Genomic DNA, 69472 nt, shown 5'->3' on the forward strand with positions numbered 1-69472 from the left:
TTGCATTAACACTACTCTGCTTTAGTATTATGGCATATGATTACCCATACTGTAACACAGAATCTTATTCTGAATTAATCAAATAACCATACTTTTTGGGGGCTCCCATGGTAATGCCATGTGGTTTTATTGTGTAACTATTGGCAACTGACTAGGTTTCTATGGGTTTCAAGCTTTCCCCTACCTGTGGCAGGCAGAAATGGAAGTTGGGATTTTTTAAAAAAGTGGATGTGAAAGAGAATCAGAAATGATGAAATATGTGCCAGGGAGGTCTTCTCACTTGACTCAGGTTTCACCTCTCACAATTCACACTGCAGCCCCCAATTCTGTTAACAATCTGAAATATTATTACGTTACAGGATTGTGATAACTGGTCCTAAGATAGCTATTGTGTTCTTAATGGCTAATTATTTTAATAAACACACAGGAGTCAAATTTATTTATGTTTGCTAATTATATTAATAAACACACAGATAAGTCATTTCATTTCAGTGTAGAAATCTCTTGAGAGAAACAAAACAAAGATTAATAAACGCTGAGAGTCGAAATAACTATGACTGCAGATAGATGTTTCACTCCATGAAAATTAGTGGGACAGCATTGACAGTAAGATATTTAACACTCTTAACAGCATAGAAGACATTATCTATAGAGACAAATAAGTCAGTTGTAAATTGAAAATTTAACAGAAAATATATTTCCCTCTTTTATGGAGCAAATTGGTATTTATTTTAAAATGCCTTATGTTTTGTATCTCAGGGTTGGCTTTATAACTTTTTTGCAGGAAGATAATTGAAGAGAATAATTGCATAAGACAGGGTTTTTTGATATAATGGAATAAGTTAAGTTGTTTTAAGGATGAGAACAAATGGTTTTAATATAATTTTTCAGAAATTGAACTTCAAACAGTATAGAATTAAAGACATTATGAAACAGAAGACAATTTGGAGAGATCTGTATGTAGCTAGTAAACAATGAATTAATTACATATGTTGGCACCTTTCCACATGATAATTATAAAGAATAAAACACAGTTATAATTTGCAGAAATATCAAATCAGCAGTTAGGTGGTAAGTAAAGTTCTAGGCCTGGAGGAACATTGTCCATAGGGTCGCGATGGGTCGGACACGACTTCGCAGCTAACAACAACAACAAAAAAGTTCTATCATTTTTGATTTAACAATATGCCATTAAATACATGTTCAAGAATGTTGTATATTAGTTTAAAGGCTTTGTATTCCATTTTTTAGCCTAAAATCTGCTAGGGAAATTGAGAAAAAGATGTCTGTATCATTTACATAAAGACTTACAAATGCAGACAAATGCAAACTCAAAGAGCCATTATACAAAGAGGAAATTTCTGCTCTCAGGATTTCCAAGTAAAAGATTTGGCAAATTAATTCATTATTCATTTGCTAGATTTACATTGCCTTTCTTCTAATTTGTCCAATTTTTCAATGGTATCACAATTCTGTAGCAAAAGTGAGACATTATGATTATGGTCCAATTATTTTGAGTAATCTGTCACTGATGAAAATAGACCTGAAGAAGGTTTTTCTACTCCTAGGCAATTGATCAGTACATGAAGTAACAGAACTGAAAAAAAGGAAAGAAGAAAAGATGTGAAGGTGGTTGGTTCTTTAGTACAGTTGGATTAAAAGTGGCAATTCCCACTGCATGTTTGTGGTTCATGCTCAGATTCCTCTGATCATTATGTCCATTTTTACATTTCTTGATGTTTTTTACATATGAAAATGACAGGTCCCAAATGTTATCTAACTACTTCTCCCTCATTTTGTTTCCTTACAGTTATACTAGTTTTTTATAAATGAAATATGGAGAACCAAACCTGAAAATTAGATCAATTATAGAAAAATTAGCCTTACCAAAGAAATTTCAAATCTCCCTGGATATGAATAAAAGAAATGATAATATTTCTAAATGTTGTTTTATTATTAAACATTAAAGTATTATTATTGAAAATGTGGATCCACATTGCTGAAAGAAATACTGAGATGTCAGAGGTCATAGTTGTAATAGGCTGCATCTCATTTTGTGGCCAAACTCTCTTGGAGTGAATAGAGGTTTCCACTTCAGGGGAAACTGTTTTGTTTTTCCCCCAAAAAAAGTTGGACTATCATTTTCCTTTCCATTGTTGGAGAAGAGGATTTATTTATTCATTTGGTCTATATGTGATTTCTTTTAAAAAATATTTTCCAGTGTATTGTATTTATTACCTATAATACTACCTAATGAATGTCAAATAAGAGGCTGTAAGTAAAGTTTTCTTTTTCTTAATGAATTAACTACATATTTAACATTGGCACCTTTTGCACATGATAATTATGAAGAACAAAAAAGTAGTTATAATATGCAGAAATTTGGACCAAGCCTTCATATATGAACTGACCATTTACAGGTGAATTAGCATTGGCAAATTTATCTCATAATCTATCTCTATAGGAAAAAGAAATGCATGGTAAGATTCCTAAATCTTTTTAATTCTCTGTTTTTAAATAAGTTAAGTATTATTGTTGAAAATGTGCTTGCATGGCATTCGACATTCTTTTAAAAAATGCTGAGATGTCAGACTTCAAAGGTACAGTAGTTTGTGTCTCACTTTCTTCCCAAACTCTACAACAGACATTTTTGGTTTTTATTGGATAGGAGACTCCCTTTTCAAACTGAATGTTCATTTCCTTCTGATTGCTGCATAAAGGGATTTATTAATTTATTTTGCTAACATATGAGGTCCTTTGATTAAATGTATTTAACAGTGGTATATATGTGTGTTTATCACCAAGGGAATATCAAAATAGCAGATGTTGTAACTTAAGTTCTCAAGATGTGTGCTCTCAAGATTTCCATGTAAGATATACAGCAAATTATTGTTATATTTATTGGCTAAATTTACGTTGCCTGTTTCTAGAAGCACAACTCACCATATATTGGAATTCTCCAATTTTCCAACACTCCCAGAATCCTGTAGTAGTGCAGATTCATTATGATGGGTCCAATTATTCCAAAAATCTTTCATTGATGGAAATAGACCTGAACCAACTTTGTTCAATGCTTCAATGCCAATGCTTTTGATCACTACATGAGATAACACAGCTGAAAAGAGGAAAGAAGAAAAAATGTGAAGTTGGTCATTGGTCCTTTAGTAGAGATAAAATAATGAGTAAAAATGGAAAACAGTGTGCTCTAATATCCCCACCCTACAACTTTGTTTTCCGTGCTCCGATTGTTCATTCAGTCCATGATTTACATTTCTTGATGTTTTCTCTTTTCTTCATATATCAAAATGCCACCACCAAAATTTTCTCTAACTGAGTTTTCCTCCTTTCTTTCCTTGTAGTTATGCCAGCTTTGACATAAATGAACATGGAGAATCAAACTACAGTGCCTTATTTTCTGCTTCTAGAATTTTCAAAAAATAGGCAACTGCAGCTTTTGCATTTCTTTTTTTTCTTTGTGTTATATCTTGCAACTGTAACAACAAATCTTCTCATCTTCTCTGCAGTTGCTTTTGACCATCGACTGCACAGCCCCATGTACTTCTTTCTCATGAATTTAGCTCTCCAAGACCTGGGCATTGCTTCCGTCATTGTCCCCAAATCCATGATAAATTCTCTCTTGGACACCGGACACATTTCTTACTTTGGTTGTGTTGCTCAATATTTTCTCTTTCTCTCCTTTGAAGCTTCTGATTTATCCCTCCTGACAGTCATGGCATATGATCGGTATGTAGCCATTTGCCACCCACTGCACTATGAGATGGTGATGAACTGGAAATACTGTACTGAAATCATAATTCTAGTGTGGGTTACAGGTCTCCTCTATGGAATGTTACATACCACTGGCACTTTTTCCATCCTTTTTTGTTCTAATGTTGTTAATCAATTCTTCTGTGAACTTCCACAATTACTAAAACTATCCTGCTCTGGATTAAATCTACTTGAGGTTGGAATTCTTGTAGCCAGTATTATTGCTGCACTAGGTTGTTTTACTTTTATAGTTGTATCTTATGCAGTGATCTTCAAGGCAGTGTTAAGAATCCCTTCTGAAAAAGGAAGACAAAAAGCTTTATCCACCTGTATTCCACACCTCACAATAGTGTCTATGTTATTATTAAGTGGATGCATTGCCTATCTGAGACCTGCCTCTAACACTCGGTCTTACATAGATTTTGGGTTGACTGTTCTGTATTCACTTCTTCCACCTCTATTCAATCCAATCATTTATAGCCTGAGAAATAAAAATATCAAATTTGTCCTTTCTCAACTGTGGAGATTTTGATCAATTCTTCTAATATTGTTTATACTGTCTTCACCATAGTTTTTCCCTAGTTCTGTGAATAAAGGAATATGGTAGAACAAGAAAAACCTAGCACTATATATGTTGCTTAGCAAATGTCCCTAATTACTATCAATACTTTTTAAAGTTTCTAAATATGGATATTGGGCAGCTTTGGCATTCCACAGGCTGACAACTCCTGTTGTTTAGTGAAGTGAGATACAGCGTGTACAATTTGTGGTATGAGAAGTTTTATGTCAAAATGTATTTTATTCTTTATACTATTTACATCTTCCCTTAAAACATTAACAGAATGGTTTGAGAATCAGTGTCTCCACTAGATAATTGACAGATAAGTGACAGTTGAAACTAAATAAAAATTATAACAAAAATATTTTGATTTTTTGGAGGGAGGGACAAACTTTTATTCAAACTTCTTCAAACCACTGAATAAGTTCCCCCAACCAAATCCACAAATCAAAGGACAATGTCTATAAGCACAAAGAGAATTAATTAAATTAGGTCTCCCAGCAGAATTACATGTTCATAAGAATAAACATCATAGATTATATACCTACACACACACACACAAACAATCACACACAAGCCTCAAGTGTCACCCTAGAATCAGCATATACACATTTGTACGCCTGAGAAAAACTCTCCTATAAAAGTATGTCATTGTACCCCATTTCTCTGCATCTGCCCTTACAACCAAACTCTTTGTTTTTAGAAATAAATATTTCTCCTTTCTTCAAAGATGTCTGGATTTCTTTTTTATTTATTCTTGAGCAAAACTGGCTCCAGTCTGAACTGAAATACAGAGGAGGTTTAAATAATGTGGTCTATTTTTCCCTGTGCTTTCCTATATGAAATCTCTTCTCTTTAATGCTGGTCCATAATGTTGTTAGCTAAAGCTTCAGCATTTCTAAAAGTATATAAGTCTCTATAACACTTCTTACCTGAAATGGTCATTTCCTCACATACTTTGATATTTTGCTCTTTTCAGTCAATCTCAAGTCCTGGCAACTGCCTCAAAAAGTTCCTATATATATACATATTTTTTTCCTGGCAACTTTAATTTTAAAAGAGGTTTTCCATTGCTTCCTTTCAAGGGATTGGGATTGGCCCAAAGTCTGGCAACATTCCTAAGGGGCAATAGAAGTCCCAGTCTTATGGTTTCTGGCCTGTTAACTTAACTTTTGCATCAGATTGGTTTTCCATGTCCGATTTTGCCCTGCTGGGGGCCCTAAAAGGGTCTAAAGTCATCCTGGAGAGGTGATGATGAAATAGGTGGTTCCTGGCTGATCATGGAGAGATGGCATTCAATCCATTTGATATGAATAAAGCCCTACAAACTGTCAGGGGAAAGGCTGGCTGTATTCCAGTGACCAGCTTCCAGCTGCTGACAACCAAAGAAACAAAACACTAGTTAGCTAACAGATCGTAAACAGCATTTTTGGATCTGGGTGAGAATATTGATCCTTTCTTTACTATTTTACAACTGGATTTCCTGGAAAAAAATCCCAAGAAGTTAAAAGCTCCAAACATAAGAAGTAAAGGGACTGCAGCCCCACCCTTCCAAGGAACAGAAGCAGTGTTTTATTTTTTTATGGGGACAGAAATACATGATACTGAAGTAGAAGCAATATAAAACTACCATTTGGACAAATCTGAGAACTGAGAAAACTGTTAAGATTTTCTCTTTGAAACAATATTGGGGTGAAATATAAGAAATCAACCTTCTGATTTAAGAGTTGGAAAATGGGTATGGAGTGACATCTAGTGGTGGATTAGGCTATAGCAACATAGCTGCAATGACTGATTCTGACCTGGCAAGAAGTTTATAAGTAGATACTGTTTCTTTGTTGTTGGTGAATCTTAGCTTAACAGAGAACAGCTGGCAACAGAGAAAAATATTTTGGCATACTTTCTACCATGACCTTCTTGGACAATAAACATCTATTGAGCTTTTAGTTTTAATCTTAAGAACTATTTGAAGAGAAGGAAAAACTTGACTTTTGGCTACGTCTGTCTGGGAGGGACAATTCTTTCACATAAAGAAGACACAAGAAGAAACTATGATGAGATTAAAAACAAATTAATTAACATAAATGAGCAAATCTATAATCTAAACCTACTAGAAAGTTCCCAGAAAACAACCAATTGTCTGGGAGGGACAATTCTTACTTTCAGGGAAACATGATACAAAGAAATCTTCTCAGGCTGATGGTTAGCATTTGGGTGAGACTAGATAAGGTCCGACAGCATTGGAGGGGGAATATCAGACTTTGGAATTCCACGCTAATCCCCCATTTGACTTCTTCTCCTGGCTTAGCCACTCTCCCTCTTATTTTAGCAGAGCTTATGTGTCCTGTACTTCCTAATACATGGACTTCCCTCTCACTGGGAGGTTCTGTTTTTCTTTATTTTCTAGCTATTTTTCCATTTGTCCCAGTCAAAGCTGCAGAATTATCAGATTAAAAAAAAAGTCAGCCATCATACAATCTGCCTCTAGGATGTACCTATTCCTGTATCTTATTCTATATGTTCTTTAAAACTTTCATGATCACTTTGTACTTTACTTTTTTTTTACTTGAGTAAAAAATAGTGAAATATGAAAAGGCTGAAATCTGTTTTTTGGTGCTGTAATGGATTCGTCTGGATAAATGGTAGCAATGACTGCTCTGGAAGAAATTTAGTTATATTTATTTATTTAGTTATATTTATATACCGCCCTATTCCCTGAGGACTCAGGGCGGTTTACAGGGAATTAAAAATCCAAAATACAAAAATTAAGAACCAAATTAAAAAATATTAAATTGACCCTGTAGTCGATTAAAAAGAACCCTAAATTAAAATTTCTCCTCAGTCTGGGCCTGAGAGCTCGAAGAGCCAGGTCTTCAGGCCCCGGCGGAATGATCGGAGGTCGGGAGCAGTCCTCAGCTCCACCGGCAGCTGGTTCCAGAGGGCAGGCGCCCCCACTGAGAAGGCCCTATCCCTGGGTGTCACCCGCCGGCAATCTCTTACCGGCGGGACCCTGAGCAGACCCTCCCTGTGGGAGCGCACTGGGCGAAGGGCGTTTGATGACGGCAGCAGGTGTTCCCTCAAATACCCCGGACCCAGGCCATGTAGGGCTTTATAGGTGATAACCAGCACCTTGAATTTCACCCGGAGGGCAACCGGAAGCCAATGCAGCTCGCGGAGTAGAGGTGTTACATGGGAGTATCGGGAGACCCCCATTACAACTCGCGCGGCCGCATTCTGCACCAGTTGAAGCCTCCGAGTGGTCTTCAAGGGCAGCCCCATGTAGAGAGCGTTACAGTAGTCCAAACGGGAGGCCACAAGCGCATGAGTAACTGTGCGTAGGGCGTCTCGGTCCAGATAGGGACGCAACTGGCGCACCAAGCGAACCTGTGCAAAAGCCCCCCCTGGACCTGCCGACGTATGGGGAGGCGCCCAAACCTTCCCAAACGTCGGCAGGTCTGCGCAGAGGAACGGAGACCTGGGGAGGTTTGGGGAGGCGCCCAAACCTCCCCAAACGTCGGCAAGAGGAACGGAGACCTGCCGACGTTTGGGAAGGTTTGGGGAGGCGCCCAAACCTCCCCAAACGTCGGCAGGTCTGCGCGGAGGAACGGAGACCTGGGGAGGTTTGGGGAGGTGCCCAAACCTCCCCAAACGTCGGCAGGAGGAACGGAGACCTGGGGAGGTTTGGGGAGGCGCCCAAACCTCCCCAAACGTCGGCAGGTCTGCGCGGAGGAACGGAGACCTGGGGAGGTTTGGGGAGGCGCCCAAACCTCCCCAAACGTTGGCAGGTCTGCGCGGAGGAACGGAGACCTGGGGAGGTTTGGGGAGGCGCCCAAACCTCCCCAAATGTCGGCAGGTCTGCGCAGAGGAACGGAGACCTGGGGAGGTTTGGGGAGGCGCCCAAACCTCCCCAAACGTCGGCAGGAGGAACAGAGACCTGCCGACGTTTGGGGAGGTTTGGGGAGGCGCCCAAACCTCCCCAAACGTCGGCAGGTCTGTGCGGAGGAACGGAGACCTGGGGAGGTTTGGGGAGGTGCCCAAACCTCCCCAAACGTCGGCAGGAGGAACGGAGACCTGCCGACGTTTGGGGAGGTTTGGGGAGGCGCCCAAACCTCCCCAAACGTCGGCAGGTCTGTGCGGAGGAACGGAGACCTGGGGAGGTTTGGGGAGGCGCCCAAACCTCCCCAAACGTCGGCAGGTCTGCGTGGAGGAACGGAGACCTGGGGAGGTTTGGGGAGGTGCCCAAACCTCCCCAAACGTTGGCAGGAGGAACGGAGACCTGCCGACGTTTGGGGAGGTTTGGGGAGGCACCCAAACCTCCCCAAACGCCGGCAGGAGGAACGGAGACCTGGGGAGGTTTGGGGAGGCGCCCAAACCTCCCCAAACGTCGGCAGGTCTGCGCGGAGGAACGGAGACCTGGGGAGGTTTGGGGAGGCGCCCAAACCTCCCCAAACGTCGGCAGGAGGAACGGAGACCTGCCGACGTTTGGGGAGGTTTGGGGAGGCGCCCAAACCTCCCCAAACGTCGGCAGGTCTGCGCGGAGGAACGGAGACCTGGGTAGGTTTGGGGAGGTGCCCAAACCTCCCCAAACGTCGGCAGGAGGAACGGAGACCTGCCGACGTTTGGGTAGGTTTGGGGAGGCGCCCAAACCTCCCCAAACGTCGGCAGGTCTGCGCGGAGGAACGGAGACCTGGGGAGGTTTGGGGAGGCACCCAAACCTCCCCAAACGTCGGCAGGAGGAACGGAGACCTGCCGACGTTTGGGGAGGTTTGGGGAGGCGCCCAAACCTCCCCAAACGTCGGCAGGTCTGTGCGGAGGAACGGAGACCTGCTGACGTTTGGGGAGGTTTGGGGAGGCTCCCAAACCTCCCCAAACGTCGGCAGGTCTGCGCGGAGGAACGGAGACCTGCCGACGTTTGGGGAGGTTTGGGGAGGCGCCCAAACCTCCCCAAACGTCGGCAGGTCTGCGCGGAGGAACGGAGACCTGGGTAGGTTTGGGGAGGTGCCCAAACCTCCCCAAACGTCGGCAGGAGGAACGGAGACCTGCCGACGTTTGGGTAGGTTTGGGGAGGTGCCCAAACCTCCCCAAACGTCGGCAGGTCTGCGCGGAGGAACGGAGACCTGGGGAGGTTTGGGGAGGCACCCAAACCTCCCCAAACGTCGGCAGGAGGAACGGAGACCTGCCGACGTTTGGGGAGGTTTGGGGAGGCGCCCAAACCTCCCCAAACGTCGGCAGGTCTGTGCGGAGGAACGGAGACCTGCTGACGTTTGGGGAGGTTTGGGGAGGCTCCCAAACCTCCCCAAACGTCGGCAGGTCTGCGCGGAGGAACGGAGACCTGCCGACGTTTGGGGAGGTTTGGGGAGGTGCGCGCGCACCTCCCCAAACTTCGGCAGGTCTCTGGACGGCGGCGGCTTGGGAGAGGTGCGCGCGATCCTGGAAGCACCGAAGCCTCGGCCGCGCGCAAGTCCTCGGTAAGCTCCGGGCGGTCACTTGCTTCGCGTCTCCTGAGGGAAGGGGGGGCGACTGGAGCGGGCGTGTTTCCTCGCCTGCTGGGCGCCGTGATTTGCCCGGGGAATGTGCGGGCCCCGAATGGCAGCGTGGAGCGAGGAAGCGGACAGCCAGGGCTTCCCCGAGAGCCGCGGCCACACAGGGTATTCCTGTGTATTCAGGCTTGCAAAATGGCGGATCGAGCCTCTGCTGGCGGCAGAGGCTTGCAGAGCGCGGATCCAGCCTCCGCCGGCGGCGGAGGCTTGCAGAACGGCGGATCGGCTTATACTCGAGTCAACAACTTTTCCCAGTTTTTGGGGGTGAAATTGGGGGTCTCGGCTTATACTCGAGTCGGCTTATACTCAAGTATATACGGTAATTCGTTTCAGTGTGTTCTTATATTATATACAAATTTATTCTATTTAATATCTTAATAGTTCACCAATTATTGAAAAAAATCTTTTGTTGTTTCCTTCCAAATTCTGTAATGTAAGGTAAAAGGTAAAGGTTCCCCCACACATGTGTGCTAGTCGTTTCCAACTCTAGGGGCCAGTGCTCATCTCCGTTTTAAAGCCGAAGAGCCAGCGCTTGTCCGAGGACGTCTCCGTGGTCATGTGGATGGCATGACTAGACACAAAAGGCGCACGGAACGCTGTTACCTTCCCAGCGTAGTGGTCCCTATTTTTCTACTTGCATTTTTATGTGCTTTTGAACTGCTAGGTTGGCAGAAGCTGGGACGAGTAACAGGCGCTCACTCTGTTACGCGGCACTCGGGATTCGACCCACCAAACTGCCAACCTTCTGATCGACAAGCTCAGTGTCCTAACCCACTGAGTTCTAATAGTTAAAAGTTAAATATAAATTCAATATGTATCTTTTAAAGATTCCCCTTAGTCCATTAAAAATAATTTTTAGCTCTATCATTAGAACAAATGTATTCTATTTATCATCTTAGTAGTTCATCAATTTTTAAAATAATATCTCTTACTATATCATTGCAAGTTCTATGATATAATTCAAAGTTATGTTCTGATAGCTATTCTATTTCATTATATAGTAATTATCATATGTAACATACATACATATTATATTTGTCATCCTTACAATTCATCTATAGTTAACAAAGTATGTTTTATTGTTTGTAGCTAGTTTTCATCCCCTTAGAAATCTAGATCCTAAATATAGACTCAGTTTATGTTTTTTAACAGTTCTCCTTGTGCAGTTGAGAGAGAAATTGAAGCTATATCATGGCAAGTCCCAAAACTTAGAACAGAAAAACAGATTTATTTTATTTTTTTTAAAAAATCTAATTCTAGATTTCTTCTTATGCCAGGCTGGCTTCCATATCATTGCTTTTAGGTTGTCATGTGTGTCTCCCTTTCTTCCTTTACACATTGTTTGAATCCAGGGAGACCATCCAGTTGTCAATTATTTATAAGGACTGACCCCTTTGTAGTCATTATATTTTCATTCCAGTAAATTCAGTCTCCATGTTTGGCATAGTGCAGTTGTTGTTAATTCAGTCTGGTCTTCTTCTTTCAAATCCATCTGGCTTAGATAGGAGGTCATATCTGGTGGTGTTGTAGTTGTTGTTTGGTTGATTGAAGTCTTAGTGTACAGTATTTGAAGGTCTTTGGCATCCTTCATCTTAGTATTGCTTTCTTCAGCTTCTGTTGCTTGTTGGATTGTCGGTTTTATAGTTGAAATTGAAGTTTGGGCATCAACGCTCTCAGTAGATTGTACTTGTTGTACTTTAGAGTCCCCTGTTTTGTTGTTGGATTCCTCATCCTCTATTCATTTTTGGATTGTCAGTTCATCAATTGAAATAGAAGTCTCATTTGGTGAGTTTGTGCTGTCATATTTGTCTTTAAGTCTGGCTTTTATTTCTGCGGTCATTGCCAAAATTGTATCAAGTATGAGTTTATAGTCAAGTGGTGAAATATATTGTTCCATTTCTTTAGTATTTTACAGATAGGCCTTTAGTGGAGGCTATTTTAATAAAAGTCAATAAATGTCCACCTCCACTATTCCTAGGGGTTATTTTCAGTTCCAGGTGTTCCCACTTTTTATCTTTAAAGATAATGTCAAGGACAAATCTGTTAGAGCCAGATCTCAGAATAAAAAAAAAGGTTTACTTGCTATACCAGGTTTCACCACAACATGTCCTCAATAGCATGTACAATCCTTTTGCAGACTAATATAATATAAGTCTTTTATCCAATTAATTCATTTGTAGTAGCAAACAGGGTATTAGGTCCCCATAGAAATAAGCAATAAAAACTTTTTAGTAGCCCAGAGATTTCAGAGGTACAGAAAGGGTTGCTTAGTTATTTAGCTTAGTCAGTTAATTTCTTTTGAGGCTTTAAAATTGTAAATCCCCAGGTAAGCAGTCACCAATCTTTCAAAAGAGGGGGAGGAGATTTTCAAAAAGGTCCCACAGGAAGGTAATTAGGGGAATAAGAAAGGTAAGGTCTCACCCAAATCCTCCAGATTGCTTCATTGTGCTTGATGGTGCTTTTGGCTTTCAGCAGGCAACGGCTTAATGATCGGCCATCTTAATGGCCGATCTCTTCTTCTTTGGGCCAGAGGAGCTGCTCTGGATCAAATGGAGGGCTGCTGTCCTTCCACAATGACAGGGTGGGCCTACTCACAGTGCCCCCTCTCCAGGGCAACTTGAAGGACTTGAAGGGTCCTTCAAGGAAGTAATATCGGATGGCAGGGAGAGGGCTCTTCCTGCATGTCCACAAGCGCCGTGTGTGCAAACCGGAAGCCCTTACTGCACCATCTTTGACTGGGGAAACCAGCACTAACCTCACAGATGAGAACGTGTGCACACTATGCATGGCAACAGTCACCAGCACAGCTGCTTCTTTCAGAATGACAGTCTATCAAGACCTCAGAGTCTCCATATGCCAGAACCTTAGTAATTCCAAGGTAGTCTGCAATCATACCAAAACTATCCCTTTCTCCTATAGCCATGTAAGACTCCCTCTAGGTTGCTTTCTGTTGTGTAGGTCAAAGCCTATTCCTACCTATCAGCAAACTCCTCTGGGTGACCATGCATCCTAGAGTGACTGACCATACTAATGTATGCACTACAGAGGCAGGGGAAGAGAGATCTCCAGTCCCTGACACCAGAATGTGACTTGTGAACTGTGCTGCTATCCAAAACAGAGTACGTGGCACTAGCTAACAGCCTAGCATCTACCCTGGCCAAGAGTCTAAATTCCACCTCCCAAGCATTGGATACCCTAAACAGAGAACTTGGACAGGTCAGAGTTAGCAACACTTGAAAATCGAGTAACCATTGATTATTTATTGTTAAGACATAATTTTGGCTGCAAAGTATTTTGTGATATGTGTTGTATCAACGTGACTGAAACCTAGGAACTCATAGAAAGTGACATCAGGAACCTAAAAGAATTAGCACAAGACATTGCCTATGCTAAATTTCCCTTCAACTTCTTTGGGCTTTGCTTATGGCTACTAGACCTCCATTGGCTAAAAATTCTCATCTTAGGGGCAGCCACAGAAACCATTACATGACTTTTCCTCTGCTGTCTCTCTTTATTCCTCTATGCCTCAGCTGTCAAAGAACTGGCCTCTCAACTATTCCAAAACCAAAGAAGAAGAAGAAAATGAAATTCAATGGTGAAAAAAGTAAGGTTCTACATTTAGGCAGGAAAAATCAAATGCACAGGTATAGTATAGGTGGTACCTTGCTCAATAGTAGTAACTGTGAGAGGGATCTCGGAGTCCTAGTAGACAATCACTTCAATATGAGCCAGCAGTCTGCTGCAGCTGCCAAAAAAGCCAACACAGTGCTAGGCTGCATTAACAGAGGGATAGAATCAAGATCACGTGAAGTACAAATACCACTTTACAATGCCTTGGTAAGGCCACACCTGGAATACTGCATCCAGTTTTGGTCACCACGATGTAAAAAAGATGTCGAGACTCTAGAAAGGGTACAGAGAAGAGCAACAAAGATGATTAGGGGGCTGGAGGCTAAAACATATAGGGAACGGTTGCTGGAATTGGGTATGTGTAGTTTAATGAAGAGAAGGGTGAGGGGTGACATGATAGTAGTGTTCCAATATCTCCTAGAAGCAACCTAGAACTAAGGAGAAACTTCCTGACAGTTAGAACAATTAACCAGTGGAACAACCTGCCTCCAGAGGTGGTGAATGCTTCAACACTGGAGGTTTTTAAGAAGAGACTGGACAGCCATTTGCCTGAAATGGTATAAGGTTTCCTGCCTGAGCAGGGGGTTGGACTAGATGACCTCCAAGGTCCCTTCCAACATTATAATGATGATGATGATGATGATGATGATGATGATGATGATGATGATGATGGCAAACCAAGTCTCTTTAATGATGAGCCAAATAGACAACAGATACCATATTTATTCAGACAGAATCTAAGTTGTACAAAATACATATATTTGAAAAAAATATGCATATTAGCACAAAATGAGGGAATTGTAAAAATAATTTTAACAACTTTCCCCATTTGATGACCCTTGGAAAAAAGGAAAAGAACCACCCTTAGAGGTTTAAAAAAAACCTCCTCCCCAGCCAAGTGGATTAGCCTTAGGCAACCCCAAAAGAACATTCTGCAAATGGATTGATTGTATCCATTGGTGGGAAACAAAATGGGTAAGAATTGACTCACTTGTTTAGACTGAGACAGATTAAATTGACAGGATTAAATTCTACAAACACAGGATCCCACAGAAATTGCATTCCCTACCTTTCCCCAAGGCTAGCCTTGAGACCATCTGCCACCCAGTAAACCAGATACGGACAATCAAAATATCAAAAGATACATTATTAAACTAATCAAATATGCCTTCAGGTGTCTCAACCACAAAGGTTTAGAAAAGTATAAAAATCATTCTACTCACCCTTCCAATCAGCCAGCTGACCCAGAACTCGCTGCTGTTGTCATGCAGTTTCTGGCTTCCTAAATAAAACCAGTCACTTTCCCATCTTTTTAGTTTGTTCATTGCACCAACCTCATTGTTCCAGCTGGACAGAATGAACCAAATATTATTCTTCCAACATTACTTTGTACCTTCCAATACATGCCCTTCCCTTCCACTGGTATGTTCAGTTTTTCTATATTTTCAAGCTGTTTTTTCATTCATCTCAGAATTGATGCTGATCCATTCAAACTGCAGAACTGTCAGATACAGAGAAAGAGTCAACCAGCCTACTATCTGCCTCTATGGATCTTCTGATCTTTGTATCTTGCTGTGTATGTTCCTTATGTTTTTTAGGATTACTTTGCAATCTTTGCAAAAAAAAATTACTTGAGAAAAAAATACTGAAATATGAAAAAGGATGAAATTTATTTCTTGTTGCTTTGCCATATATGTTTAATGGATTCTTCTGGAGAAAGTGTAGAGACCACAGGGGACAAAAATCTATTTTTATTACCTTATTGCAGGGAACAATTTATTGCAAACCCCACCCCCAAAATTATTAACCAATAATATGTACTCTGATTTTTAAAACATATATCTATATAAACTACCTTTCTAAATTTTATTTGCTGTGCTTCTGTGAGCCATGTTTTAGGTTTGCATTTGCACTGTACCTGCAGTTAAGGTTTCAGCTTTTCCAAGAGTTCTCTTCTTAAGTGGTCATTTGCTCAAACATTTTGACATTTAGTTTCATTGTGTCAGTCTTCACTCTTTCCAACTGCCTGGGAAAATCACCACTTTTTTTGCCAAGGTTTTCAGGAACGGTTTGCCATTGCCCTATTCCTAGGGCTATGAGAGTGAGTCACTGGCTCAAGTCACCCACCTGGCACAACTAGATGCCACTATCTCCTAATTTCTAGTGTGGTGCCTTCAGCATTATACCAAACAGGTTCTTGCTCATTTTAGCTTAAGAATATTCTTTTTTTTTCTAGTCATGCCGGCCACATGACCACAGAGACATCCTTGGACAAGCGCTGGCTCTTCAGCTTTGAAACGGAGATGAGCACCGGCCTCTAGAGTCGGAATCGACTAGCACACATGTGTGGGGGAACCTTTACCTTTACCTATTCTTTTTCCCCCCTCTCCTTTAGAAGTGCTTTGGAAAAACCAGACACTTGGCAGGGTGGGCAGGATGGGTGAACTTATACTATCTTCCATAACCTTTTTATTATCAGAACAATATGAAAAAGCAAGAAATCAATTTCATAACTGTGATAGACCATCATGTAAACTTATAGTAACCTGCAACATCTTCAATTGGAGAAGATAACATATACTCCATTTTCTAATACCTGAAAAAACAAATATAAATAGATGTACTCCAGAATATTTTATTAAAATTTGCTTGAAAAATACTTTATCCCAGCTATTGATATGATATACTAAAAGGCTTATCCAGATTTTGTGTTATCTATACCACCATATATCCAATACATTTTAACATTTATTTCAGGTAAATGTACATAGGAATATGTACCTAAAAAATAGGACAAAAAATTTGAGGCTGAATATAAGAATATTTTGGGAAGGTGTGATATGTATACTTACCCGTATATGCATAATATAAGTACCTTTTTTGAGGTTGAGGGGCTTTCAACTAAAGGAATATGACATTTTATTCTGTATTTATATTCCTGTATTGAATGTTTCTTTCTTGTTTTCTTTCCTTGATATTTCTTGTCCACATTATATTTTGTAGACATAGTTATTACTTTGCTTTGTTTTATTCAATAAAGTCTTTCAATATTTATCTAATTTATGTGGGTATTACATTCAAATTTGTGAACAGCATATTCAGATTTTTCTGTAGCATAGTCAAATGAGTCTTTCAAGAGTCTTTCTAATGGCCACTCCCTCTTGTGATATCCAGGACTCTGGGATGGAAACTAAAAAAAATATGAGACATAATATAGAGAACAGGAGTTTTTGAGTTATGCAACGATTCCCTACCCCTCTTATTCAGGAAATAAGAGGGAAAAACAAGGAGGTTAGCTCAGAATGTTAAGGCAGGTTGTGTTACCAAAATGGCAACAAGTAAGAAAATAGGTTGATCAAAACCATTAAGAACTGGTAGCCCTCTTGAGGTAATCAAGATTTCTATGAAAGATCTAACTGTCCAACAAAAGGAGACTTGCAGTGCCATGAAAAGCTACCTTATATCCTTTTCATATATCAGTGTAAGATTTTAATGCATATAACAATTGAGCGTGGAATCAAAATACTGATGTACTGGCTTTATCGAAATGATTGTCCTTGCCCCCCCCCATAATAATGGTGTAGCCTTTCTTTCTACTGACTTACAGGAGATAAGAGCATTAAGAGCATAAGCATCTTATACTTTCTATTACATGTTTTACCCACCCAAATGGATGTTTATTCTTTTTTGAATTTTCCAGCGATGGCTTTTATTCTTTGAACCCAGCCAAAGGTGCTTGATTGCTAGATACAATTGGAGAGGGGGATTGGTCATCCTATCGATCTGCCTCTAGAAATATTCTTACTGTCCCTTTTTCTTAGAAGTTTTGTGATTATAATTTATAAGTGATGCAAATATGAGAAATGCTATTCTGAGCAAGTGTACTGGGCATTGCGGTGGGAGAGATAAATTCTACTTCTGTCTGTCTGTCTATCCATCTATCCATCTATCTATCCATCCATCCATCCGTCCGTCCGTCCGTCCGTCCGTCCGTCCGTACATCCATCCATCCATCCATCCATCCATCCATCCATCCATCCATCCATCTATCTATCATCTATCTATCTATCTATCTATCTATCTATCTATCTATCTATCTATCTATCTATCTATCTATCTATCTATCTATCTATCTATACAACAGAGAATGACGTGGCTGGATGGAGTCACTGAAGCAGTAGGCATGAGCTTAAATGGACTACAGAAGATGGTAGAGGACAAGAAGAACTGGAGGAACATTGCCATGGGGTCGCGATGGGTCGGATACGGCTTTACAGCTAACAACAACAACAGTCTATCTATCTATCTATCTATCTATCTATCTATCTATCTATCTATCTATCTATCATCTATCTATCCATCCATAATCTATCTATCTATGTATCTATCTATCTATCTATGTATCTATCTATCTATGTTTGTATGTATGTATGTATGTATGTATGTATGTATGTATGTATGTATGTATCTATCTGTCTGTCTGTCTGTCTGTCTGTCTGTCTGTCTGTCTGTCTGTCTATCTATCTATCTATCTATCTATCTATCTATCTATCTATCTATCTATCTATCTATCTATCTATCTAGTTTTGGCTTTCCCTGCTTATAATTGGCAGAATTATTAACCATTATCCAGCTTTTCCCCTGCATGTGGCATGCAGAATAGACATTTTTTTAAAAGCTGGAAGTAAAAGAGAATCACAAATGAAGAAATATGTGCCAGGCATTTTGTTTCACCTATCACTATTTACACTGCATCCCACATTCTGTTAATTATCTGAAATATTATTATTATTCTATGTGATATGATACATGGTCCTGGAGGAAGGTATTGTATTCTTAATGGCAAATTATGTTAATGAACACACAGAGGTCAGTATTATTTACATTTGTTAAGTATATTAATAAGCACACAAGTCAGTTTCATTTTGGTCTACAAGTCTCTTGAGGGAAATAAAAGATTAATAAACACTGAGAGTAGAAATAACTATGACTGCAGATAGATGTTTCACTCCATGAAAATTAGCAGGACAGCATTGACAGTAAGATATTTAACACTCTTAACAGCATAAAAGACATTATCTATAGAGACAAATAAGTCAGTTATAAATTGAAAATTTAACAGAAAATATATTTCCCTCTTTTATGGAGCAAATTGGTATTTATTTTAAAATGCCTTATGTTTTGTATCTCAGGGTTGGCTTTATAACTTTTTTGCAGGAAGATAATTTAAGACAATAATTGCATGACAGGGTTTTTTGAAATAATGGAATAAGTTAAGTTGTTTTAAGGATGAGAACAAATGGTTTCAATATAATTTTTCAGAAATTGAACTTCAAACAATATAGATTTAAAGACATTATGAAACAGAAGACAATTTGGAGAGATCTCTATGTAGCTAGTAAACAATGAATTAATTACATATGTTGGTACCTTTCCACATGATAATTATAAAGAATAAAACACAGTTATAATTTGCAGAAATATCAAATCAGCAGTTAGGTGGTAAGTAAAGTTCTATCATTTTTATTTAACAATATGCCATTAAATACATGTTCAAGAATGTTGTATATTAGTTTATTAGTTTAAAGGCTTTGTATTCTATTTTTTAGCCTAAAATCTGCTAGGGAAATTGAGAAAAAGATGTCTGTATCATTTACATAAAGACTTACAAATGCAGACAAATGCAAACTCAAAGAGCCATTATACAAAGAGGAAATTTCTGCTCTCAGGATTTCCAAGTAAATGACTTGGCAAATTAATTCATTATTCATTTGCTAGATTTACATTGCCTTTCTTCTAAATTGTCCAATTTTTCAACGGTACCACAATTCTGTAGGAAAAGTGAGACATTATGATTATGGTCCAATGATTTTGAGTAATCTGTCACTGATGAAAATAGACCTGAAGAAGGTTTTTCTACTCCTAGGCAATTGATCAGTACATGAAGTAACAGAACTGAAAAAAAGGAAAGAAGAAAAGATGTGAAGGTGGTTGGTTCTTTAGTACAGTTGGATTAAAAGTGGCAATTCCCACTGCATGTTTGTGGTTCATGCTCAGATTCCTCTGATCATTCTGTCCATTTTTACATTTCTTGATGTTTTTTACTCTTAACACATATCAAAATGACAGTTCCCAAATGTTATCCAACTACTTCTCCCTCATTTGTTTCCTTAAAGTTATACTAGTTTTTTTTATAAATGAAATATGGAGAACCAAACCTGAAAATTAGATCAATTATAGAAAAATTAGCCTTACCAAAGAAATTTCAAATCTCCCTGGATATGAATAAAAGAAATGATAATATTTCTAAATGTTGTTTTATTGTTAAACATTAAAGTATTATTACTGAAAATGTGGATCCACATTGCTGAAAGAAATACTGAGATGTCAGAGGTCATAGTTCTAATAGGCTGCATCTCATTTTGTGGCCAAACTCTCTTGGAGTGAATAGAGGTTTTCACTTCAGGGGAAATTGTTTTGTTTCCCCCCCAAAAAAAGTTGGACTATCATTTTCCTTTCCATTGTTGGAGAAGAGGATTTATTTACTCATTTGGTCTATATATGATTTCTTTTAAAAATATTTTTCAGTGTATTGTATTTATTACCTATAATACTACCTAATGAATGTCAAATAAGAGGCTGTAAGTAAAGTTTTCTTTTTCTTAATGAATTAACTACATATTTAACATTGGCACCTTTTGCACATGATAATTATGAAGAACAAAAAAGTAGTTATAATATGCAGAAATTTGGACCAAGCCTTCATATATGAACTGACCACTAACAGGTGAATTAGCATTGGCAAATTCATCTCATAATCTATCTCTATAGGAAAAAAGAAATGCATGGTAAGATTCCTAAATCTTTTTATTTCTCTGTTTTTAAATAAGTTAAGTATTATTGTTGAAAATGTGCTTGCATGGCATTCAACATTCTTTAAAAAAATGCTGAGATGTCAGACTTCAAAGGTACAGTAGTTTGTGTCTCACTTTCTGCCCAAACTCTACTATAGACCTTTTTGGTTTTTATTGGATGGGAGACTCCCTTTTCAAACTGAATGTTCATTTCCTTCTGATTGCTGCATAAAGGGATTTATTAATTTATTTTGCTAATATATGAGGTCCTTTGATTAAATGTTTTTAACAGTGGTATATATGTGTGTTTATCACCAAGGGAATATCAAAATAGCAGATGTTGTAACTTAAGTTCTCAAGATGTGTGCTCTCAAGATTTCCATGTAAGAGATACAGCAAATTATTGTTATATTTATTGGCTAAATTTATGTTGCCTGCTTCTAGAAGCACAACGCACCATATATTGGAATTCTCCAATTTTCCAACACTCCCGGAATCCTGTAGGAGTGCAGATTCATTATGATGGGTCCAATTATTCCAAAAATCTTTCATTGATGGAAATAGACCTGAACCAACTTTGTTCAATGCTTCAATGCCAATGCTTTTGATCACTACATGAGATAACACAACTGAAAAGAGGAAAGAAGAAAAAAAATGTGAAGTTGGTCATTGATCCTTTAGTAGAGATAAAAAAATGGGTAAAAATGGAAAACAGTGTGCTCTGATATCCCCATCCTACAACTCTGTTTTCCGTGCTCCGATCCTCTGTTCATTCAGTCCATGATTTACATTTCTTGATGTTTTCTCTCCATATATCAAAATGCCACCACCAAAATTTTCATTAACTGAATTTTCCTCCTTTCTTTCCTTGTAGTTATGCCAGCTTTGACATAAATGAACATGGAGAATCAAACTACAGTGCCTTATTTTCTGCTTCTAGAATTTTCAAAAAATCGGCAACTGCAGCTTTTGCATTCCTTTTTTTTCTTTGTGTTATATCTTGCAACTGTAACAACAAATCTTCTCATCATCTCTGCAGTTGCTTTTGACCATCGACTGCACAGCCCCATGTACTTCTTTCTCATGAATTTAGCTCTGCAAGACCTGGGCATTGTTTCAGTCATTGTCCCCAAATCCATGATAAATTCTCTCTTGGACACCAGACACATTTCTTACTTTGGTTGTGTTGCTCAATATTTTCTCTTTCTCTCCTTTGAAGCTTCTGATTTATCCCTCCTGACAGTCATGGCATATGATCGGTATGTAGCCATTTGCCACCCACTGCACTATGAGATGGTGATGAACTGGAAATACTGTACTAAAATCATAATTCTAGTGTGGGTTACAGGTCTCCTCTATGGAATGTTACATACCACTGGCACTTTTGCCATCCTTTTTTGTTCTAATGTTGTTAATCAATTCTTCTGTGAACTTCCACAATTACTAAAACTATCCTGCTCTGGATTAAATCTAATTGAGGTTGGAATTCTTGTAACCAGTATTATTGCTGGACTAGGTTGTTTTACTTTTATAGTTGTATCTTATGCAGTGATCTTCAAGGCAGTGTTAAGAATCCCTTCTGAAAAAGGAAGACAAAAAGCTTTATCCACCTGTATTCCACACCTCACAATAGTGACTATCTTATTATTAAGTGGATGCCTTGCCTGTCTGAGACCTGCCTCTAACACTCCGTCTTACATAGATTTTGGGTTGACTGTTCTGTATTCACTTCTTCCACCTCTATTCAATCCAATCATTTATAGCCTGAGAAATAAAAATATCAAATTTGTCCTTTCTCAAGTGTGGAGATTTTGATCAATTCTTCTAATATTGTTTATACTGTCTTCACCATAGTTTTTCCTAAGTTCTGTGAATAAAAGAATATGGTAGAAAGTGTGGATGCAGCAAATCCAGGTTCTCAAAGAAGAAGAACCTAGCACTATATATGTTGCTTAGCAACTGTCCCTAATTACTATCAACACGTTTTACAGTTTCTAAATATGGATGTTGGGCAGCTTTGACATTCCACAGGCTGACAACTCTTGTTGTTTAGTGAAGTGAGATACAACGTGTACAATTGGTGGTATGAGAAGTTTTATGTCAAAATATATTTTATTCTTTATACTATTTACATCTTCCCTTAAAACATTAACAGAATGGTTTGAGAATCAGTGTCTCCACTAGATAATTGACAGATAAGTGACAGTTGAAACTAAATAAAAATGATAATAAAAATATTTTGATTTTTTGGAGGGAGGGACAAACTTTTATTCAAACTTCTTCAATCCACTGAATAAGTTCTCCCAACCAAATCCACAAATCAAAGGACAATGTCTATAAGCACAAAGAGAATTAATTAAATTAGGTCTCCCAGCAGAATTACATGTTCATAAGAATAAACATCATAGATTATATACCTATACACACACACACACACACACACACACACACACAAACAATCACACACAAGCCTCAAGTGTCACCCTAGAATCAGCATATACACATTTCTACGCCTGAGACAAACTCTCCTATAAAAGTATGTCATTGTACCCCATTTCTCTGCAGCTGCTCTTACAGCCAAACTCTTTGTTTTTAGAAATAAATATTTCTCCTTTCTTCAAAGATGTCTGGATTTCATTTTTATTTATTCTTGAGCAAAACTGGCTCAAGTTTGAACTCCAAATTATGCTTCTGACAGGGGAAAAACTGAAATACAGAGGAGGTTTAAATAATGTGGTCTATTTTTCCCTGTGCTTTCCTATATGAAATGTCTTCTCTTTAATGCTGGTCCATAATGTTGTTAGCTAAAGCTTCAGCATTTCTAAAAGTATACAAGTCTCTATAACACTTCTTACCTGAAATGGTCATTTCCTCACAAACTTTGATATTTTGCTCTTTTCAGTCAATCTCAAGTCCTGGCAAATGCCTCAAAAAGGTCCTATATATATATATATATATATATATATATATATATATATATATATATATATATATATATATATATATATATATATATATATATATATATATATATATATATATATATATATATATATATATATATATATATATATATATATATATATATATATATATATATATATATATATATATATATATATATATATATATATATATATATATATATATATATATATATATATATATATATATATATATATATATGTTTTCGTAGATTCTCGCGGGTGTCTGTATGTGTAGATCTAGAGTCTCGGGTTTCTTCCCGCGTTCCTTTCATCTTCAGAAAGTTGTGGCGACGTTTCGACGAAATCCCATCCGTCATCATCAGGCCGGAGTGTTCCTCCTGCTGCTTCCAGGAGCAATGCGTGGTCTGGCTGTTCCTTTCCTTCCAACTGCCGGTGGGGCTGTGTTCTGAGGCGTGGCTGTCTTCTGATTGGGTGGATGCGTGGTTGTCTTCTGATTGGTTGGAGGCGTGGCTGTCTTCTGATTGGGTGGATGCGTGGTTGTCTTCTGATTGGTTGGAGGCGTGGCTGTCTTCTGGTTGGGTGGGGTGTGTTCTGAATGGGTGGGGTTTTTTGTTGTGTTGTAATATCCTGAGTGTTGTGATTTGGTGTCCTGAGGAGTGGGCTGTGTAGTGGCCTCCAGAGCTTTGGTTTGGCTCCGAGTTCGAGGACCTGCTATGTATCTCTGGTATGGGTCAGTCAGGTTCGTGTGTGCGTTCTTCTGTTTGGGTGATGGCACTTTTGCTTGACTTGTTCTATCTTTTATGTGGGAGAGTTTTTGTTCTGGGTGTGGATGAGTCTTGCTGGGGCTGGTGGCATTTGGGGTTGTTTGTTGGTTTTTTAAATCCTTGTTTGCTGAAATTCGTTTCTCTATCAATGCTGGTTTCCAAATGGCATGTAGGCGGGAGGTGTCGTCTCGCTTGTTCATACTGTCTGGGTGTTTTTCTATTTCAATGGCTTCTCTGATTATTCTGCTATTGAGATGTTCTATTTTGGCGATTGTTTTTGTACCTTCAAAATTGATGTTGTGTCCCGTAGTGTTTATGTGTTGTACTAGTGAAGATGTGTGATCTTTCTTCTGTACTGAGTTCTTATGTTCTTCTACACGTACCTCTATTCTTCTGTTAGTCTGTCCGATGTATGTTGCTGGACAGGAGGCGCATGGGATTTGGTATATGCCCTGGTTTTCCAGTTCTATTTTGTCTTTGGGGTTTCTCAGGATGGTTGATATCTTTCTGTCAGTGTTAAATGCGGTTTTGATGTTATGTTTGCGTAGTACTTTACTGATTTTGTCGGTTGTTCCTTTTATGTAGGGCAAGATGGCTCGTCCGTTGTTCTGTTCTTCTTCTTGGATGTTTTTCTGTTTCGGAGTCCCCTGCTGAATCATATTGGTGATTTTGTTTTTTTGGAACTTGTTTGCTGTCAATATGTCTGTCAGGGTGTGTAGTTCTGTTTGTATATGTGTTTCATCCGCAAGGCATCTGGTTCTTGTTATTAGTGTTTTGGCTACTGAATTTATTTGTGCTGGGTGATGATGTGATTGCGCATTGAGGTAACGGTTGGTGTGTGTTTTCTTTCGGTAGACTGTGTGTCCTAGGGTGCCGTTTTGTTTTTTGTATATAAGTACATCCAGGAAAGGTAACTGGTTGTTTGTTTCAATCTCCATGGTGAATTTTATTTTGGGATGTAGGCTGTTCAGGTGTGTCAGGAAGTTTTCTAGCTCCTTTCTTCCATGGGGCCAGATCACGAAGGTGTCATCCACATATCTGAGCCACAGTTTTGGTTTGTTTGTGGTCTTTTCCAGAGCATTAGTTTCAAATTCTTCCATGAAAAGGTTGATATCACCAGTTATCGCCAACCTTTTCATGGAAGAATTTGAAACTAACGCTCTGGAAAAGACCACAAACAAACCAAAACTGTGGCTCAGATATGTGGATGACACCTTCGTGATCTGGCCCCATGGAAGAAAGGAGCTAGAAAACTTCCTGACACACCTGAACAGCCTACATCCCAAAATAAAATTCACCATGGAGATTGAAACAAACAACCAGTTACCTTTCCTGGATGTACTTATATACAAAAAACAAAACGGCACCCTAGGACACACAGTCTACCGAAAGAAAACACACACCAACCGTTACCTCAATGCGCAATCACATCATCACCCAGCACAAATAAATTCAGTAGCCAAAACACTAATAACAAGAACCAGATGCCTTGCGGATGAAACACATATACAAACAGAACTACACACCCTGACAGACATATTGACAGCAAACAAGTTCCAAAAAAACAAAATCACCAATATGATTCAGCAGGGGACTCCGAAACAGAAAAACATCCAAGAAGAAGAACAGAACAACGGACGAGCCATCTTGCCCTACATAAAAGGAACAACCGACAAAATCAGTAAAGTACTACGCAAACATAACATCAAAACCGCATTTAACACTGACAGAAAGATATCAACCATCCTGAGAAACCCCAAAGACAAAATAGAACTGGAAAACCAGGGCATATACCAAATCCCATGCGCCTCCTGTCCAGCAACATACATCGGACAGACTAACAGAAGAATAGAGGTACGTGTAGAAGAACATAAGAACTCAGTACAGAAGAAAGATCACACATCTTCACTAGTACAACACATAAACACTACGGGACACAACATCAATTTTGAAGGTACAAAAACAATCGCCAAAATAGAACATCTCAATAGCAGAATAATCAGAGAAGCCATTGAAATAGAAAAACACCCAGACAGTATGAACAAGCGAGACGACACCTCCCGCCTACATGCCATTTGGAAACCAGCATTGATAGAGAAACGAATTTCAGCAAACAAGGATTTAAAAAACCAACAAACAACCCCAAATGCCACCAGCCCCAGCAAGACTCATCCACACCCAGAACAAAAACTCTCCCACATAAAAGACAGAACAAGTCAAGCAAAAGTGCCATCACCCAAACAGAAGAACGCACACACGAACCTGACTGACCCATACCAGAGATACATAGCAGGTCCTCGAACTCGGAGCCAAACCAAAGCTCTGGAGGCCACTACACAGCCCACTCCTCAGGACACCAAATCACAACACTCAGGATATTACAACACAACAAAAAACCCCACCCATTCAGAACACACCCCACCCAACCAGAAGACAGCCACGCCTCCAACCAATCAGAAGACAACCACGCATCCACCCAATCAGAAGACAGCCACGCCTCCAACCAATCAGAAGACAACCACGCATCCACCCAATCAGAAGACAGCCACGCCTCAGAACACAGCCCCACCGGCAGTTGGAAGGAAAGGAACAGCCAGACCACGCATTGCTCCTGGAAGCAGCAGGAGGAACACTCCGGCCTGATGATGACGGATGGGATTTCGTCGAAACGTCGCCACAACTTTCTGAAGATGAAAGGAACGCGGGAAGAAACCCGAGACTCTAGATCTACATATATATATATATATATATATATATATATATATATATATATATATATATATATATATATATATATATATATATATATATATATATATATATATATATATATATATATATATTTCCTGGCAACTTTAATTTTAAAAGAGGTTTGCCATTGCTTCCTTTGAAGGGCTTTTAGAATGGGATTGGCCCAAAGTCACACAGTAGGCAACATTCCTAAGGGGGAATAGAAGTCCCAGTCTTCTGGTTTCTAGCCTGTTGCCTTAACTTCTGCATCAGATTGGTTTTCCATGTCTGATTTTGCCCTGCTGGGGGCCCTAAAAGGGTTTAAAGTCACCCTGGAGAGGTGATGATGAAATAGGTGGTTCCTGGCTGATCATGGAGAGATGGCATTCAATCCATTTGATCTGAATAAAGCCCTACAAACTGTCAGGGGAAGGCTGGCTGTATTCCATTGACCAGCTTCCAGCTGCTGACAACCAAAGAAACAAAACACTAATTAGCTAGCAGATCGTAAACAGCATTTTTGGATCTGGGTGAGAATATTGATCCTTTCTTTACTATTTTACAACTGGATTTCCTGGAAAAAAATCCCCAAAAGTTAAAACCTCCAAACATAAGAAGTAAGGGGACTGCAGCCCCACCGTTCAAAGGAACAGAAGCAGTTTTAATTTCTTTATGGGGGACAGAAATACATAATACTGAAGTAGAAGCAATATAAAACTACCATTTTGACAAATCTGAGAACTGAGAAAACTGTTAAGATTTTCTCTTTGAAAGAATATTGGGGTGAAATATAAGAAATCAACCTTCTGTTTTAAGAGTTGGAAAATGGGTATGGAGTGACATCTAGTGGTGGATTAGGCTATAGCAACATAGCTGCAATGACTGATGCTGACCTGGCAAGAAGTTTATAAGTAGATAACAACTTAGTTTCTTTGTTGTTGGTGACTCTTAGCTTAACAGAGAACAGCTGGCAACAGAGAAAAATATTTTGGCATACTTACTACCATGACCTTTTTGGACAATAAACATCTATTGAGCTTTTATTTTTAATCTTAAGAACTATTTGAAGAGAAGGAAGAACTTGACTTTTGGCTACGTCTGTCTGGGAGGGACAATTCTTTCACATAAAGAAGACACAACAAGAAACTATGATGAGATTAAAAACAATTTAATTAACATAAATGAGCAAATCTCTAATCTAAACCTACTAGAAAGTTCCCAGAAAACAACCAATTGTCTGGGAGGGACAATTCTTACTTTCAGGGAAACATGATACAAAGAAATCTTCTCAGGCTGATGGTTAGCATTTGGGTGAGACTAGATAAGGTCTGACAGCATTGGAGGGGGAATATAAGACTTTGGTATTCCATGCTAAACCCCCATTTGACTTCTTCTCCTGGCTTAGCCACTCTCCCTCCTACTTTAGCAGAGCTTATGTGTCCTGTACTTCCTAATACATGGACTTCCCTCTCACTGGGAGGTTCTGTTTTTCTTCATTTTGTAGCTATTTTTCCATTTGTCCCAGTCAAAGCTGCAGAATTATCAGATTAAAAAAAAAGTCAGTCATCCTACAATCTGCCTCAAGGATGTACCTATTCCTGTATCTTATTCTGTATGTTCTTTAAAACTTTCAGGATCACTTTGCACTTTACGTTTTGTTTTTTTACTTGAGTAAAAAATAGTGAAATATGAAAAGGCTGAAATCTGTTTTTTGGTGCTTGGCCACAGGGGCTGTAATGGATTCTTCTGGAGAAGTGGTAGCAATGACTACTCTGGAAGAAATTCTATCATTACCATTGCAGGCAATTGATTTCTATAGATTTACTGTATTAATTATTCTACTATAGGTATTTTATAGGATTCTATGGATTTATAACTCATTTTATGAGTCTTGTGTCAGGTCTGTATTTGCAGTCTACGCAGGCAGTGAAATGCACCCTATAAAGAGGTATAGTTTGATTGCAACAATAAACTATCAACTTGCTTGATTACACTCTCACCAAAAATGCCTCTGGTTTATATGATTTTATTGTGCACCTGATTCTATTGATAACCCACTAGGTTTCTATGAGTTTCTTGCCATTCTTTTCATCATATTCCCTTTTTTCCCCCAAAAGGCCTGAATATTCTGCCCCTTAATTAACTAATTAATAGCTGTTTCCCTCACTGTGGTGGGCAGAATAGTGGATGGGATTTCTTAAAAGGTGGAAGTGAAAGAGAATACCAAGTGGTGAAACATGCTTCAGGGAGGTCTTCTCACATGATTCATGTTTTAACTCTCACTTCTGCTTGATGGGGGTAAATTTGTAAAGGACTTTCTGATCACATGCCTGATGGGGGTAGCTTTGAGACAACAAGCCATACTAAACCACACTAGTCTTAGGGATTTCCCACTTCCAGCCACATACTGCACCATCATTTTTGTTTAATACAAGTTTATTGATTTTTTGGTTTTACATCCCGGTGTTTATGAAGCAATACGGTGGTTGGGTAGTTAAAAGTAAACAATAGCAAAGTCATTTGTAGACAGGTCAAATTACATCAACAAGAATTCCCTCTCAGATTCCCTTAGTTATGGTAACATAGTCAAATTTATCAAATTGATACATTTCTAATTATACCACAATCAATTAGAACAATTTTCAATATATTTTCACATATACATATCCATGTCCTGTTTTTAAGTTATACCTGATTGGAATGCAAAATTCTGAACTAGCCTATAATATATAAAAGAAAGCTTAATTTTCAGTTAGCCCCCATTTCTTTATATAGTAATTACCCTGTCTAGAATACATATATAATTCATGTCAGTGTGTTCTTACATTATATACAAATTTATTCTATTTAATATCTTAATAGTTCACCAATTATTGAAAAAAAATCTTTTGTTGTTTCCTTCCAAATTCTGTAATATAAGGTAAAAGGTAAAGGTTCCCCCGCACATGCGTGCTAGTCATTTCCAACTCTAGGGGCCGGTGCTCATCTCCGTTTTAAAGCCAAAGAGCCAGCACTTGTCCGAGGACATCTCTGTGGTCATGTGGCCGGCATAACTAGACACCAAAGGCGCACGGAACGCTGTTACCTTCCCAGCGTAGTGGTCCCTATTTTTCTACTTGCATTTTTACATGCTTTTGAACTGCTAGGTTGGCAGAAGCTGGGACGAGTAACAGGTGCTCACTCTGTTATGCGGCACTCGGGATTCGACCCGCCAAACTGCCAACCTTCTGATTGACAAGCTCAGTGTCCTAACCCACTGAGTTCTAATTGCTAAAAGTTAAATATAAATTCAATATGTATCTTTTAAAGATTCCCCTTAGTCCATTAAAATAATTTTTAGCTCTATCATTAGAACAAATGTATTCTATTTATCATCTTAGTAGTTCATCATTTTTTAAAATAATATCTCTTACTATATCATTGCAAGTTCTATGATATAATTCAAAGTTATGTTCTGATAGCTATTCTATTTCATTATATAGTAATTATCATATGTAACATATGTACATATTATATTTGTCATCCTTACAATTCATCTATAGTTAACAAAGTATGTTTTATTGTTTGTAGCTAGTTTTCATCCCCTTAGAAATCTAGATCCTAAATATAGACTCAGTTTATGTTTTTTAACAGTTCTCCTTGTGCAGTTGAGAGAGGAATTGAAGCTTTATCGTGGCAAGTCCCAACACTTACAACAGAAAAAACAGATTTATTTATTTTTAAAAAAAATCTAATTCTAGGTTTCTTCTTATGCCAGGCTGGCTTCCATATCATTGCTTTTAGGTTGTCAAGTGTGTCTCCCTTTCTTCCTACGCACATTGTTTGAATCCAGGGAGACCATCCAATTGTCAATTTTTCATAGGGAGTGACCCCTTTGTAGCCATTAAATTTTCATTCCAGTAAATCCAATCTCCATGTTTGGCATAGTGCAGTTGTCGTTTATTCAGTCTGGTCTTCTTTCAAATCCATCTGGCTTAGATAGGAGGTCATCTGGTGGTGTTGTAGTTGTTGTTTGGTTGATTGAAGTCTTAGTGTACAGTATTTGAAGGTCTTTGGCATCCTTCATCTTAGTATTGCTTTCTTCAGCTTCTGTTGCTTGTTGGATTGTAGGTTTTATAGTTGAAATTGAAGTTTGGGCATCAAGGCTCTCAGTAGACTGTACTTGTTGTACTTTAGAGTCCCCTGTTTTGTTGTTGGATTTTTCATCCTCTATTCATTTTTGGATTGTCAGTTCATCAATTGAAATAGAAGTCTCGTTTGCTGAGTTTGTGCTGTCATATTTGTCTTTAAGTCTGGCTTTTATTTCTGTGGTCATTGCCAAAATTGTATCAAGTATGAGTTTATAGTCAAGTGGTGGGATATATTCTTCCATTTCTTTAGTATTTTACAGTTAGGCCTTTTATTGGAGGCTATTTTAATAAAAGTCAATAAATGTCCACCTCCACTATTCCTAAGGGTTATTTTCAGTTCCAGGTGTTCCCAATTTTTATCTTGAAAGATAATGTCAAGGACAAATCTGTTAGAGCAAGATCTCAGAATACAAAAAAGGTTTACTTGCTATACCAGGTTTCACCACAACATGTCCTCAATAGCCTGTACAATCCTTTTGCAGACTAATATAATATAAGTCTTTTATCCAATTAATTCATTTGTAGTAGCAAACAGGGTATTAGGTCCCCATAGAAATAAGCAATAAAAACTTTTTAGTAGCCCAGAGATTTCAGAGGTACAGAAAGGGTTGCTTAGTTATTTAGCTTAGTCAGTTAATTTCTTTTGAGGCTTTAAAATTGTAAATCCCCAGGTAAGCAGTCGCCAATCTTTCAAAAGAGGGGGAGGAGATTTTCAAAAAGGTCCCACAGGAAGGTAGTTAGGGGAATAAGAAAGGTAAGGTCTCACCCAAATCCTCCAGATTGCTTCATTGTGCTTGATGGTGCTTTTGGCTTTCAGCAGGCAACGGCTTAATGATCGGCCATCTTAATGGCCGATCTCCTCCTCCTCTTCTTCTTCTTCTTCTTCTTCTTCTTCTTCTTCTTCTTCTTCTTCTTCTTCTTCTTCTTCTTCTTCTTCTTCTTCTTCTTCTTCTTCTTCTTCTTCTCCTTCTTCTTCTTCTTCTTCTGCCTACTATCTACCTCTACGGATCTTCTGATCCTTGTATCTTGCTGTGTATGTTCTGTAAGTTTTTTAGGATCACTTTGCAATCTTTGCAAATGTTTTTTTACTTGAGAAAAAATACTGAAATATGAAAAAGGATGAAATTTATTTCTTGTTGCTTTGCCATATATGTTTAATGGATTCTTCTGGAGAAAGAGTAGAGAGCACAGGGGACAAAAATCTATTTTATTACCTAATTGCAGGGAACAATTTATTGCAAACCCCACCCCCCAAAATTATTAACCAATAATATGTACTCTGATTTTTAAAACATATATCTATATAAACTACCTTTCTAAATTTTATTTGCTGTGCTTCTGTGAGCCATGTTTTAGGTTTGCATTTGCACTGTACCTGCAGTTAAGGTTTCAGCTTTTCCAAGACTTCTCTTTTTAAGTGGTCATTTGCTCAAACATTTTGACATTTAGTTTCGTTGTGTCAGTCTTCACTCCTTCCAACTGCCTGGGAAAATCACCACATTTTTTTTTGCCAAGGTTTTCAGGAACGGTTTGCCATTGCCCTATTCCTAGGGCTATGAAAGTGAGTCACTGGCCCAATTCACCCACCTGGCACAACTAGATGCCACTATCTCCTAATTTCTAGTGTGGTGCCTTAAGCATTATACCAAACAGGTTCTTGCTCATTTTAGCTTAAGAGTATTCTTTTTTTTTTCTAGTCATGCCGGCCACATGACCACGGAGACGTCCTCGGGCAAGCGCTGGCTCTTCGGCTTTCAAATGGAGATGAGCACCAGTCTCTAGAGTCGGAATCGACTAGCACGCATGTGCAGGGGAACCTTTACCTTTACCTTTTCTTTTTTTCCCTCTCCTTTAGAAGTGCTTTGGAAAAACCAGACAATTGGCAGGGTGGGCAGGGTGGGTGAACTTATACTATCTTCCATAACCTTTTTATAATCAGAACAATATGAAAAAGCAAGAAATCAATTTCATAACTGTGATAGACCATCATGTAAACATGCTGTAACCTGCAACATCTTCAATTGGAGAAGATAACATATACTCCATTTTCTAATACCTGAATAAACAAATATAAATAGATGTACTCCAGAATATTTTATTAAAATTTGCTTGAAAAATACTTTATCCCAGCTATTGATATGATATACTAAAAGGCTTAGCCAGATTTTGTATTATCTATACCACCATATATAGGACAAATACCTTGAGGCTCAATATAAGAATATTTTGGGAAGGTGTGATATGTATACTTATATGCATAATATAAGTACCTTTTTTGAGGTTGAGGGGCTTTCAACTAAAGGAATATGACATTTTATTCTGTATTTATATTCCTGTATTGAATGTTTCCTTCTTGTTTTCTTACCTTGATATTTCTTGTCCACATTATATTTTGTAGACATAGTTGTTCTGTACCAGCCTACTACCGGCCCTGCAGAAAAGGCAGGGACAACCCCTTTACAAAACAGCAAGAGGCTGGAACTAAGCCTGCCAAATTTATTGACATAAAACAGAGCAAAACAAGACACGAACCATGAAACAGGAGCTATTCAAATGGTTGCCTTCAGCAAACCAGCCCTCCCACACATTCCCCTTTTAAACAGTTCAAGGCATGGCTTCTCTCTGCCTCCTTCCGAGGTGCCCCATTGCCTTCCTCTGTTTACTCCTGATTGACTGCCTCCTGTGTCGGGCGTCCTTGAACAGGGCCAGCTGTGGGTCATCTTCATCCACGCTGTCAGGCTCACACAGCTGGGTCTGCATCATAACCCGATGGGAGGGGCCTGGCTGAGGGCTCTGCGGAGCCTCAAGGCTATCCTCAGCAAGCTCTCCAACACCCTCAGCAAGCTCTCCAACATCCCCCTTCTCCTCCTCTGAATCGTCCGACCTAACTGCCGAACCCACAGGCTGACCCTGAATCACAACACTAGTTATTATTTTGCTCTGTTTTATTCAATAAAGTCTTTCAATATTTATCTAATTTATGTGGGTATTACATTCAAATTTGTGAACAGCATATTCAGATTTTTCTGTAGCATAGTCAAATGAGTCTTTCAAGAGTCTTTCTAATGGCCACTCCCTCTTGTGATATCCAGGACTCTGGGATGGAAACTAAAAAAATATGAGACATAATATAGAGAACAGGAGTGTTAGGCATATGATGATAGCCTACATATTGGGTTGGAAATATATAAGCCATAATGATGTTGTAACTTTAAGATGTTAATTGGCCAATGGGTGTGTAAGTGTTCTCATGGCCATAAGAGGGAGCTAGGAATGTAGCTTCTCTCTCTCTGAATTCACTGCTCTCTCTACTATTACTGTTTTGCTGTACTGTTGGTTTACTCTCTCTCTATATCTATCTATCTATCTATCTATCTATCTATCTATCTATCTATCTATCTATCTATCTATCTATCTATCTATCTATCTATCTATCTATCTATCTAGACAAAAGAGAATGAGGTGGCTGGATGGAGTCACTGAAGCAGTAGGCATGAGCTTAAATGGACTCCAGAAGATGGTAGAGGACAAGAAGACCTGGAGGAACATTGTCCATGGTTTCACGATGGGTCAGACACGACTTTACAGTTAACAACAACAACAACAGTCTGTCTATCTATCTATCTATCTATCTATCTATCTATCTATCTATCTATCTATCTATCTATCAGTCTGTCTATCTATCTTATGTATACTGACTTTCTAAAACAAGTATTTGTATAACTCCTTTTTCTAACCACTAAATATCTTGATCTGTGAGATTTTGTAGTGATTTCTATAATTTATTTTATTATTTATTCTATTATACGTAGCTTTTATAAGTCTCTGTGGGCTTACGTTGCATCTCATTCTCTGAGCCTTCTTTTAGGTCTCTATCAGTAGTCTCATCAGTCAGCCACATATATATATATATATACAACAGAGAATGAGGTGGCTGGATGGAGTCACTGAAGCAGTAGGCATGAGCTTAAATGGACTCCAGAAGATGGTAGAGGACAAGAAGACCTGGAGGAACATTGTCCATGGGTTCACGATGGGTCAGACATGACTTTACAGCTAACAACAACAACAACAGTCTGTCTATCTATCTATCTATCTATCTATCTATCTATCTATCTATCTATCTATCTATCTATCTATCTATCTATCTATCTATCTATCTTATGTATACTGACTTTCTAAAACAAGTATTTGTATAACTCCTTTTTCTAACCACTAAGTATCTTGATCTGTGAGGTTTTGTAGTGATTTCTATAATTTATTTTATTATTTATTCTATTATACGTAGCTTTTATAAGTCTCTGTGGGCTTACGTTGCATCTCATTCTCTGAGCCTTCTTTTAGGTCTCTATCAGTAGTCTCATCAGTCAGCCACATATTACCTACAAAGGAGTGTGGTTTATAATACAAAAGTACCATAATCATGTTTTGTTTTTTTGTTTTTGTGGAGGGGGGGTATTCCCACACAAATGCCACCAGGTTCTATTCTTTTACTGGATAACTATTGGCATTCTACTAGGTTTTTATGGGCTTCCTGATATATATAGTTTTGGCTTTCCCCGCTTATAATTGGCAGAATTATTAACCATTATCCAGCTTTTCCCCTACATGTGGCATACAGAATAGACATTTCTTAAAAGCTGGAAGTAAAAGAGAATCACAAATGAAGAAATATGTGCCAGGCATTTTGTTTCACCTATCACTATTTACACTGCATCCCACATTCTGTTAATTATCTGAAATATTATTATTATTCTATGTGATATGATACATGGTCCTGGAGGAAGCTATTGTATTCTTAATGGCAAATTATGTTAATGAACACACAGAAGTCAGTATTATTTACATTTGTTAAGTATATTAATAAGCACACAAGTCAGTTTCATTTTGGTCTATAAGTCTCTTGAGGGAAATAAAAGATTAATAAACACTGAGAGTAGAAATAACTATGACTGCAGATAGATGTTTCACTCCATGAAAATTAGTGGGACAGCACTGACAGTAAGATATTTAACACTCTTAACAGCATAGAAGACATTATCTATAGAGACAAATAAGTCAGTTGTAAATTGAAAATTTAACAGAAAATATATTTCCCTCTTTTATGGAGCAAATTGGTATTTATTTTAAAATGCCTTATGTTTTGTATCTCAGGGTTGGCTTTATAACTTTTTTGCAGGAAGATAATTTAAGAGAATAATTGCATAAGACAGGGTTTTTTGATATAATGGAATAAGTTAAGTTGTTTTAAGGATGAGAACAAATGGTTTCAATATAATTTTTCAGAAATTGAACTTCAAACAGTATAGATTTAAAGACATTATGAAACAGAAGACAATTTGGAGAGATCTCTATGTAGCTAGTAAACAATGAATTAATTACATATGTTGGTACCTTTCCACATGCTAATTATAAAGAATAAAACACAGTTATAATTTGCAGAAATATCAAATCAGCAGTTAGGTGGTAAGTAAAGTTCTATCATTTTTTATTTAACAATATGCCATTAAATACATGTTCAAGAATGTTGTATATTAGTTTATTAGTTTAAAGGCTTTGTATTCTATTTTTTAGCCTAAAATCTGCTAGGGAAATTGAGAAAAAGATGTCTGTATCATTTACATAAAGACTTACAAATGCAGACAAATGCAAACTCAAAGAGCCATTATACAAAGAGGAAATTTCTGCTCTCAGGATTTCCAAGTAAAAGACTTGGCAAATTAATTCATTATTTATTTGCTAGATTTACATTGCCTTTCTTCTAAATTGTCCAATTTTTCAACGGTACCACAATTCTGTAGGAAAAGTGAGACATTAAGATTATGGTCCAATGATTTTGAGTAATCTGTCACTGATGAAAATAGACCTGAAGAAGGTTTTTCTACTCCTAGGCAATTGATCAGTACATGAAGTAACAGAACTGAAAAAAAGGAAAGAAGAAAAGATGTGAAGGTGGTTGGTTCTTTAGTACAGTTGGATTAAAAGTGTCAATTCCCACTGCATGTTTGTGGTTCATGCTCAGATTCCTCTGATCATTCTGTCAACTTTTACATTTCTTGATGTTTTTTACATATCAAAATGACAGTTCCCAAATGTTATCTAACTACTTCTCCCTCATTTGTTTCCTTACAGTTATACTAGTTTTTTATAAATGAAATATGGAGAACCAAACCTGAAAATTAGATCAATTATAGAAAAATTAGCCTTACCAAAGAAATTTCAAATCTCCCTGGATATGAATAAAAGAAATGATAATATTTCTAAATGTTGTTTTATTGTTAAACATTAAAGTATTATTACTGAAAATGTGGATCCACATTGCTGAAAGAAATACTGAGATGTCAGAGGTCATAGTTCTAATAGGCTGCATCTCATTTTGTGGCCAAACTCTCTTGGAGTGAATAGAGGTTTCCACTTCAGGGGAAACTGTTTTGTTTTCCCCCCAAAAAAAGTTGGACTATCATTTTCCTTTCCATTGTTGGAGAAGAGGATTTATTTATTCATTTGGTCTATATGTGATTTCTTTTAAAAAATATTTTCCAGTGTATTGTATTTATTACCTATAATACTACCTAATGAATGTCAAATAAGAGGCTGTAAGTAAAGTTTTCTTTTTCTTAATGAATTAACTACATATTTAACATTGACACCTTTTGCACATGATAATTATGAAGAACAAAAAAGTAGTTATAATATGCAGAAATTTGGACCACGCCTTCATATATGAACTGACCATTTACAGGTGAATTAGCATTGGCAAATTTATCTCATAATCTATCTCTATAGGAAAAAGAAATGCATGGTAAGATTCCTAAATCTTTTTATTTCTCTGTTTTTTTAAATAAGTTAAGTATTATTGTTGAAAATGTGCTTGCATGGCATTCGACATTCTTTTAAAAAATGCTGAGATGTCAGACTTCAAAGGTACAGTAGTTTGTGTCTCACTTTCTTCCCAAACTCTACAACATATATTTTTGGTTTTTATTGGATAGGAGACTCCCTTTTCAAACTGAATGTTCATTTCCTTCTGATTGCTGCATAAAGGGATTTATTAATTTATTTTGCTAACATATGAGGTCCTTTGATTAAATGTATTTAACAGTGGTATATATGTGTGTTTATCACCAAGGGAATATCAAAATAGCAGATGTTGTAACTTAAGTTCTCAAGATGTGTGCTCTCAAGATTTCCATGTAAGATATACAGCAAATTATTGTTATATTTATTGGCTAAATTTACGTTGCCTGTTTCTAGAAGCACAACGCACCATATATTGGAATTCTCCAATTTTCCAACACTCCCAGAATCCTGTAGTAGTGCAGATTCATTATGATGGGTCCAATTATTCCAAAAATCTTTCATTGATGGAAATAGACCTGAACCAACTTTGTTCAATGCTTCAATGCCAATGCTTTTGATAACTACATGAGATAACACAGCTGAAAAGAGGAAAGAAGAAAAAATGTGAAGTTGGTCATTGGTCCTTTAGTAGAGATAAAATAATGGGTAAAAATGGAAAACAGTGTGCTCTAATATCCCCACCCTACAACTTTGTTCATTCAGTCCATGATTTACATTTCTTGATGTTTTCTCTTCTCTCCATATATCAAAATGCCACCACCAAAATTTTCTCTAACTGAATTTTCCTCCTTTCTTTCCTTGTAGTTATGCCAGCTTTGACATAAATGAACATGGAGAATCAAACTACAGTGCCTTATTTTCTGCTTCTAGAATTTTCAAAAAATAGGCAACTGCAGCTTTTGCATTTCTTTTTTTTCTTTGTGTTATATCTTGCAACTGTAACAACAAATCTTCTCATCATCTCTGCAGTTGCTTTTGACCATCGACTGCACAGCCCCATGTACTTCTTTCTCATGAATTTAGCTCTCCAAGACCTGGGCATTGCTTCCGTCATTGTCCCCAAATCCATGATAAATTCTCTCTTGGACACCGGACACATTTCTTACTTTGGTTGTGTTGCTCAATATTTTCTCTTTCTCTCCTTTGAAGCTTCTGATTTATCCCTCCTGACAGTCATGGCATATGATCGGTATGTAGCCATTTGCCACCCACTGCACTATGAGATGGTGATGAACTGGAAATACTGTACTGAAATCATAATTCTAGTGTGGGTTACAGGTCTCCTCTATGGAATGTTACATACCACTGGCACTTTTTCCATCCTTTTTTGTTCTAATGTTGTTAATCAATTCTTCTGTGAAATTCCACAATTACTAAAACTATCCTGCTCTGGATTAAATCTACTTGAGGTTGGAATTCTTGTAGCCAGTATTATTGCTGCACTAGGTTGTTTTACTTTTATAGTTGTATCTTATGCAGTGATCTTCAAGGCAGTGTTAAGAATCCCTTCTGAAAAAGGAAGACAAAAAGCTTTATCCACCTGTATTCCACACCTCACAATAGTGTCTATGTTATTATTAAGTGGATGCATTGCCTATCTGAGACCAGCCTCTAACACTCCGTCTTACATAGATTTCGGGTTGACTGTTCTGTATTCACTTCTTCCACCTCTATTCAATCCAATCATTTATAGCCTGAGAAATAAAAATATCAAATTTGTCCTTTCTCAAGTGTGGAGATTTTGATCAATTCTTCTAATATTGTTTATACTGTCTTCACCATAGTTTTTCCCTAGTTCTGTGAATAAAATAATATGGTAGAACAAGAAAAACCTAGCACTATATATGTTGCTTAGCAAATGTCCCTAATTACTATCAATACTTTTTACAGTTTCTAAATATGGATATTGGGCAGCTTTGGCATTCCACAGGCTGACAATTGCTGTTGTTTAGTGAAGTGAGATACAGCGTGTACAATTTGTGGTATGAGAAGTTTTATGTCAAAATGTATTTTATTCTTTATACTATTTACATCTTCCCTTAAAACATTAACAGAATGGTTTGAGAATCAGTGTCTCCACTAGATAATTGACAGATAAGTGACAGTTGAAACTAAATAAAAATTATAACAAAAATATTTTGATTTTTTGGAGGGAGGGACAAACTTTTATTCAAACTTCTTCAAACCACTGAATAAGTTCCCCCAACCAAATCCACAAATCAAAGGACAATGTCTATAAGCACAAAGAGAATTAATTAAATTAGGTCTCCCAGCAGAATTACATGTTCATAAGAATAAACATCATAGATTATATACCTACACACACACACACAAACAATCACACACAAGCCTCAAGTGTCACCCTAGAATCAGCATATACACATTTGTACACCTGAGAAAAACTCTCCTATAAAAGTATGTCATTGTACCCCATTTCTCTGCATCTGCCCTTACAACCAAACTCTTTGTTTTTAGAAATAAATATTTCTCCTTTCTTCAAAGATGTCTGGATTTCTTTTTTATTTATTCTTGAGCAAAACTGGCTCCAGTCTGAACTGAAATACAGAGGAGGTTTAAATAATGTGGTCTATTTTTCCCTGTGCTTTCCTATATGAAATCTCTTCTCTTTAATGCTGGTCCATAATGTTGTTAGCTAAAGCTTCAGCATTTCTAAAAGGATATAAGTCTCTATAACACTTCTTACCTGAAATGGTCATTTCCTCACATACTTTGATATTTTGCTCTTTTCAGTCAATCTCAAGTCCTGGCAACTGCCTCAAAAAGTTCCTATGTATATACATATTTTTTTCCTGGCAACTTTAATTTTAAAAGAGGTTTTCCATTGCTTCCTTTCAAGGGATTGGGATTGGCCCAAAGTCTGGCAACATTCCTAAGGGGCAATAGAAGTCCCAGTCTTATGGTTTCTGGCCTGTTAACTTAACTTTTGCATCAGATTGGTTTTCCATGTCCGATTTTGCCCTGCTGGGGGCCCTAAAAGGGTCTAAAGTCACCCTGGAGAGGTGATGATGAAATAGGTGGTTCCTGGCTGATCATGGAGAGGTGGCATTCAATCCATTTGATATGAATAAAGCCCTACAAACTGTCAGGGGAAAGGCCGGCTGTATTCCAGTGACCAGCTTCCAGCTGCTGACAACCAAAGAAACAAAACACTAGTTAGCTAACAGATCGTAAACATCATTTTTGGATCTGGGTGAGAATATTGATCCTTTCTTTACTATTTTACAACTGGATTTCCTGGGAAAAAATCCCAAGAAGTTAAAAGCTCCAAACATAAGAAGTAAAGGGACTGCAGCCCCACCCTTCCAAGGAACAGAAGCAGTGTTTTATTTTTTTATGGGGACAGAAATACATGATACTGAAGTAGAAGCAATATAAAACTACCATTTGGACAAATCTGAGAACTGAGAAAACTGTTAAGATTTTCTCTTTGAAAGAATATTGGGGTGAAATATAAGAAATCAACCTTCTGATTTAAGAGTTGGAAAATGGGTATGGAGTGACATCTAGTGGTGGATTAGGCTATAGCAACATAGCTGCAATGACTGATTCTGACCTGGCAAGAAGTTTATAAGTAGATACTGTTTCTTTGTTGTTGGTGAATCTTAGCTTAACAGAGAACAGCTGGCAACAGAGAAAAATATTTTGGCATACTTTCTACCATGACCTTCTTGGACAATAAACATCTATTGAGCTTTTAGTTTTAATCTTAAGAACTATTTGAAGAGAAGGAAAAACTTGACTTTTGGCTACGTCTGTCTGGGAGGGACAATTCTTTCACATAAAGAAGACACAAGAAGAAACTATGATGAGATTAAAAACAATTTAATTAACATAAATGAGCAAATCTCTAATCTAAACCTACTAGAAAGTTCCCAGAAAACAACCAATTGTCTGGGAGGGACAATTCTTACTTTCAGGGAAACATGATACAAAGAAATCTTCTCAGGCTGATGGTTAGCATTTGGGTGAGACTAGATAAGGTCCGACAGCATTGGAGGGGGAATATCAGACTTTGGAATTCCACGCTAATCCCCCATTTGACTTCTTCTCCTGGCTTAGCCACTCTCCCTCTTATTTTAGCAGAGCTTATGTGTCCTGTACTTCCTAATACATGGACTTCCCTCTCACTGGGAGGTTCTGTTTTTCTTTATTTTCTAGCTATTTTTCCATTTGTCCCAGTCAAAGCTGCAGAATTATCAGATTAAAAAAAAAGTCAGCCATCATACAATCTGCCTCAAGGATGTACCTATTCCTGTATCTTATTCTATATGTTCTTTAAAACTTTCATTATCACTTTGTACTTTACTTTTTTTTTACTTGAGTAAAAAATAGTGAAATATGAAAAGGCTGAAATCTGTTTTTTGGTGCTTGGCCACAGGGGCTGTAATGGATTCGTCTGGATAAATGGTAGCAATGACTGCTCTGGAAGAAATTCTATCATTACCATTGCAGGCAATTGATTTCTATAGATTTACTGTATTAATTATTCTACTATAGGTATTTTATAGGTTTCTATGGATTTATAACTTATTTTATGAGTCTTGTGTCAGGTCTGTATTTGCAGTCTACGCAGGCAGTGAAATGCACCCTATAAAGAGGTATAGTTTGATTGCAACAATGAACTATCAACTTGCTTGATTACACTCTCACCAAAAATGCCTCTGGTTTATATGATTTTATTGTGCACCTTATTCTATTGATAACCCACTAGGTTTCTATGAGTTTCTTGCCATTCTTTTCATCATATTCCCTTTTTTCCCCCAAAAGGCCTGAATATTCTGCCCCTTAATTAGTGGATGGGATTTCTTAAAAGGTGGAAGTGAAAGAGAATACCAAGTGGTGAAACATGCTTCAGGGAGGTGTTCTCACATGATTCATGTTTTAACTCTCACTTCCGCTTGCTGGGGGTAAATTTGTAAAGGACTTTCTGATCACATGCCTGATGGGGGTAGCTTTGGGACAACAAGCCATACTAAACCACACTAGGCTTTGGGATTTCCCACTTCCAGCCACATACAGCACCATCATTTTTTTAAATACAAGTTTTATTGATTTTTTGGTTTTACATCCCGGTGTTTATGAAGCAATACGGTGGTTGGGTAGTTAAAAGTAAACAATAGCAAAGTCATTTGTAGACAGGTCAAGTTACATCAACAAGAATTCCCTCTCCGATTCCCTTAGTTATGGTAACATAGTCAAATTTATCAAATTGATACATTTCTAATTATACCACAATCAATTAGAACAATTTTCAATATATTTTCACATATACATATCCATGTCCTGTTTTTAAGTTATACCTAATTGGAATGCAAAATTCCGAACTAGCCTATAATATATAAAAGAAAGCTTAACTTTCAGATAGCCCCCATTTCCCCCATTTCTTTATATAGTAATTACCCTGTCTAGAATACATATATAATTCGTTTCAGTGTGTTCTTATATTATATACAAATTTATTCTATTTAATATCTTAATAGTTCACCAATTATTGAAAAAAATCTTTTGTTGTTTCCTTCCAAATTCTGTAATGTAAGGTAAAAGGTAAAGGTTCCCCCACACATGTGTGCTAGTCGTTTCCAACTCTAGGGGCCAGTGCTCATCTCCGTTTTAAAGCCGAAGAGCCAGCGCTTGTCCGAGGACGTCTCCGTGGTCATGTGGATGGCATGACTAGACACAAAAGGCGCACGGAACGCTGTTACCTTCCCAGCGTAGTGGTCCCTATTTTTCTACTTGCATTTTTATGTGCTTTTGAACTGCTAGGTTGGCAGAAGCTGGGACGAGTAACAGGCGCTCACTCTGTTACGCGGCACTCGGGATTCGACCCACCAAACTGCCAACCTTCTGATCGACAAGCTCAGTGTCCTAACCCACTGAGTTCTAATAGTTAAAAGTTAAATATAAATTCAATATGTATCTTTTAAAGATTCCCCTTAGTCCATTAAAAATAATTTTTAGCTCTATCATTAGAACAAATGTATTCTATTTATCATCTTAGTAGTTCATCAATTTTTAAAATAATATCTCTTACTATATCATTGCAAGTTCTATGATATAATTCAAAGTTATGTTCTGATAGCTATTCTATTTCATTATATAGTAATTATCATATGTAACATACATACATATTATATTTGTCATCCTTACAATTCATCTATAGTTAACAAAGTATGTTTTATTGTTTGTAGCTAGTTTTCATCCCCTTAGAAATCTAGATCCTAAATATAGACTCAGTTTATGTTTTTTAACAGTTCTCCTTGTGCAGTTGAGAGAGAAATTGAAGCTATATCATGGCAAGTCCCAACACTTAGAACAGAAAAACAGATTTATTTTATTTTTTTTAAAAAATCTAATTCTAGATTTCTTCTTATGCCAGGCTGGCTTCCATATCATTGCTTTTAGGTTGTCATGTGTGTCTCCCTTTCTTCCTTTACACATTGTTTGAATCCAGGGAGACCATCCAGTTGTCAATTTTTCATAGGGACTGACCCCTTTGTAGTCATTATATTTTCATTCCAGTAAATTCAGTCTCCATGTTTGGCATAGTGCAGTTGTTGTTAATTCAGTCTGGTCTTCTTCTTTCAAATCCATCTGGCTTAGATAGGAGGTCATATCTGGTGGTGTTGTAGTTGTTGTTTGGTTGATTGAAGTCTTAGTGTACAGTATTTGAAGGTCTTTGGCATCCTTCATCTTAGTATTGCTTTCTTCAGCTTCTGTTGCTTGTTGGATTGTCGGTTTTATAGTTGAAATTGAAGTTTGGGCATCAACGCTCTCAGTAGATTGTACTTGTTGTACTTTAGAGTCCCCTGTTTTGTTGTTGGATTCCTCACCCTCTATTCATTTTTGGATTGTCAGTTCATCAATTGAAATAGAAGTCTCATTTGGTGAGTTTGTGCTGTCATATTTGTCTTTAGGTCTGGCTTTTATTTCTGCGGTCATTGCCAAAATTGTATCAAGTATGAGTTTATAGTCAAGTGGTGAAATATATTGTTCCATTTCTTTAGTATTTTACAGATAGGCCTTTAGTGGAGGCTATTTTAATAAAAGTCAATAAATGTCCACCTCCACTATTCCCAGCGGTTATTTTCAGTTCCAGGTGTTCCCACTTTTTATCTTTAAAGATAATGTCAAGGACAAATCTGTTAGAGCCAGATCTCAGAATAAAAAAAAGGTTTACTTGCTATACCAGGTTTCACCACAACATGTCCTCAATAGCATGTACAATCCTTTTGCAGACTAATATAATATAAGTCTTTTATCCAATTAATTCATTTGTAGTAGCAAACAGGGTATTAGGTCCCCATAGAAATAAGCAATAAAAACTTTTTAGTAGCCCAGAGATTTCAGAGGTACAGAAAGGGTTGCTTAGTTATTTAGCTTAGTCAGTTAATTTCTTTTGAGGCTTTAAAATCGTAAATCCCCAGGTAAGCAGTCACCAATCTTTCAAAAGAGGGGGAGGAGATTTTCAAAAAGGTCCCACAGGAAGGTAGTTAGGGGAATAAGAAAGGTAAGGTCTCACCCAAATCCTCCAGATTGCTTCATTGTGCTTGATGGTGCTTTTGGCTTTCAGCAGGCAACGGCTTAATGATCGGCCATCTTAATGGCCGATCTCTTCTTCTTTGGGCCAGAGGAGCTGCTCTGGATCAAATGGAGGGCTGCTGTCCTTCCACAATGACAGGGTGGGCCTACTCACAGTGCCCCCTCTCCAGGGCAACTTGAAGGACTTGAAGGGTCCTTCAAGGAAGTAAGATCAGACGGCAGGGAGAGGGCTCTTCCTGCATGTCCACAAGCGCCGTGTGTGCAAACCGGAAGCCCTTATGGCACCATCTTTGACTGGGGAAACCAGCACTAACCTCACAGATGAGAACATGTGCACGGCAACAATCACCAGCACAGCTGCTTCTTTCAGACCTCAGAGTCTCCAAGGTAGTCTGCAATCATACCAAAACTATCCCTTTCTCCTATAGCCATGTAAGACTCCCTCTAGGTTGCTTTCTGTTGTGTAGGTCAAAGCCTATTCCTACCTATCAGCAAACTCCACTGGGTGACCATGCATCCTAGAGTGACTGACCATACTAATGTATGCACTACAGAGACAGTGGAAGAGAGATCTCCGGTCCCTGACACCAGAATGTGACTTGTGAACTGTGCTGCTATCCAAAACAGAGTACGTGGCACTAGCTAACAGCCTAGCATCTACCCTGGCCAAGAGTCTAAATTCCACCTCCCAAGCATTGGATACCCTAAACAGAGAACTTGGACAGGTCAGAGTTAGCAACACTTGAAAATCGAGTAACCATTGATTATTTATTGTTAAGACATAATTTTGGCTGCAAAGTATTTTGTGATATGTGTTGTATCAACGTGACTGAAACCTAGGAACTCATAGAAAGTGACATCAGGAACCTAAAAGAATTAGCACAAGACATTGCCTATGCTAAATTTCCCTTCAACTTCTTTGGGCTTTGCTTATGGCTACTAGACCTCCATTGGCTAAAAATTCTCATCTTAGGGGCAGCCACAGAAACCATTACATGACTTTTCCTCTCCTGTCTCTGTTTATTCCTCTATGCCTCAGCTGTCAAAGAACTGGCCTCTCAACTATTCCAAAACCAAAGAAGAAGAAGAAAATGAAATTCAATGGTGAAAAAAGTAAGGTTCTACATTTAGGCAGGAAAAATCAAATGCACAGGTATAGTATAGGTGGTACCTTGCTCAATAGTAGTAACTGTGAGAGGGATCTCGGAGTCCTAGTAGACAATCACTTCAATATGAGCCAGCAGTCTGCTGCAGCTGCCAAAAAAGCCAACACAGTGCTAGGCTGCATTAACAGAGGGATAGAATCAAGATCACGTGAAGTACAAATACCACTTTACAATGCCTTGGTAAGGCCACACCTGGAATACTGCATCCAGTTTTGGTCACCACGATGTAAAAAAGATGTCGAGACTCTAGAAAGGGTACAGAGAAGAGCAACAAAGATGATTAGGGGGCTGGAGGCTAAAACATATAGGGAACGGTTGCTGGAATTGGGTATGTGTAGTTTAACGTAGAGAAGAGTGAGGGGTGACATGATAGCAGTGTTCCAATATCTCAGGGGCTACCACAAAGAAGAGGGAGTCAAGCTATTCTACAAAGCACCTAAAAGCAGGACAAAAAGCAATGGATGGAGAGAAGCAACCTAGTCAAGGAGAGAAGCCACCTAGAACTAAGGAGAAACTTCCTGACAGTTAGAACAATTAACCAGTGGAACAACCTGCCTCCAGAGGTGGTGAATGCTCCAACACTGGAGGTTTTTAAGAAGAGACTGGACAGCCATTTGCCTGAAATGGTATAAGGTTTCCTGCCTGAGCAGGGGGTTGGACTAGATGACCTCCAAGGTCCCTTCCAACATTATAATGATGATGATGATGATGATGATGATGATGGCAAACCAAGTCTCTTTAATGATGAGCCAAATAGACAACAGATACCATATTTATTCAGACAGAATCTAAGTTGTACAAAATACATATATTTAAAAAAAAATATGCATATTAGCACAAAATGAGGGAATTGTAAAAATAATTTTAACAACTTTCCCCATTTGATGACCCTTGGAAAAAAGGAAAAGAACCACCCTTAGAGGTTTAAAAAAAACCTCCTCCCCAGCCAAGTGGATTAGCCTTAGGCAACCCCAAAAGAACATTCTGCAAATGGATTGATTGTATCCATTGGTGGGAAACAAAATGGGTAAGAATTGACTCACTTGTTTAGACTGAGACAGATTAAATTGACAGGATTAAATTCTACAAACACAGGATCCCACAGAAATTGCATTCCCTACCTTTCCCCAAGGCTAGCCTTGAGACCATCCGCCACCCAGGAAACCAGATACGGACAATCAAAATATCAAAAGATACATTATTAAACTAATCAAATATGCCTTCAGGTGTCTCAACCACAAAGGTTTAGAAAAGTATAAAAATCATTCTACTCACCCTTCCAATCAGCCAGCTGACCCAGAACTCGCTGCTGTTGTCATGCAGTTTCTGGCTTCCTAAATAAAACCAGTCACTTTCCCATCTTTTTAGTTTGTTCATTGCACCAACCTCATTGTTCCAGCTGGACAGAATGAACCAAATATTATTCTTCCAACATTACTTTGTACCTTCCAATACATGCCCTTCCCTTCCACTGGTATGTTCAGTTTTTCTATATTTTCAAGCTGTTTTTTCATTCATCTCAGAATTGATGCTGATCCATTCAAACTGCAGAACTGTCAGATACAGAGAAAGAGTCAACCAGCCTACTATCTGCCTCTATGGATCTTCTGATCTTTGTATCTTGCTGTGTATGTTCCTTATGTTTTTTAGGATTACTTTGCAATCTTTGCAAAAAAAAAATTACTTGAGAAAAAAATACTGAAATATGAAAAAGGATGAAATTTATTTCTTGTTGCTTTGCCATATATGTTTAATGGATTCTTCTGGAGAAAGTGTAGAGACCACAGGGGACAAAAATCTATTTTTATTACCTTATTGCAGGGAACAATTTATTGCAAACCCCACCCCCCAAAATTATTAACCAATAATATGTACTCTGATTTTTAAAACATATATCTATATAAACTACCTTTCTAAATTTTATTTGCTGTGCTTCTGTGAGCCATGTTTTAGGTTTGCATTTGCACTGTACCTGCAGTTAAGGTTTCAGCTTTTCCAAGAGTTCTCTTCTTAAGTGGTCATTTGCTCAAACATTTTGACATTTAGTTTCATTGTGTCAGTCTTCACTCTTTCCAACTGCCTGGGAAAATCACCACTTTTTTTGCCAAGGTTTTCAGGAACGGTTTGCCATTGCCCTATTCCTAGGGCTATGAGAGTGAGTCACTGGCTCAAGTCACCCACCTGGCACAACTAGATGCCACTATCTCCTAATTTCTAGTGTGGTGCCTTCACCATTATACCAAACAGGTTCTTGCTCATTTTAGCTTAAGAATATTCTTTTTTTTTCTAGTCATGCCGGCCACATGACCACAGAGACATCCTTGGACAAGCGCTGGCTCTTCAGCTTTGAAACGGAGATGAGCACCGGCCTCTAGAGTCGGAATCGACTAGCACGCATGTGCGGGGGAACCTTTACCTTTACCTATTCTTTTTCCCCCCTCTCCTTTAGAAGTGCTTTGGAAAAACCAGACACTTGGCAGGGTGGGCAGGATGGGTGAACTTATACTATCTTCCATAACCTTTTTATTATCAGAACAATATGAAAAAGCAAGAAATCAATTTCATAACTGTGATAGACCATCATGTAAACTTATAGTAACCTGCAACATCTTCAATTGGAGAAGATAACATATACTCCATTTTCTAATACCTGAAAAAACAAATATAAATAGATGTACTCCAGAATATTTTATTAAAATTTGCTTGAAAAATACTTTATCCCAGCTATTGATATGATATACTAAAAGGCTTATCCAGATTTTGTGTTATCTATACCACCATATATCCAATACATTTTAACATTTATTTCAGGTAAATGTACATAGGAATATGTACCTAAAAATAGGACAAATACTTTGAGGCTCAATATAAGAATATTTTGGGAAGGTGTGATATGTATACTTATATGCATAATATAAGTACCTTTTTTGAGGTTGAGGGGCTTTCAACTAAAGGAATATGACATTTTATTCTGTATTTATATTCCTGTATTGAATGTTTCTTTCTGTTTTCTTTCCTTGATATTTCTTGTCCACATTATATTTTGTAGACATAGTTATTACTTTGCTTTGTTTTATTCAATAAAGTCTTTCAATATTTATCTAATTTATGTGGGTATTACATTCAAATTTGTGAACTGCATATTCAGATTTTTCTGTAGCATAGTCAAATGAGTCTTTCAAGAGTCTTTCTAATGGCCACTCCCTCTTGTGATATCCAGGACTCTGGGATGGAAACTAAAAAAAATATGAGACATAATATAGAGAACAGGAGTTTTTGAGTTATGCAATGATTCCCCACCCCTCTTATTCAGGAAATAAGAGGGAAAAACAAGGAGGTTAGCTCAGAATGTTAAGGCAGGTTGTGTTACCAAAATGGCAACAAGTAAGAAAATAGGTTGATCAAAACCATTAAGAACTGGTAGCCCTCTTGAGGTAATCAAGATTTCTATGAAAGATCTAACTGTCCAACAAAAGGAGACTTGCAGTGCCATGAAAAGCTACCTTATATCCTTTTCATATATCAGTGTAAGATTTTAATGCATATAACAATTGAGCGTGGAATCAAAATACTGATGTACTGGCTTTATCGAAATGATTGTCCTTGCCCCCCCCCATAATAATGGTGTAGCCTTTCTTTCTACTGACTTACAGGAGATAAGAGCATTAAGAGCATAAGCATCTTATACTTTCTATTACATGTTTTACCCACCCAAATGGATGTTTATTCTTTTTTGAATTTTCCAGCGATGGCTTTTATTCTTTGAACCCAGCCAAAGGTGCTTGATTGCTAGATACAATTGGAGAGGGCGATTGGTCATCCTACCGATCTGCCTCTAGAAATATTCTTACTATCCCTTTTTCTTAGAGGTTTTGTGAATATAATTTATAAGTGATGCAAATATGAGAAATGCTATTCTGAGCAAGTGTACTGGGCATTGGGGTGGGAGAGATAAATTCTACTTCTGTCTGTCTGTCTGTCTATCTATCCATCTATCTATCCATCCATCCGTCCATCCATCCATCCATCCATCCATCCATCCATCCATCCATCCATCCATCCATCCATCCATCCATCCATCCATCTATCTATCTATCTATCTATCTATCTATCTATCTATCTATCTATCTATCTATCTATCTATCTATCTATCTATCTATCTAGACAACAGAGAATGAGGTGGCTGGATGGAGTCACTGAAGCAGTAGCCATGAGCTTAAATGGACTCCAGAAGATGGTAGAGTACAAGAAGACCTGGAGGAACATTGCCATGGGGTCGCGATGGGTCGTACACGACTTTACAGCTAACAACAACAACAGTCTATCTATCTATCTATCTATCTATCTATCTATCTATCTATCTATCTATCTATCTATCATCTATCTATCCATCCATAATCTATCTATCTGTCTATCAATCAATCTATCTATCTATCTATCTATCTATCTATCTATCTATCTATCTATCTATGTTTGTATGTATGAATGTATGTATGTATCTATCTATTATCTATCTATCTATCTATCTATCTATCTATCTATCTATCTATCTATCTATCTATCTATCTATCTATCTATCTATCTGTCTGTCTGTCTGTCTAGTTTTGGCTTTCCCTGCTTATAATTGGCAGAATTATTAACCATTATCCAGCTTTTCCCCTGCATGTGGCATACAGAATAGACATTTTTTAAAAGCTGGAAGTAAAAGAGAATCACAAATGAAGAAATATGTGCCAGGCATTTTGTTTCACCTATCACTATTTACACTGCATCACACATTCTGTTAATTATCTGAAATATTATTATTATTCTATGTGATATGATACATGGTCCTGGAGGAAGCTATTGTATTCTTAATGTCAAATTATATTAATGAACACACAGAAGTCAGTATTATTTACATTTGTTAAGTATATTAATAAGCACACAAGTCAGTTTCATTTTGGTCTACAAGTCTCTTGAGGGAAATAAAAGATTAATAAACACTGAGAGTAGAAATAACTATGACTGCAGATAGATGTTTCACTCCATGAAAATTAGTGGGACAGCATTGACAGTAAGATATTTAACACTCTTAACAGCATAGAAGACATTATCTATAGAGACAAATAAGTCAGTTGTAAATTGAAAATTTAACAGAAAATATATTTCCCTCTTTTATGGAGCAAATTGGTATTTATTTTAAAATGCCTTATGTTTTGTATCTCAGGGTTGGCTTTATAACTTTTTGCAGGAAGATAATTTAAGAGAATAATTGCATAAGACAGGGTTTTTTGATATAATGGAATAAGTTAAGTTGTTTTAAGGATGAGAACAAATGGTTTTAATATATTTTTTCAGAAATTGAACTTCAAACAGTATTGATTTAAAGACTTTATGAAACATAAGACAATTTGGAGAGATCTCTATGTAGCTAGTAAACAATGAATTAATTACATATGTTGGTACCTTTCCACATGATAATTATAAAGAATAAAACACAGTTATAATTTGCAGAAATATCAAATCAGCAGTTAGGTGGTAAGTAAAGTTCTATCATTTTCTATTTAACAATATGCCATTAAATATATGTTCAAGAATGTTGTATATTAGTTTATTATTTTAAAGGCTTTGTATTCTATTTTTTAGCCTAAAATCTGCTAGGGAAATTGAGAAAAAGATGTCTGTATCATTTACATAAAGACTTACAAATGCAGACAAATGCAAACTCAAAGAACCATTATACAAAGATGAAATTTCTGCTCTCAAGATTTCTAAGTAAAGGACTTGGCAAATTAATTCATTATTCATTTGCTAGATTTACATTGCCTTTCTTCTAAATTGTCCAATTTTTCAACGGTACCACAATTCTGTAGGAAAAGTGAGACGTTATGATTATGGTCCAATTATTTTGAGTAATCTATCACTGATGCAAATAGACCTGAAGAAGGTTTTTCTACTCCTAGGCAATTGATCAGTACATGAAGTAACAGGAAAAAAAGGAAAGAAGAAAAGATGTGAAGGTGGTTGGTTCTTTAGTACAGTTGGATTAAAAGTGGCAATTCCCACTGCATGTTTGTGGTTCATGCTCAGATTCCACTGATCATTCTGTCCATTTTTACATTTCTTGATGTTGTTTTACTCTTAACACATATGAAAATGTTTATTGTTAAACATTAAAGTATTATTAGTGAAAATGTGGATCCACATTGCTGAAAGAAATACTGAGATGTCAGAGGTCATAGTTCTAATAGGCTGCATCTCATTTTGTGGCCAAACTCTCTTGGAGTGAATAGAGGTTTCCACTTCAGGGGAAACTGTTTTGTTTCCCCCCCAAAAAAAGTTGGACTATCATTTTCCTTTCCATTGTTGGAGAAGAGGATTTATTTATTCATTTGGTCTATATGTGATTTCTTTTAAAAATATTTTCCAGTGTATTGTATTTATTACCTATAATACTACCTAATGAATGTCAAATAAGAGGCTGTAAGTAAAGTTTTCTTTTTCTTAATGAATTAACTACATATTTAACATTGGTACCTTTTGCACATGATAATTATGAAGAACAAAAAAGTAGTTATAATATGCAGAAATTTGGACCAAGCCTTCATATATGAACTGACCATTTACAGGTGAATTAGCATTGGCAAATTCATCTCATCATCTATCTCTATAGGAAAAAGAAATGCATGGATTCCTAAATCTTTTTATTTCTCTGTTTTTTAAATAAGTTAAGTATTATTGTTGAAAATGTGCTTGCATGGCATTCGACATTCTTTAAAAAAATGCTGAGATGTCAGACTTCAAAGGTACAGTAGTTTGTGTCTCACTTTCTTCCAAAACTTCCAAAACTTCCAATAGACATTTTTAGTTTTTATTGGATAGGAGACTCCCTTTTCAAACTGAATGTTCATTTCCTTCTGATTGCTGCATAAAGGGATTTATTAATTTATTTTGCTAATATATGAGGTCCTTTGATTAAATGTTTTTAACAGAGGTATATATGTGTGTTTATCACCAGGGAATATCAAAATAGCAGATGTTGTAACTTAAGTTCTCAAGATGTGTGCTCTCAAGATTTCCAAGTAAGATATACAGCAAATTATTGTTATATTTATTGGCTAAATTTATGTTGCCTGCTTCTAGAAGCACAACACACCATATATTGGAAATGTTTTAACAGAGGTATATATGTGTGTTTATCACCAGGGAATATCAAAATAGCAGATGTTGTAACTTAAGTTCTCAAGATGTGTGCTCTCAAGATTTCCAAGTGAGATATACAGCAAATTATTGTTATATTTATTGGCTAAATTTATGTTGCCTGCTTCTAGAAGCACAACACACCATATATTGGAATTCTCCAATTTTCCAACACTCCCGGAATCCTGTAGGAGTGCAGATTCATTATGATGGGTCCAATTATTCCAAAAATCTTTCATTGATGGAAATAGACCTGAACCAACTTTGTTCAATGCTTCAATGCCAATGCTTTTGATCACTATATGAGATAACACAGCTGAAAAGAGGAAAGAAGAACAAATGTGAAGTTGGTCATTGGTCCTTTAGTAGAGATAAAATAATGAGTAAAAATGGAAAACAGTGTGCTCTAATATCCCCACCCTACAACTTTGTTCATTCAGTCCATGATTTACATTTCTTGATGTTTTCTCTTCTCTCCATATATCAAAATGCCACCACCAAAATTTTCTCTAACTGAATTTTCCTCCTTTCTTTCCTTGTAGTTATGCCAGCTTTGACATAAATGAACATGGAGAATCAAACTACAGTGCCTTATTTTCTGCTTCTAGAATTTTCAAAAAATCGGCAACTGCAGCTTTTGCATTTCTTTTTTTTCTTTGTGTTATATCTTGCAACTGTAACAACAAATCTTCTCATCATCTCTGCAGTTGCTTTTGACCATCGACTGCACAGCCCCATGTACTTCTTTCTCATGAATTTAGCTCTGCAAGACCTGGGCATTGTTTCCGTCATTGTCCCCAAATCCATGATAAATTCTCTCTTGGACACCAGACACATTTCTTACTTTGGTTGTGTTGCTCAATATTTTCTCTTTCTCTCCTTTGAAGCTTCTGATTTATCCCTCCTGACAGTCATGGCATATGATCGGTATGTAGCCATTTGCCACCCACTGCACTATGAGATGGTGATGAACTGGAAATACTGTACTGAAATCATAATTCTAGTGTGGGTTACAGGTCTCCTCTATGGAATGTTACATACCACTGGCACTTTTTCCATCCTTTTTTGTTCTAATGTTGTTAATCAATTCTTCTGTGAAATTCCACAATTACTAAAACTATCCTGCTCTGGATTAAATCTACTTGAGGTTGGAATTCTTGTAGCCAGTATTATTGCTGCACTAGGTTGTTTTACTTTTATAGTTGTATCTTATGCAGTGATCTTCAAGGCAGTGTTAAGAATCCCTTCTGAAACAGGAAGACAAAAAGCTTTATCCACCTGTATTCCACACCTCACAATAGTGTCTATGTTAATATTAAGTGCATCCATTGCCTATCTGAGACCTGCCTCTAACACTCCGTCTTACATAGATTTCGGGTTGACTGTTCTGTATTCACTTCTTCCACCTCTATTCAATCCAATCATTTATAGCCTGAGAAATAAAAATATCAAATTTGTCCTTTCTCAAGTGTGGAGATTTTGATCAATTCTTCTAATATTGTTTATACTGTCTTCACCATAGTTTTTCCCTAGTTCTGTGAATAAAAGAATATGGTAGAACAAGAAAAACCTAGCACTATATATGTTGCTTATTAAATGTCCCTAATTACTATCAATACTTTTTACAGTTTCTAAATATGGATGTTGGGCAGCTTTGGCATTCCACAGGCTGACAACTCCTGTTGTTTAGTGAAGTGAGATACAGCGTGTACAATTTGTGGTATGAGAAGTTTTATGTCAAAATGTATTTTATTCTTTATACTATTTACTTCCCTTAAAACATTAACAGAATGGTTTGAGAATCAGTGTCTCCACTAGACAATTGACAGATAAGTGACAGTTGAAACTAAATAAAAATTATAACAAAAATATTTTGATTTTTTGGAGGGAGGGACAAACTTTTATTCAAACTTCTTCAAACCACTGAATAAGTTCCCCCCAACGAAATCCACAAATCAAAGGACAATGTCTATAAGCACAAAGAGAATTAATTAAATTAGGTCTCCCAGCAGAATTACATGTTCATAAGAATAAACATCATAGATTATATACCTACACACACACACACAATCACACACAACACTCAAGTGTCACCCTAGAATCAGCATATACACATATCTACACCTGAGACAAACTCCCCTATAAAAGTATGTCAATGTACCCCATTTCTCTGCAGCTGCCCTTACAGCCAAACTCTTTGTTTTTAGAAATAAATATTTCTCCTTTCTTCAAAGATGTCTGGATTTCATTTTATTTATTCTTGAGCAAAACTGGCTCAAGTTTGAACTCCAAATTATGCTTCTGACAGGGGAAAAACTGAAATACAGAGGAGGTTTAAATAATGTGGTCTATTTTCCCCCTGTGCTTTCCTATATGAAATGTCTTCTCTTTAATGCTGGTCCATAATGTTGTTAGCTAAAGCTTCAGCATTTCTAAAAGTATATAAGTCTCTATAACACTTCTTACCTGAAATGGTCATTTCCTCACAAACTTTAATATTTTGCTCTTTTCAGTCAGTCTCAACTCCTGGCAACTGCCTCAAAAAGTTCCTATATATATATTTTTTTTTCCTGGCAACTTTAATTTTAAAAGAGGTTTTCCATTGCTTTCTTTCAAGGGCTTTTAGAATGGGATTGGCCCAAAGTCACACAGCTGGCATCATTCCTAAGGGGGAATAGAAGTCCCAGTCTTCTGGTTTCTAGCCTGTTGCCTTAATTTCTGCATCAGATTGGTTTTCCATGTCTGATTTTGCCCTGCTGGGGGCCCTAAAAGGGTCTAAAGTGACAAGGTAAAAATCACCTTTGTAGAGGGCGAAGGACCGTGCTTCAGAGAATGCATGATGTGCATGCAGGAAGGCAATAAAAACACGACGCATAATCTTACTAAATACCTTTTACTTACAAAAATATAAAAACTAAATATATAAACTATATATTATAAAGAGAGCTAGCTCACTACATCCTAACGTAATAGACAGTAACAGCAAAGTGAATAAAACAATACAGATAATAACTCTGGGAATTTTTTTCTAGACATGCGCACTAAACAGACTGAAACCATAACATAGCTAGTCATATGGGATTCACTATGGTTACCAGATAAGTTATCACAACAGGTGCAGAGAGCAGGGGAAAATGTACAGTTAGAAATGAACTTTTCTGACGAACATAAAAAAACGTGCAGTGACATTCCCCTTCTTTCATCAGCAAAGTGAAGACTCAAGTAAGGCACATCTTCTCACGCAGATACTCATGCTGGGCTGTAGGAAGTGGTTTGTTCAGCATGTCAGCAATTTAATCACGTGTAGGCACATACTGTAATGTCACAAAACCTTGTTTAACCAGTTGCCTTATGTTTTGATATCGGATGTCAATGTGTCTGGACCTTGAACCTGTAAAACGTGTTTCAGAAATATAAACCACAGATTCATGATCTTCCATCACTGTGATCAGTCGAATCGGATGTGTCCAGATATCTGTGACTAAAGCATCAAACCAGGTTAAAGAATTGCATGCATCAGACACACAAGCATACTCAGCTTCTGTAGAGGAACAAGAAACAAAATTCTGTTTACGCACATGCCAGTAAACAGGACAACCATTTAAGAACATCATGTAACCTGATGTACTTTTCCGTGACTTCTTATCACTCGCCCAATCTGAATCTGCAAAACAACATAACTCTGCATAGTCAGTATGTGTGGGTTCCAACAACAACTTCATGTCTTTAGTGTGTTTTAGATACCTCAATAACTTTTTAACACATGTCCAATGAAACTGTTTTGCCTTGCCTACGTGTCGTGATAAAAGATTAACACTAAGTGCAATGTCGGGTCTAGTCCAACTACTAATATACAGCAGCGACCCAATGACTGAGCGATATAGTGTTTGATCTTCGAACTCAGGACTTGGTTCATGTGCCAAAATGTGAAAGTCAGTTTGCATGGGTATACTCACAGGTTTAGCGTCCTCCATGTTACAGTGATGTAACAGTTGTTCAATCTTCTCTTCTTGTGTGAGACTAAACCCCTTCTGAGTTTTGGCAATTTGAACACCTAAATAAGTGTTAATACACCCTAAACACTTCAACGTGAAACACTTTTGTAAAGCTTTAGCAAAAACCTCACTCATCTGCTTATTTGGACCAATATAAACAATATCATCGACATAAACAAGAATTATCTCATACCTATTACCGGATCTTTTAGTAAACACGCATTCATCTGTTTCGGACTTAATAAAGCCCATTGAATTTAGTTTGTCAGAAAGACATAAGTACCACATTAAACCAGACTGTTTCAGACCATAAAGACTTTTGTGTAGAAACCAGGTATCCCCTTCTTGCTGTCGGAAACCTGGAGGACCTTTCACGTAGATGTCCTCGTCAAGATCAGCGTGTAGATAAGCCGTTTCAACGTCGAACTGGAAAACCTCTAGACCAAGGATAGTTGCAGTGGCTAAAGCAATTTTCACACTTTCAGTCCGCACTGTGGGTGAGTATGTATTTGTATAGTCCTCAGGATAACGTTGAGCGAAACCCTGGGCTACGAGTCTGGCCTTGTACAACGACTCACCATTCGGCTTCTTTTTGATCCTGTAGACCCATCGAGTGCCAATAACTTTCTTGTTTGCTGGAGGGCTTGCAGGTGTAAACACTTGAAGTTTCTTTAGACTGTCCATTTCAGCCTGCATTGCCTCAAACCATTTATCTTGTTCTGATTCAGGAAGATGTTTGATCTGTGTGAACTTCTCAGGTGGAAGTGTAACATTACAAATCAAAGGTACAGGTGTTTTTGTTACTTGCCACGAATACCGTTTTGGAGGGATTCCCTTTGTTGTCCTCTTGGAACGTCTCGGGTCAACTGTCCATTCTTCTTCTGTGTCGTCCTCGTCTTCATTATCGTCGCCAGCAGCAACATCGGCGGCTTGCGAAGACGGAACAGTAGGTTGAGAAGAACTCGTGGAAGGAACATTATCCTGTGAATCTTGATCATCAGGTTGTGTGGCATCAGCAACATCATCTCTAGGAAAATAAACTCCAGGATCGTTAGAATGAATCCTGGACCAGTCAGCATCTTCCTCAAAAGTAGCAGATTGTGAAACCACAATAACATGATGAGAGTCAATGTATTTGCTCCATTTTGAATTATCATCAATGCCCATAAATCTCATCCTTTTTGCTGCAGGACCCCCTTTCTTTCTTTGGGCTAAAGGAATATTCACCATAGCATATGAACCAAAAATATGGAGATGTGAGAGATCAGGCTTGTGTCCATACAACATGAAATAAGGGGTCTGATTTATCACACTACTCCAAGTACGGTTGATGATATGGTTAGCATATTTGATAGCTTCACCCCAGTATGGAAGACTGAGGTTAGCATCTTCAAGGAGGCAACGCATCATGGTTTGCAGAACTCCATTTCTGCGTTCTGCCACTCCGTTTTCAGCTGGAGTATAAGGAGCAGATGTCTGATGTACTATCCCATTCTCACGCATCCAGTCCTGGAAACGCTGAGACATGAATTCAGCACCACGATCACTCTGGATTCTGGCAATGTTGACCTCGAATTGGGTATAGACAAGACTAGCAAAGTCTTTAAAGATCTGAAAGGTCTCAGATTTTTCTTTCATAGGATATACATATCCATATCTAGTATAATTATCAACGATTGTCAAGAAATATCTTTTACCACCAAGTGTTGGTGCAAAAGGACCAACTATGTCAGTGTGTACCAAATCAAAAATGCGTGTTGACAGGCGTGTAGCGCGTTTTAGAATTGCTGCTGCCTTGGATTTGGCTTTCTTGCAGACAGCACAGTCCAAGAACACCTTACACCCCTTTAGATCCAAACCTCTTGCGAACTCTGGCATCTTCTTCAGAACACGGAAACTGGCATGACCCAATCTTCTGTGCCACTTATGGATACACCTGGAATGCAAAGGTTTACCTGTTAGTGAATTCTCAACATTAGCATTTTTATTAGGAAAACCAGGCTTGCTGTGAGCAACCTGTGTCTTTTTTGTATTTTTATTATTATTAGGAACCTTTGGAGTAGCAACAGGATCTCTCTCTGGGACGTCTCTCTCTGGGCCTGTGCTTTTTAGAACGTGTATACTTGCCTGCTCTTGCTGCTTAGGCTTTGGTTTTAAGTAATAAACACCACCAATCAACATGGTTTCAGCAACAATATCTCCGTCTTTGACTATAACTTGCTTTTTCAAGATGGTGGACCTGAAAATGAGAAAACCTAGACAAATGACTCTGACTAAGCAAATTACTACTGGCAGACGGAACGTAGTAAACATTTGGAATGAGAGCACCGAGCTCTTCAATGTAGACAGTTCCTTTTCCCATGACCTGAACAGGATGATTGGAAAAAGAGTAAAGTTCACGAAATTTGGGTTCAGGCTCGTGCATCTCTGTGTAAAGCTCTTTTCTGTAGGTAACATGTAATGCTGCTCCGCTGTCCAAAGTCCAAAGAAGTCGTCTGTCATACTCTGGTTGAGGCTGTGGATTGTTGGTCACAACCAATGTGACAAGTGGAGCTTGTGGATCACGCCTGGAACCACGACCACGACCTTGTCGTCCGCCTCTACCTCTGCCTCCTCTGGAATCTGTTCCTCTGGGCTGGTATCTGACGGGTGCTGGAACTTGTTGTGGACAATCCCGGGTGGCATGTCCCACACGATTGCAGATGTAGCATCTTGGCATCCTTGGAACGTAGGTCCTTCCACGGAAGGCACGCCTCGCTGAAGCTCTTGATGCAGGTGGTTCCCTTAAATGTGGTGCAGCTTGCATAAGTGCCTCTTCTTCGGCTAAAATTCTGCATACATGATCCACTGTGCGTTGAGCAATAGGCACTTGATTAATCTTGGAAATAGCATCTTTCCACTCATGATTCAAAGAATTGATGATAATGCTGATCATTTGAAAATCATCAATAGGATAGCCTTGTTCACCCAGTTCTTTTCTAATACCTTTCATTTTAGTCAAATGTGCTCCAATATGTTCACCAGGTTTTAATCTGGAACCATGGAACTCAGACAAAAGTAAACATGTAGACTCAATTGATGTAGGCCGATAACATGTCTCTAACTGAGTCCAAATTTGTTGGGCAGTTGCATCTTGTGAAAACGTGAGCTGCAATTCAGTGTCCATTGACATCAATAATGTTGTGCATGCTCTATTATCCAAGTCCCATATGTCAGGAGTCCATGGCTGGGCAGGAGGATTAAACACCATCATGTGAGTACCTTCTCTGTGTAACAAAAGTCCAACCTCACTGACCCATGTCCTGTAATTCTGTCCTGACTTCTTTAATTTTGAGTCACCAGCCAGTGGTACAATGGAAGGTGTTTGATGAAGAATATACAATTGAGGTACTGGCTATGCAGGTTGTGCAATCCGACCATAACCTGCAGGGGGCACCAGTGGCGTCTGTGCCTGGACATGCGGCAGTTGCATTGAAGCTGCCGGTAGTATTGGTGCTGGCTGTGACTGTCTTTGAGCTGCTATTCCACCCTGGCCAGCAGGAGGCGCTGGCGCTGGGGCTGGTGCATTAGCATAACCTGCAGATGACACTGGCCTTCGCATGTAAGAACCCGGTGGCAATTGCATGTGGGTTAAATATGGCTGTGTTCTGCCAGGTAAAGGGACTTGCATAGAAGCAATAGTAACAGGAGAAGCAATAGTAACAGGAATCCTAGCACCATCAGGGACTGGAGCCTCAGATAACGGCAGAAATCTTGTATCTCTGAGCAAAGACTCCTCCATAGACAATTGCGAGAGTGAGAGCTCCAATTCATGTCTTAATGCAGCTTCACCAGTAGATGGTGCTATAACATTTGCTTCAGGCATCACTGTGGCTCTGTATGTCCTTTGGGACAGCCCATAATCATGTGACATAGGAGCCTCCGGTTCCCATTCGTCTTGCATGACACTCAATGATGGGCGTGACTTTGGCTTTGGGGAAGAAGGAGGCAATATGGCTTCTCCTTGTGGGTGTGGCAATATGGCCAGTTCATGCTCATAATTCCTCTCATATTGCTGAATCATTGACACATATTCCTTTGCCTGCTGCAAACGCCTTTCAAAAACCCCAATTTGTTCACAGTAGCCTTGCATAGCACTATCTCACATAGTTTGCTTGAGGCTTGAAGGAGCAGAAGGAATTTTCTTCGGCTGAACTTTAAGTTTCACTCCAAGCCTTTGAAAATCATCTTGAGCCCCTGGAGTGTGAACATTTTCAAAAACAGCTGCCAGGGAGCTTGGAAAAGTAGAAAAAGGAGTGACTGACCTTGCATCGTCGACAGGAGCAGGTGCGTCTTCTCCAAGGCGTGTGGCCGAAGCTATCGGAGTTCTTAAAGCGGAAGGGAGCTGCCCCACAGAAAGACTCCTTTTCAGCCGTGGCTTCCTTCCTGACATGTTTCAGCAGTTAATCACCGCTGCCTCACTAGCACTAACTAACTGATAACAGCCGCAGAAACATGCATCTCCAAAAACATAAATCAAACCATCCTCTGCTACCAAAATGTCAAGGTAAAAATCACCTTTGTAGAGGGCGAAGGACCGTGCTTCAGAGAATGCATGATGTGCATGCAGGAAGGCAATAAAAACACGACGCATAATCTTACTAAATACCTTTTACTTACAAAAATATAAAAACTAAATATATAAACTATATATTATAAAGAGAGCTAGCTCACTACATCCTAACGTAATAGACAGTAACAGCAAAGTGAATAAAACAATACAGATAATAACTCTGGGAATTTTTTTCTAGACATGCGCACTAAACAGACTGAAACCATAACATAGCTAGTCATATGGGATTCACTATGGTTACCAGATAAGTTATCACAACAGGTGCAGAGAGCAGGGGAAAATGTACAGTTAGAAATGAACTTTTCTGACGAACATAAAAAAACGTGCAGTGACATAAAGTCACCCTGGAGAGGTGATGATGAAATAGGTGGTTCATGGCTGATCATGGAGAGATGGCATTCAATCCATTTGATCTGAATAAAGCCCTACAAACTGTCAGGGGAAAGGCTGGCTGTAGTCCAGTGACCAGCTTCCAGCTGCTGACAACCAAAGAAACAAAACACTAATTAGCTAACAGATCGTAAACAGCATTTTTGGATCTGGGTGAGAATATTGATTCTTTCTTTACTATTTTACAACTGGATTTCCTGGAAAAAAATCCCCAAAAGTTAAAACCTCCAAACATAAGAAGTAAGAGGACTGCAGCCCCACCCTTCCAAGGAACAGAAGCAGTGTTTTAATTTTTTTATGGGGAACACATATACATAATACTGAAGTAGAAGCCATATAAAACTACCATTTTGACAAATCTGAGAACTGAGAAAACTGTTAAGATTTTCTCTTTGAAAGAATATTGGGGTGAAATATAAGAAATCAGCCTTCTGTTTTAAGAGTTGGAAAATGGGTATGGAGTGTCATCTAGTGGTGGATTAGGGTATAGCAACATAGCTGCAATGACTGATGCTGACCTGGCAAGAAGTTTATAAGTAGATAACAACTTAGTTTCTTTGTTGTTGGTGACTCTTAGCTTAACAGAGAACAGCTGGCAACAGAGAAAAATATTTTGGCATACTTACTACCATGACCTTCTTGGACAATAAACATCTATTGAGCTTTTATTTTTAATCTTAAGAACTATTTGAAGAGAAGGAAAAACTTGACTTTTGGCTACATCTGTCTGGGAGGGACAATTCTTTCACATAAAGAAGACACAAGAAGAAACTATGATGAGATTAAAAAACAATTTAATTAACATAAATGAGCAAATCTCTAATCTAAACCTACTAGAAAGTTCCCAGAAAACAACCAATTGTCTGGGAGGGACAATTCTTACTTTCAGGGAAACATGATACAAAGAAATCTTCTCAGGCTGATGGTTAGCATTTGGGTGAGACTAGATAAGGTCTGACAGCATTGGAGGGGGAATATCAGACTTTGGGATTCCATGCTAATCCCCCATTTGACTTCTTCTCCTGGCTTAGCCACTCTCCCTCCTACTTTAGCAGAGCTTATGTGTCCTGTACTTCCTAATACATGGACTTCCCTCTCACTAGGAGGTTCTGTTTTTCTTCATTTTCTAGCTATTTTTCCATTTGTCCCAGTCAAAGCTGCAGAATTATCAGATTAAAAAAAAAGTCAGCCATCCTACAATCTGCCTCAAGGATGTACCTATTCCTGTATCTTATTCTGTATGTTCTTTAAAACTTTCAGGATCACTTTGCACTTTACTTTTTCTTTTTTACTTGAGTAAAAAATAGTGAAATATGAAAAGGCTGAAATCTGTTTTTTGGTGCTTGGCCACAGGGGCTGTAATGGATTCTTCTGGAGAAGTGGTAGCAATGACTACTCTGGAAGAAATTCTATCATTACTATTGCAGGAAATTGATTTCTATAGATTTACTGTATTAATTATTCTACTATAGGTATTTTATAGGTTTCTATGGATTTATAACTCATTTTATGAGTCTTGTGTCAGGTCTGTATTTGCAGTCTACGCAGGCAGTGAAATGCACCCTATAAAGAGGTATAGTTTGATTGCAACAATGAACTATCAACTTGCTTGATTACACTCTCACCAAAAATGCCTCTGGTTTATATGATTTTATTGTGCACCTTATTCTATTGATAACCCACTAGGTTTCTATGAGTTTCTTGCCATTCTTTTCATCATATTCCCTTTTTTTCCCCAAAAGGCCTGAATATTCTGCCCCTTAATTAACTAATTAATAGCTGTTTCCCTCACTGTGCTGGGCAGAATAGTGGATGGGATTTCTTAAAAGGTGGAAGTGAAAGAGAATACCAAGTGGTGAAACATGCTTCAGGGAGGTCTTCTCACATGATTCATGTTTTAACTCTCACTTCTGCTTGCTGGGGGTAAATTTGTAAAGGACTTTCTGATCACATGCCTGATGGGGTAGCTTTGGGACAACAAGCCGTACTAAACCAAACTAAGCTTAGGGATTTCCCACTTCCAGCCACATACAGCACCATCATTTTTTTTAAAATACATGTTTTATTGATTTTTTTTGGTTTTACATCCTGGTGTTTATGAAGCAATACGGTGGTTGGGTAGTTAAAAGTAAACAATAGCAAAGTCATTTGTAGACAGGTCAAGTTACATCAACAAGAATTCCCTCTCCGATTCCCTTAGTTATGGTAACATAGTCAAATTTATCAAATTGATACATTTCTAATTATACCACAATCAATTAGAACAATTTTCAATATATTTTCACATATACATATCCATGTCCTGTATTTAAGTTATACCTAATTGGAATGCAAAATTCCGAACTAGCCTATAATATATAAAAGAAAGCTTAACTTTCAGGTAGCCCCCATTTCCCCCATTTCTTTATTTCTTTATTTCTTTATATAGTAATTACCCTGTCTAGAATACATATATAATTCCTTGAAGGAGGCGGTGGTGAGACCTCTCCTCAAGAAGCCCACCTTGGACCCATCCTCTTTGAATAACTTTCGTCCAGTCTCCAATCTTCGCTTCCTTGCGAAGGTTGTTGAGAGCGTGGTGGCGCACCAACTTCCTCAGATCCTGGATGAAGCGGTTTATCTAGACCCGTACCAATCGGGTTTCAGGCCAGGCTACAGCACGGAGACGGCATTGGTCGCTCTGATGAATGATCTCTGGAGAGCCCGGGACAGGGGCCATTCCTCTGTCCTAGTCTTATTAGACCTCTCGGCGGCTTTCGATACCATCGACCATGGTATCTTGCTGCGACGCCTCAGGGGACTGGGAGTGGGAGGCACGGTTCTGCGTTGGTTCTCCTCCTTTCTCCAGGGTCGCTCGCAGTCGGTGCTGACAGGGGGACAGAGGTCGACCCCGAGGCCTCTCGCTTGCGGAGTCCCTCAGGGGTCGGTCCTCTCGCCTCTCCTGTTCAACATCTACATGAAACCGCTGGGTGAGATCATTCGCAGTTTTGGAGTAGGGTACCATCAGTATGCTGATGACACCCAGCTTTTTATCTCAACTCCAAACAATATCAGTGATGCCCTAGACGTGATGTCCCGCTGCCTGAAAGCGGTCCGGGAATGGATGGGGAGAAACAGGCTTCAACTGAACCCGGACAAGACTGAATGGCTGTACGTACCGGGAAACCAGGAGATTCAGAACGTCCCACTGCTTAACATTGGGGACAAGTTACTTCCCCCTGTTGATAGGGCCCGCAACCTGGGTGTCCTCCTAGACTCGCAGCTCTCCCTGGAAGACCACATTGGAGCTGTGACCAAGGGGGCCTTCTCCCGGGTTCGACTAATTCGCCAACTACGGCCTTATCTGGACCTGGATTCCTTACGTACAGTCACCCATGCCCTTGTGACATCTCGCCTAGACTATTGTAACGCTCTCTACATGGGGCTGCCCTTGAGATCCACTCGGAAGCTTCAACTGGTGCAAAGTGCGGCGGCACGGACACTCTTGGGAGCCTCCCGATACTCCCATATCACACCTCTCCTCCGTGCGCTGCACTGGCTTCCGGCTGCCTTCCGTGTGAAGTTCAAGGTGCTAACGATGACTTACAAAGCCCTACATGGCATGGGTCCGGACTACCTTCGGGAGCACCTTCTGCCGATGTCAGCACCCCACCGTCCTGTGCGCTCCCACAGAGAGGGCCTCCTCAGGGTGCCACCGCTCAAGGAATGTCGGCTGGTGGCCCCCAGGGGGAGGGCATTCTCAGTAGGTGCGCCAGACCTCTGGAACAGCTTACCAACCGAAATCCGGATGGCCCCTGACCTCCGTACCTTCCGTCGTGACTTAAAAACTTTCCTGTTCCAGCAGTCTGGCCTGGCATGATAGCGTTAATTGGGGTCCCAGTTTGTTTTCATTAGTGTTTCTTATTATTTTTATTGTTCAATCTGTATACATTCCTTCCTCTGTACACCGCCCCGAGTCCCTCGGGAGAAGGGCGGTTTATAAAAACTAATAAATAAATAAATAAATAAATAATTCATGTCAGTGTGTTCTTATATTATATACAAATTTATTCTATTTAATATCTTAATAGTTCACCAATTATTGAAAAAAAATCTTTTGTTGTTTCCTTCCAAATTCTGTAATATAAGGTAAAAGGTAAAGGTTCCCCCGCACATGCGTGGTAGTCGTTTCCAACTCTAGGGGCTGGTGCTCATCTCCGTTTTAAAGCTGAAGAGCCTGTGCTTGACCGAGGATGTAACCATGGTCATGTGGCCGGCATGACTAGACACCAAATGCACACGGAACGCTGTTACCTTCCCACCGTAGTGGTCCCTATTTTCTACTTGCATTTTTATGTGCTTTTGAACTGCTAGGTTGGCAGAAGCTGGGACGAGTAACAGGCGCTCACTCTGTTACACGGCACTCGGGATTCGACCCGCCAAACTGCCAACCTTCTGATCGACAAGTTCAGTGTCCTAACCCACTGAGTTCTAATAGCTAAAAGTTAAATATAAATTCAATATGTATCTTTTAAAGATTCCTCTTAGTCCATTAAAAATAATTTTTAGCTCTATCATTAGAACAAATGTATTCTATTTATCATCTTAGTAGTTCATCAATTTTTAAAATAATATCTCTTACTATATCATTGCAAGTTCTATGATATAATTCAAAGTTATGTTCTGATAGCTATTCTATTTCATTATATAGTAATTATCATATGTAACATACATACATATTATATTTGTCATCCTTACAATTCATCTATAGTTAACAAAGTATGTTTTATTGTTTGTAGCTAGTATTCATCCCCTTAGAAATTTAGATCCTAAATATAGACTCAGTTTATGTTTTTTAACAGTTCTCCTTGTGCAGTTAGAGAGAAATTGAAGCTATATCATGGCAAGTCCCAACACTTACAACAGAAAAACAGATTTATTTTATTTTTTTTTTAAAAATCTAATTCTAGGTTTCTTCTTATGCCAGGCTGGCTTCCATATCATTGCTTTTAGGTTGTCATGTGTGTCTCCCTTTCTTCCTTGACACATTGTTTGAATCCAGGGAGACCATCCAGTTGTCAATTTTTCATAGGGACTGACCCCTTTGTAGTCATTAAATTTTCATTCCAGTAAATCCAGTCTCCATGTTTGGCATAGTGCAGTTGTTGTTAATTCAGTCTGGTCTTCTTCTTTCAAATCCATCTGGCTTAGATAGGAGGTCATATCTGGTGGTGTTGTAGTTGTTGTTTGGTTGATTGAAGTCTTAGTGTACAGTATTTGAAGGTCTTTGGCATCCTTCATCTTAGTATTGCTTTCTTCAGCTTCTGTTGCTTGTTGGATTGTCGGTTTTATAGTTGAAATTGAAGTTTGGGCATCAACGCTCTCAGTAGATTGTACTTGTTGTACTTTAGAGTCCCCTGTTTTGTTGTGGGATTCCTCATCCTCTATTCATTTTTGGATTGTCAGTTCATCAATTGAAATAGAAGTCTCGTTTGGTGAGTTTGTGCTGTCATATTTGTCTTTAAGTCTGGCTTTTATTTCTGCGGTCATTGCCAAAATTGTATCAAGTATGAGTTTATAGTCAAGTGGTGAGATATATTCTTCCATTTCTTTAGTATTTTACAGTTAGGCCTTTAGTAGGCTATTTTAATAAAAGTCAATAAATGTCCACCTCCACTATTCCTAGGGGTTATTTTCAGTTCCAGGTGTTCCCACTTTTTATCTTTAAAGATAATGTCAAGGACAAATCTGTTAGAGCCAGATCTCAGAATAAAAAAAAAGGTTTACTTGCTATACCAGGTTTCACCACAACATGTCCTCAATAGCATGTACAATCCTTTTGCAGACTAATATAATATAAGTCTTTTATCCAATTAATTCATTTGTAGTAGCAAACAGGGTATTAGGTCCCCATAGAAATAAGCAATAAAAACTTTTTAGTAGCCCAAAGATTTCAGATGTACAGAAAGGGTTGCTTAGTTATTTAGCTTAGTCAGTTAATTTCTTTTGAGGCTTTAAAATTGTAAATCCCCAGGTAAGCAGTCGCCAATCTTTCAAAAGAGGGGAGGAGATTTTCAAAAAGGTCCCACAGGAAGGTAGTTAGGGGAATAAGAAAGGTAAGGTCTCACCCAAATCCTCCAGATTGCTTCATTGTGCTTGATGGTGCTTTTGGCTTTCAGCAGGCAACGGCTTAATGATCGGCCATCTTAATGGCCGATCTCTTCTTCTTTGGGCCAGAGGAGCTGCCCTGGATCAAATGGAGGGCTGCTGTCCCTTCACAATCACAGGGTGGGCCTACTCACAGTGCCCCCTCTCCAGGGCAACTTGAAGGACTTGAAGGGTCCTTCAAGGAAGTAAGATCAGACGGCAGGGAGAGGGCTCTTCCTGCATGTCCACAAGCCCCGCGTGTGCAAACCGGAAGCCCTTATGGCACCATCTTTGACTGGGGAAACCAGCACTAACCTCACAGATGAGAACATGTGCACGGCAACAATCACCAGCACAGCTGCTTCTTTCAGAATGACAGTCTATCAAGACCTCAGAGTCTCCAAGGTAGTCTGCAATCATACCAAAACTATCCCTTTCTCCTATAGCCATGTAAGACTCCCTCTAGGTTGCTTTCTGTTGTGTAGGTCAAAGCCTATTCCTACCTATCAGCAAACTCCACTGGGTGACCATGCATCCTAGAGTGACTGACCATACTAATGTATGCACTACAGAGGCAGGGGAAGAGAGATCTCCAGTCCCTGACACCAGAATGTGACTTGTGAACTGTGCTGCTATCCAAAACAGAGTACGTGGCAC

The 69472-nt window shown here is 38.4% G+C and overlaps 4 protein-coding genes across 4 annotated transcripts; all 4 read left to right on the forward strand.

Moving 5' to 3' along the window:
* Nucleotides 1-3385: 3385 nt before the first annotated feature.
* LOC308677225 (olfactory receptor 14A16-like) lies at nucleotides 3386-4300 on the forward strand (the record flags this gene model as incomplete). The annotated part of the gene is made up of 1 exon (XM_081343441.1): nucleotides 3386-4300. The coding sequence occupies one exon, from the start codon at nucleotides 3386-3388 to the stop codon at nucleotides 4298-4300; it is 915 nt and encodes a 304-aa protein (XP_081199567.1).
* Nucleotides 4301-21251: 16951 nt separating this feature from the next.
* On the forward strand, nucleotides 21252-22166 carry LOC308677224 (olfactory receptor 14A16-like; the record flags this gene model as incomplete). Its single annotated transcript, XM_081343440.1, has 1 exon — nucleotides 21252-22166. The coding sequence occupies one exon, from the start codon at nucleotides 21252-21254 to the stop codon at nucleotides 22164-22166; it is 915 nt and encodes a 304-aa protein (XP_081199566.1).
* A 16448-nt stretch (nucleotides 22167-38614) lies between these two features.
* Nucleotides 38615-39529, forward strand: LOC308677220 (olfactory receptor 14A16-like; the record flags this gene model as incomplete). The annotated part of the gene is made up of 1 exon (XM_081343436.1): nucleotides 38615-39529. The coding sequence occupies one exon, from the start codon at nucleotides 38615-38617 to the stop codon at nucleotides 39527-39529; it is 915 nt and encodes a 304-aa protein (XP_081199562.1).
* Nucleotides 39530-54260: 14731 nt separating this feature from the next.
* On the forward strand, nucleotides 54261-55175 carry LOC308677219 (olfactory receptor 14A16-like; the record flags this gene model as incomplete). The annotated part of the gene is made up of 1 exon (XM_081343435.1): nucleotides 54261-55175. The coding sequence occupies one exon, from the start codon at nucleotides 54261-54263 to the stop codon at nucleotides 55173-55175; it is 915 nt and encodes a 304-aa protein (XP_081199561.1).
* Between the last annotated feature and the right edge of the window lie 14297 nt (nucleotides 55176-69472).

This window comes from Vipera berus, assembly GCF_964194415.1.
Source record: "Vipera berus genome assembly, chromosome: Z".
NCBI classification, from domain to species: domain Eukaryota; kingdom Metazoa; phylum Chordata; class Lepidosauria; order Squamata; family Viperidae; genus Vipera; species Vipera berus.